This window comes from Chiloscyllium punctatum, chromosome 46 (genome assembly GCF_047496795.1).
Source record: "Chiloscyllium punctatum isolate Juve2018m chromosome 46, sChiPun1.3, whole genome shotgun sequence".
Lineage (NCBI taxonomy): Eukaryota > Metazoa > Chordata > Chondrichthyes > Orectolobiformes > Hemiscylliidae > Chiloscyllium > Chiloscyllium punctatum.
Window position 1 is genome coordinate 25,668,212 of NC_092784.1, and position 71,900 is coordinate 25,740,111.

Genomic DNA, 71,900 nt, shown 5'->3' on the forward strand with positions numbered 1-71,900 from the left:
TCTCCACTGTTGTGTTGATGCTCACTAAGACAGCACAGGCCAGGATTGATAACTGTGACACTCCCGTTGCTGTCTTAGTACAACATTTTATGTGTACTGTACTCCCCTTCCAGTGATGTCATGTCTTGTTAGCCGATGTTTGGAGCCTTCTCATTGCTCTCTGCTCTGTGCACTGTTAATGATCTTACCTCACTGCAGGATTTATTGATTTAATGATCTCCCTTCCCTTTGTCTCTCTGTCTGACCAAACGTCTTCAATGTGGTGATGGACGAGACCCAGCAGTTGGTATGTTTATTGAGTCAGGACCTACCCTAGTACTTACAGGTGACAGAGAAATGGACAGAAAGGGAAATTAGACTGATTCAGTGAGAGTTACACACGAAGTATGGCACTGAGTACCACAGAGATCTGGAAAATCCCAGTCTCCATCCCTGGCATGTTCTGCTGCATCTCTCCAAACTGGAGGACTCTGTTGGCTCAGGATGTGGAGCAGCTGCAAGAGACAGAGGCGCTGACAGAGGCAGCAATTAGACCCACACAGGGAGGGATACCACATGGAGAGAGACTGAGTGATATCACCAGCATACTGGAAGATTTCACGATCAAGCAGTAGGAAGAATGGGTTTAGGTTCATGATGTACTGGTATCAGTGTTCAGGGATAAACAGGTGAAGTGATGGTTGAGTGGTATTATTGCTAGAACATGTATCCAAAAACTCAGCTGGAAACGCCATTAGCCATGCGGATGACGCAGCTAACACCCCCACGCTGAGTGATGGTGTCACTTCCGCCCACATCATGGCCACTCCCACAGCCACTTCCGGCCCTCACATCAACGCTGATGCCACATGCTCAGTGACCTCCACCACCCCTACTGCCATGATCACCACCACTTCCACCCTTCCACCCCCACCAGCGCCACTCACCTGCATTCTGCTGACACGGCCCCCACAGACCCCCCTGTCACTATACCCACACCCCAGAACCCCGAGGGCAACATTACCCCAGCTCATGCCTCCACCCCCATCCCCCCACCATCACACCCACTCCAGGTACTGGCTCCGTCCCCACTCCCAGCTCCACACCCACACCAGATCCCAGCTCTCGGCCGTGCCGAGTTTTCACCATCCCTCCAGACCTCCCACTCACTGAGGACGAACGATCAGTCCTCAGCAAAGGACTCACTTTCATCCCCCTCCGTCCACGCATCAATGAATTTAATACACGACCTGACATCGAACAATTCTTCCGTCGCCTTCGCCTCCGAGCTTACTTTCACAATCAGGATTCCCGCCCACCTTCCGAGGACCCCTTCGCCCACCTCCAACAAACTGCATCCACCTGGACACCCCGCGCTGGCCTATTACCTGCCCTCGACCTCTTCATTTCCAATTGCCGCCGGGACATTAACCGCCTCAACCTGTCGTCCCCCCCTCCCCCACTCCAACCTCTCACCCTCACAACGCGCAGCCCTCCAATCCCTCTGCTCCAATCCCAACCTCACCATCAAGCCAGCAGATAAAGGGGGCGCAGTGGTAGTCTGGCGCACTGACCTCTACACCGCTGAAGCCAAACGCCAACTCGAGGACACCTCTTCCTACTGCTCCCTCGATCATGACCCCACCCCCCATCACCAAACCATCATCTCCCAGACCATACAGAACCTCATCACCTCAGGAGATCTCCCACCCACAGCTTCCAACCTCATAGTCCGGGAACCCCGCACTGCCCGGTTCTACCTCCTTCCCAAGATCCACAAGCCTGACCACCCTGGCCGACCCATTGTCTCAGCATGCTCCTGCCCCACTGAACTCATCTCTACCTACCTTGACACTGTCCTATCCTCCCAGTCCAGGAACTCCCCACATACGTTCGAGACACCACCAACGCCCTCCACCTCCTCCAAGACTTCCGTTTCCCTGGCCCCCAACGCCTTATCTTCACCATGGATATCCAATCCCTCTACACCTCCATTCGCCATGACCAGGGCCTCCAAGCCCTCCGTTTTTTCCTCTCCAGACGTCCCCAACAGTACCCTTCCACTGACACTCTCATTCGTTTGGCCGAACTGGTCCTCACCCTTAAGAATTTCTCCTTTGAATCCTTCCACTTCCACCAGACCAAAGGTGTAGCCAAGGGCACACGTATGGGCCCCAGCTATGCCTGTCTCTTTGTTGGCGATGTAGAACAGTTGATCTTCCGTAATTACACCGGCACCAACACATTCCACCCTGACCTTAAATTTACCTGGACTATCTCTGACACCTCGCTCCCCTTCCTGGACCTCTCCATCGCCATTAGTGACGACCGACTTGGCACTGACATTTTTTACAAACCCACTGACTCCCATAGCTACCTGGATTACACCTCTTCCCACCCTATCTCTTGCAAAAATGCCATCCCGTATTCCCAATTTCTCCGCCTCCGCCGTATCTGCTCCCAGGAGGACAAGTTCCACCATAGGACACACCAGATGGCCTCGTTCTTTAGAGACCGCAATTTCCCTTCCCACGTGGTTAAAGATGCCCTCCAACGCATCTCGTCCACATCCCGCACCTCCGCCCTCAGACCCCACCCCTCCAACCGTAACAAGGTCAGAACGTCCCTGGTGCTCACCTTCCACCCTACAAACCTTCGCATCAATCAAATCATCCGCCGACATTTCCGCCACCTCCAAAAAGACCCCACCACCAGGGATATATTTCCCTCCCCACCCCTTTCCGCCTTCCGCAAAGACCGTTCCCTCCGTGACTACCTGGTCAGGTCCACACCCCACTAAGACCCACCCTCCCATTCTGGCACTTTCCCCTGCCACCGCAGGAACTGTAATGCCTTTCTTACCCATTATTGTTAGCTTCGTCTGGATGACCAGCCTTTGTTGCCCAACCCTAGCTGCCCTTGAAGTGAGTAACTTGCTCAGCCATTTCAGAGGGTAATTGAGAGGCAAACACACCTCCTCCCTCACCTCTATCCAAGGCCCTAAAGGAGACTTCCACATCCATCAAAGTTTCACCTGCACATCCACCAATATCATTTATTGTATCCGTTGCTCCCGATGTGGTCTCCTCTGCATTGGGGAGACTGGGCGCCTCCTAGCAGAGCGCTTTAGGGAACATCTCCGAGACATCCGCACCAATCAACCAAACCGCCCCGTGGCCCAACATTTCAACTCACCCTCCCACTCTGCCGAGGACATGGACGTCCTGGGCCTCTTTCACCGCCGCTCCCTCACCACCCGACGCCTGGAGGAAGAACGCCTCATCTTCCGCCTCGGAACACTTCAACCCCAGGGCATCAATGTGGACTTCAACAGCTTCCTCGTTTCCCCTTCCCCCACCTCATCCTAGTTTCAAACTTACAGCTCATTTACTGTCTCCTTGACTTGTCCGACCTGCCTATCTTCTTTTCCACCTATTCACTCCACCCTCTCCTCCTTGACCTATCACCTTCATCTCCTCCCCCACTCACCCATTGTACTCTATGCTACTCTCTCCCCACCCCCACCCTCCTCTAGCTTATCTCTCCATGCTTCAGGCTCACTGCCTTTATTCCTGATGAAGGGCTTTTGCCCGAAACGTTGATTTCGCTGCTCGTTGGATGCTGCCTGAACTGCTGTGCTCTTCCAGCACCACTAATCCAGTATTTGATTTTCAGCATCTGCAGTCATTGTTTTTACCTTTTATAATGTTCACAGGAGGCAGGTTGGAATCGCACCATCAGAAATGTTAGAATTTGAAATCGATAATTTTAAATATTGCAAATAAAATCCATAAATAAGTATGAAACCATTGGTGATTAACAAAAAACCCAAACACTTGTCATTTCGCGAAGGACAACGGCCCATCCTCACGTGGTCTGCACGACATACCGACAACAAAGCGTTTGCCTCTCAATTACCCTCTGAAATGGCTGAGCAAGTTACTCACTTCAAGGGCAGCTCGGGTTGGGCAAGAAAGGCTGGTCATCCAGAGACACCTACATCCCATACATTTTGGAAGGTTTATGGACAGTGCTTTAAACTGACAGAGAGGATGCAGGGACAGGGTTCAGGTGAAAGGAGCTTTCCAAATCCAAAGAGAAAAGGTGAAGCATCGGAACAGCATGGGAATGTGATTGAAGACAAACAGAAAGGAACAGGATGGGACAGAGTTTAACTAAAACTGTACATCAGCAAATAGATATGGGGCAGGAAATTGTGGGAATGAGTACATTATATGTTTCTGGAGTGGACAAAGTCTCATCAATAAGGCAGATGGATTTGTGATACAGAGATAAAACAGATTTAGACACCAGAGAGAATTTGGTTACAGGGCGAACAAAAGGTGGACATAAATATTCAATGGTTCACAACCTTGTGCAAATTCAGGCAAAATGGACGACGCTAACAATAATGGGTAAGAAAGGCATTACAGAGAAAGCATTTGGTCTCAGTTCATGAAGTAGAGTCAGTCTGAATGTAAATTCTACTAATACTTGCCAAGGACACAAGCACTTTTAGCCACCGGGCAGCATTTCGTTGCTCAGCAATGCATTAAACAGGAATTCACTCCAATGTTTAATAAAGGCCATGCGATAATTTAGTGAAACTTCAATATTCATATAATCGGGACAATCACACTGACAAGAGTGATTTTGGAAGGAGAGTTCCGAGAATCTTTTTCAGTGTTTCTTTGAATAACACATTTTATAACTGGCTAGGGATGTCACTTACTCAGAGCCACTGTTGTGTGATGAAACTTAGTGAAAGAGTAATGTCACCTGGAGAGATCCTCTGGGAAATTGAGATAAAGTGCAGTTTAAAGAAATATAAATTACAGAAAGGACAAGCTACAGTGAGAAACAAAGAACAGTCAATGGCATGATGTTTAGAGGAGAACTGACCAAGGTAATCAGGCTAAACACACTGAAGCGTGTCAGTGAGTGAACAGTGGAAAGCATTTGAAGGAGCAATGTAAATCACTCAACAAAATGACATTCCGTTGAAACAGGCAAAACCTCAGCAAGAAATTTCCACCCTTCCTCACTCAGGACAAAATGTATCATATTAGATTATCAGGCTGAGAATATTACCAAAAAGTACTTAAATCCTGAAGTGAGAGAATGTTTTAGGAATAAATGTTAAAGGAATTGCAAAGGATCTGATAGTAAGAGATGGGCAGTGGGAAGGGTAATCGTTGAGAGGGTTTAATACCACGATAGGAACAGGGAGAGGTGAAGGTGTTGGAGTTGCTGATAGTGTTACAGAAAGTGACCAGGGCCTGAACAGTGTTACTTAGCCAGGATGGATTGCTGCAGCAGGAGGGGTTTGCAGAGGTAAGGAGGGACATATGAATTTTTATTTATTCATTCATGGGATGGACGAGATGAGATCTTCCTACTGATCAACAATGTTTTTATGGTGGCCCCAACAATATCTTGTACAGCCTCAACCTGACATCCCTGCTTCTACTCTCGATGCTCTGCCCAATGAAGGTAACCATCCCAAACGCCTGCTTCACCAGCCTGTTTTCCTGTGACACAACTTTCAAATAACTGTGTACATGCATCCCTGGGTCACTGACCGACAACACTACCCAAGGCCTGAATATTAACTGTACAATTTCCGCCCTGGTTTGTTTCAGCAAAATGGAGCACTTCACATTTATCTAACTAATCTCCATCTGCTATTCTTCAGCCCACTATCCCAGCAGTACTGTTCATCCTGTTGTATCATAGATAACTGTCTTCACTGTCCACTTTACCACGAATTTCAGTGCCAACTAAAAAACTTACTTACCAGGAAACCACTATTCTTATCCAAACCATTTATCCAAATGACAAGTAACAGTGGACCCACCACATCGCTAGTGACATGCCTCCAGTCAGAAAAATAACATGCCTCCCATCACCCACTGTCTCCTACCATCAAGCCAATTTTGTATCACTTTCCCTAGCTCCTCTTGAATGCCATATATTTTTATATTGACATTATTACCCAGTTTACAATACAGAATGTAGAACACGGAACAGTTCAGCACAAGACCCTTCGGCTGTGATTACATGTCAAACTTTTATCCGACTGTAAGATCAAACTAACCTACATACCGTTCAATTTACTTTCACCCATATGCCTATTAAATGTTCCAAATGTGTCTAATTTTACTACCACTGCTGGCAGCGCATTCTATCTACACACCACTCTCTGTGTAAAGTATTTACCTCTGAAATTGCCCCTTAACCATCTTCCAATCACATGAAAATTATGCCCCCTCGTAACAGCCATTTATGCCATGGGATAAAGAAGTCTCTCACTATTCACTCTATCTATGACTGTCATCATCTTGTTCACCTCTACCAAGTCGCCCCTCACCCTCTTCACTCCAGTGAGAAAAGCCTTACCTCCCTCAAGCTTTCTTCGTAAAACAAGCTCTCCAGTACAGGCAGAATCCTGGTAAATCTCCTCTTTACCCTCTCGAAAGCTTCCACATCATTCCTGTAATGAAGGGACCAGATTGGAACACAAAGGTGAGTCTGGGTTAGACCCCACTTGTGATATTGTGTTCAATTCTGGTCACCTCATTACAGGAAGGCAGTGGAGACTTAGGGAGGCTAAATTGTAGGTTTACCAGAATGCTGCCTGTGCTGGTGGGCATGTCTTATGAAGAAAGGTTAAGGGAGGTTCGGCTTTTCTCATTGGAGTGATGCAGGGTGAGGGGCGAGTTGGTAGAGGGTGAAGAAGATGATGACTTCGTAATATCATGGCATACATGGCTATTCTGAGCGGGTATAATTTTAAGATGATTGGTGGATGATTAAGGAGAGATTTCAGATGCAGGTTCTTCACACAAAGTGTGTGTGTGGGCGGGTGTGTGGAATGCACTGCCAGCAGTGCTGGGAGAGTCAGATCATTAGGGACATTTAATACACTCGTGGATAGACACATGGATGGCAGTAAATTGAAGGGTATGTACGTTAGTTTGATCTTACTGTCGGATAAAAGGTCGGCATGGTATCATGGCCGAATGTTCTTGTGCTGCACTGTTCTGTGCTCTTCGTTCCTTGAGGTAAAGCTCTCACCTCTGTGTCACAAATCCATCCACCTTATTGAAGAGACTTTGTCCATTCCAAAAAAAAACATAATTCCAACAATTTCCTGTCACGAAGCGATTCGCTGATGTAAAGGTTTAGTTAAACTCTGTCCCACCCTGTTCCTTTCTGCTTGTCTACGGCCACATTCCCATGGTGTTCTGATGCGTCACCGTTTCTTTTTGGATTCGGAAATCTCCTTTCACCTGAACCCTGTCCCTGTATCTTTTGTGTAAGTTTAAAGCCTTGTCCATAAACCTACTGACATGATTGGCCAGGACACTGGCCACAGCACAGTTCCAGTGGGACCATTGGAATAGATTTTTTTTTAAAAATCAAGTATGGGATATGGATATCTCTGGCTGACCAGCCTTTCTTGACCAGCCCAAGCTGCCATTCAGCTGAGTAACTTGCTCGGTCATTTCCGAGGGTAATTGAGGAGCAAACATTTGTTTTGGGGATGTCATGCAGACCACGTGAGGATGGGCAGATGTCCTTCTTGAAAGGATAAGTGTTTGGATATATTGTAATGGTCTTGATGGATTGTCAATTACTATTTTCAAAATAATTAATTTCAACTTCCACCATTTCAGATGGTGGGATTCAAACCTTCCTCCCCCGAACATTAGCTGAGGTAGTGAATACATGCTCTAGCCATAACACCACGAAGCCATCACTTCACCTGCTCACAGGCTATTTATCCCTGAACACTGATACCAGTGCATCATGGAGCTAAACCTGTTTTTCCTTCGTGATTGTTTGATCCTGATACTTTCCTTCACTCGGGTGATATCACTCAGTCTCTCGCCATGTGGTATTCCTCATAGTGTGGATCAAATTCCTGCCTCTGCCAGTGTCTCTCACGCTAAAAGCTAATTCAGATCCTGAGCCATCAGAATTCTCCAATCCAGAGGGACACAACAGCACAGGCCAGGAATGGAGACTGGGATTTTCCAGATCTCTGTGGGACCCATTGCCATGTTCCACTTGTAAACCTCACTACATCAGTCTCATTTCCCATCCTGTCTATTTCTCTGTCTCCTGTAGGTACTCAGGAAGCTACTGACTCAATAGACTTCCCAACTGCTGGGTGTCTCGTCCATCACTACATTGAAGATGATTGGTCAGCCAGAGAGACAAAGGGCAAGGAGATCTGGAGCCTTCAGTAAATCCTGCAGTGAGGTAAGATCATTCACAGTGCACAGAGCAGAGAGCAATGAGAGGGCGTCTAACATCGCTAACAAGACATTACTTAGATAAAGTGCTGGAGGAGGATCACAGTACAGATACACTCTAGGTCAATCACCACCCCGACTGTAAGTTTTGTTGAACTGAGACAGCATCGGGAGTGTCACAGATATCTATCCAAGCTTATGATGTCTGAGTGAACATCAGTATCACAGAGGGGAAAGCAGGCTTCCCATGAGTGTGTGGGAATGCAGCCTGGGATCTTTCTGTTCTGTGTTCTCTCTCCAACACTGTACATATACCATGTCTCGTGGACCAGTATCTTCAATAATTTTTAACTCCTATAACAGTTCCTGTCCCTGTAACCTCCTCCTTTCCTGATAGTCCCTCCACATATTTGAAATATACTGCATTCCAGACTACCATATCTATCGCTGTAACTTGCTTCAGTGCGTATAACATGCCTTATCTCAGTAGTCTCCTCCTCCAATAACTGGAGAAAGAGCCATGCAGAACCGAAACGGTTCCTTCGATCCAACTGAAAGAGCCATGCCGACCACAGTTTCTGAACGAGTCGCATTTGCCTGCGTTTGGTCCCTATCCCGTTAAACCTTCTCCTCTCCCTGTATGCGCCCAAATGTATTTTCCATATGGAATTGTACTTTTCTCTACCACTTCAGCGACAGCTAATTCAATATGTGCACCATTCTCTGTGTGGAAATGTTCTCCTCTGGTCGTTTTTTATTTATTTTATCTCCCACCTCATATTTTTGCCCTCTAGTTATGGATTCCCCTACCCTGCGGTAGAGACCTTCACTATTCCCCCTACATATACCCCTCATGTTTTTATAAACCTTTATACGGTCACCCCTCAGCCACCTACACCCAATGGAAATACGAAGGATAATGATACAAATATCTCTGCCACGGTCTCCACTGCGACTTTGCCATGATGTTCTGGGATACACTTGTTCAGGACCTAGGGCTTTCTACATCTTTGTGTTCTAAGACCGCAAGCACCACCCCTTCTGTAACAGGGACTCTTTTCAATACATCACTGTTTTTTCCTTTGGCTTCCGAGTCTTTGTCCACAGTACGCTCTGCAATGGCATATTGATGTCGTATCATGCCCATCTCCTTTGGTTTCAGGCATGGATGGCCTCATTGATCTTTGAGGGGCTCTATTGTCTCTCCAGTAGCTTTTTTGTACTTGTATGCTGTAGAATCTCTTTGGAATCTCCTTAACTTTATCTGCCAAATCTGTCTCATTCCACCCATGTTGCTTTCCAGCTTATCCGGCCTCCCTGCTTCTGTCAACCCTCCAGTATCAGTAACATCTTCGTCAATCTTTGCTCCATTTACTATTTCAGAATATGATTCCGAAAGCAGGAGGATCGGAATTCTACTGGAGTCCCAGCAATGTCTGATACAGCCGTATCATGATGTACCAACTCAGCTACTCAATGCTCTGACCCATGATGGCTAGTATGCCAAATCTATTTTCCCCATCCTGTCCACCTGTGATGCCGTTTCCAAGGAACAATGTAACTGAATCCCTTGGTCTCTCTCCATTCGACAACTGTCCAGAGCTCTATCATTAATTGTCTTCGTCGTCCCTGGTTTGTCTTAACAAGATCCAACACCTGCATTCAGCTCCATCTTTCATTTCTTGACCCACTGGTTCAGTTGGTTAAGATCACCTTTGATAACTGCATTCACTGCCCACTATAAAACTTATTTTACTATCCACAAACTTACTCACAATAATTCATATATTCTCATTTTTGTCAATAATACACATGTGTGGACCCTGCACTGATCCTCATGGCACACCACTGGTCAGAGGCCCCCAGTCTGCACAATATCCCTCTCCCACCACCCTCTGTCTCCTAATGTCAAGCCCATTTTGTGTTTGTTTGACTTGCTCTCCTTGATCCCATGTGATCTAACCTTACTAACCAGTGCACCATGCTAAACCATGCCCAAGGCCTTGCTAAAGTCAGCATAGACAACGTCTCCTGCTCTGCCTGCATCCATCTTCTTGGTCACCTCTTCAACAAACTCTATCAAGTTTGAGAGACACGACTTTGTATGCACAAAGCTGTGCTGACTATCCCTAATCAAGCGTTGCCTTTCCAAATGCATGTAACTCCTGTTCTCAGAATCACTTCCAACAACATTCTCACCACTGACATCAAGCGAATTGGTGTTTATGTCCCCAGCTTTCCCTCGCAGCCTTTCCTAAATACTGGCACATCATTAGGCAACCTCCAGGCTCCCAGCTCACCACCTGTGGCTGTCAGTGATAGAATTATCATTGAAGTTTCTTCCTTAACTTACCCCAGTGTCCTGGGATATACATGATTATTTCCCAGGGAGTTGTCTAATTCTAATGTGTTTGAAAACCTTCAGCACCTCCTGTTCTCCAGTGTGTACTCTTTTGAAAACATTACTGTTTATTTCCCTACTTCCCCAGTGTTTTTTCCACAGTAAGTTCTGATGTGAAGTTTTTGTTTCGGATCTCACCCATTTCCTGTGGGTTCACACATGGATGGCTTTATTAATCTTTCAGGGGTCACAGACTGTCCCGAGTTAATCTTCTGTTGTTAATATACTTGTAGAATCTCTCTGAATTTCCTGAACCTTCTCTGCCAAATCTCTGTCAGTTCCCCTTTAGGCCCTCATGGTTTCCCTGTTCAGAGTATTACTTCACCCACAATGCTCTTCAAGGTATTGACTTAATCTAGCTGGCTATAGAGGACATGTGTCCCCTTTTGTCTTGACCAGAACCTCTATATCCCAAGTGATCCAGTGTTTCCCACTTGTGTCAGCATTGTCCTTCACACGAACAGGAATATGCTGGCCCTGAAATCTTAATTTATCTCTCTTTTGAAAGAATCCCACTTCCCCGACGTCCCTTTACTTTCAAATAGCCTCCACGAATCAACTTTTGGACGGTCTTGCCTCATACCTTCTGGACTGGGGCAAGGCCAGTTTTGATCTTTAACTTGTGTACCAAGCCTGTCCTTTTCCATCACTTTTGGATTTGTGGTGACTTTGCCAAAGTGCTTTCCCACAAACACTTCAGCCCCTTTCATTCCCTCGTTTCCCGAAGGGAGTTCAGGTTTTATCCCTTTCTCCAGTCGGACCAGTTACAGACTGACTTAGACAGTTTTCTTGAACACACTGAACAAATCTCTTCTATCCAAGCTGTGAACACTCCGGCAATACCAGTCTAGTTTTAGAAAGTTAAAATCCCCGATCATTACAGCCCAATCATTCTTACAGATATCTGAGATCTCCTACATATTTGCTGCTCAAGTTCCCACTGACTGTAGTACTGTCATGTCAAACTCATCATCCAGTATAATTTCTCAGTTCCACTAATACAGCTTCACTGGGCGATCCCCAGGAATATCCTCTCTCAGTGCTGCAGTGATGTTTTCACTGATCAAAAATTCCAAATCCCCTCCTCTCTTGCCTCCACTTCTGTCCTTCCTGTAGCATCTGACCCCTGGAACATTGAGCTGCCTGCCCTGCCCATCCCTCAGCTGTGTTTCTGCAATTCGTGCGATATCCCTGTCCCATGCTCCCATCCATGCCATGCGTTCATCTGTGTAATCTGTTCGGCCTTTTACATTAAAGTGAATGTAGCTTTAATTGATTAGTTTTCCCTCATTGGCTGCTGTGCTCTTCCTTGGCTTGTCAATTGAAATGACTCTCTTGAAATTTCTGTGGGCGAGAGAGAGAGAATGCGAGAGAGATAATGAGAGAATGCATGTGTGCGTGAGAGAGGGAATGCATGTGTGTGAAAGAGAATTCGTATGAGAGAGAGCGAACGCATGTGTGCAAGAGAGAGCTAATGAGTGTATGTGTGCGAGAGAGAATGCATGTGTGGAAGAGAGAGAATACATGCGTGACAGACACAAACTGCGTATGTGCGTGAGAGAAAATGCGTGTGCGAGAGAGAGAAAGTGTGTGTGTGTATGTGAGACAGAATGAGTGTGTGTGAGAGAGAGAATGTATGTGTACGTGAGAAAGAATGCGTGTGTGTGAGAGAGAGAATGCGTGTGTGATAGAGAGAGAATGCATGTGCGTGATAGTGAGAGAATGCATGTGTGAGAGAGAGAATGCATGTGTGAGAGAGAGAATGCATGTGTGAGAGAGAGAATGCATGTGTGAGAGAGAGAATGCATGTGCACATTGGAGACAGAATGCGTGTGGTTGAGGGAGAGAGAATGTGTGTGAGAGAGAATGCATGTGCGTGATAGTGAGAGAATGCATGTGTGAGAGAGAATGCATATGTGCGTGAGAGAGAGAATGCATGTGTGGAAGAGAGAGAATATGTGTGTAAGAGACAGAGACTGCGTGTGTGTGAGAGGGAGAATGCGTGTGCAAGAGAGAATATGTGTGTGTGAGAGAAAAAGCGTGTGTGAGAGAGAGAATGCGTGTGAGACAGAGAGAAAATACATGTGCATGAGAGAGAGAGGGCATGTGTGTGCGAGAGAGGGAATGCGTGTGTTTGTATGAGAGAGAAAGTGTATGTGTGAGAGAGAATGTGTGTGAGACAGAATGAGTGTGTGAGAGAGAGAATGCATATGTGAATGAGAGAGAATGCGTGCGTGAGAGATAGACTGTGTGTGTGTGAGGGAGAACACGTGTGTGTGAGAGAGAATGCGTGTGTGAGAGAGAGAGAGAATGCCTGTGTGCGTTTGACAGAGTGCATGTGTGCGTCAGAGAGAAAGATTGTGTGTGATAGAGAGAGAATGCGTGTGTGTGAGAGAGAGAGAATGTGTGTGTGTGAGAGAGAGTGCCTGTGTGTGAAATAGAGAATAAGTGTGTGGAGAGAAAGAGAATGCATGTGAGTGAGAGAGAGAATGAGTGTGTGCGAGAGAGACAATACATGTGTGTATGTGAGAGAAAGCGTGTGCAAGAGAGAGAAAATGCGTGTGCGAGAGACGGAACTTGTGCGATTGTGAGAGATAGAATGCGTGTGTGCGAGAGAGAGAGACATTGCTTGTGTGAGGGAGAGAATGTGTGCATTCAAGTGAGAGAGAAGGTGTGTGCGTGTGTGAGAGAATGCGTGTCTGTGAGAGAATGTGTGTGTGAGAGAGAGAATGCATGTGTCAGAGAGAGAGAATGCGAGATAGGTAATGCGTGTGTGCTTGAGAGAGAGTAGAGAATGTGTGTGCATAAGAGACAGTATGCGTGTGTGTGCGAGAGAGAGAATGCGTGTGTGTGTGCGCAAGAGATAGAATGCGTGTGTGGAAGAGAAAGGATGTGTATGTGAGAAAGAGAATGCATGTGTGCAAGAGAGAATGAGTGTATGTGTGAGACAGAATTCGTGTGCGCATGTGAGAGAATGATTGTGTATGTGGGAGAGAGAATGCGTTTGTGCATGAGAGAATGCTTGTGTGTGAGAGAGAATGCATATGTGCAAGAGAGAGAGTGTGTGTGCGTGAGAGACAGGATGTGTGTGTGGGAGAGAGAGAATGTGTGTGTGCATGAGAGAGAGAATGCGTGTGTGCGTGTGAGAGAGAATGTGTATGTGTGAGAGAGAGAGAGATTGCGTGTGTGCATGACAGAGAATGAGTGTGTGTGAGAGAGAGTGAATGCGTGAGTGTGAGAGAGAATGCATGTGTGTGAGAGAGAGAAAGCGTATGTGTGTGAGAGAGAATGTGTGTGTGAGACAGAATGAGTATGTGTGAGAGAGAGAGACATTGCGTGTGTGAGGGAGAGAATGCATGTGTACAGGAGAGAGAGAATATGTGCGCGTCTGAGAGAGATGTATTTTTGTGAGAGAATTTGTGTGTGTGAGAGAGAGAGGGAATGCGTGTGTGAGAGAGAGAATGCGAGAGAGATAATGGGTGTGTGCTTGAGAGAGAGTGAGACAATGCTTGTGCATGAGAGAGAGAATGCGTGTGTACGAGAGAGAGAATGCGCGTCTGTGAGAGAGAGAGAATGTGTGTGTGAGAGAGAAAGTGTGTGTGCATGACGGAGAGAATGCAGGTGTGCGAGAGAAACAGAACGCATGCGTAAGAGACAGAATGCGTGTGTGTGCGAGAGAGAGAATGCATGTGTGCGAGTGAGAGAATGCCTGTGTGTGCGTAAGAGAGAGAATGCGTGTGTGGAAGAGAGAGGATGCATGTGTGCGTGAGAAAGAGAATGCGTGTGTGTGAGAGAGAATGTGAGTGTGTGTGAGAGATAGACTGTGTGTGTGAGAGAGAGAATACGTGTGTGAGAGAGGCAATGCATGTGCACATGAGAGAGAGAACATGTGTGTGAGAGAGGGAGTGAATGCGTGTGTGTGAGAGAGAGTGCCTGTGTGTGAAATAGAGAATAAGTGTGTGGAGAGAAACAGAATGCGTGTGAGTGAGAGAGAGAATGAGTGTGTGCGAGAGAGACAATGCATGTGTGTGTGAGAGAGAAAGCGTGTGCGAGAGAGAGAAAATGTGTGTGCGAGAGAGGGAATTTGTGCGATTGTGAGAGATAGAATGCTTGTGTGCGAGAGAGAGAGAGACATTGCTTGTGTGAGGGAGAGAATGCGTGTATTCAAGTGAGAGAGAAGGTGTGTGTGTGAGAGAGAATGCCTGTCTGTGAGAGAATGTGTGTGTGAGAGAAAGAATGCATGTGTGAGAGAGAATGCGAGAGAGATAATGCGTATGTGCTTGAGAGAGAGTGAGAGAATGTGTGTGTGCATAAGAGACAGTATGCGTGTGTGTGTGAGAGAGAGAATGCGTGAGTGTGAGTAAGAGAATGCGTGTGTGTGTGTGCAAGAGAGAGAATGCGTGTGTGCAAGAGAGAGAATGCGCAGGTGCATGAGAAAGAGAATGCGTGTGCATGAGAGAGAATGTGCATGTGTGAGAGAGAGAATGAGTGTGTGAGGGAGGGAATGCATGTGCGAGAGAGAGAGAAAGCTTGTCCACGAGAGAGAGAATCCGTGTGAGAGAGAGGAAAGGCATGTGCGAGAGAGAGAATGTGCGCGTGTGTGTGCCAGAGGGAGAATGCATGTGTGTGAGAAAGAGAATGCGTGTGTGCGAGGCAGAGAATGTGTGTGTGTGCGTGAGAGAGAATGCGTGTGTGTGAGAAAGAGAGAATGTGTGTGTGTGAAAGAGAGAATGAATGTGTGTGTGTGTGTGAGCGAGAATGAGTGTGTGGGAGAGAGAGAGAATGCATGTGTGTGAGAGAGAGAGAAGGCGTGTGCGAGAGAGGGAGAATGCATGTGTGTGAGAGAGAGAGAAGGCGTGTGCGAGAGAGGGAGAAAATCAGTGTTAGAGAGAGAATGAGCGTGTGTGAGAGAGAGAATGCGTGTGTGTAAGAGGGAATGCGTGTGCAAGTGAGAGAGTGCGTGTGTGAGAGAGAGAGAGAATGCGTGTTTGATAGCGAAACAGAATGCGTGTGTGAGAGGGAGAGAATGCGTGTGTGCAAGACAGAGAATGCGTGTGTGCGTGACAGAGAATGCCTGTGTGCGTTAGACATAGAATCCATTTGTGAGAGAGAATGTGCGTGTGCGAGGGTTAGAATGCGTGCGTGTGTGAGAGAGAATGCTGGTGTGTGAGAGAATGTGTATTCTTGGGAGAGAGATAATGCGTGTGTTTGAGAGAGAGAATGCGTGTGAGAGAATGTGAATGTGAGAGAGAGAGAATGTGTGTGCAAGGCACAGAATGCGTGTGTAAGAGAGAGAGGGAATGTGTGTGTGTGTGAGAGAGAATGCATGTGTTTGTGAGAGAGAGAGAATTTGTGTGTGTGAGAGAGAGAATGCATGCGTGAGAGAGAGAATGCGTGTGTGCATGAGAGAGAGAGAATGTGTGTGTGTTAAAGAAAATGAGTATGTGTGAGAGATAGACTCTGTGTGAGAGAGAAAATGCGTGCGTAGGAGAGAGAGAGAATGCATGTGCAAGAGAGAGAATGCGAGAGAGATAATGAGAGAATGCATGTGTGCGTGAGAGAGGGAATGCGTGTGTGAATGAGAGAGAATGCATGCGTGCGTGAGAGATAGACTGTGTGTGTGAGGGAGAACACGTGTGTGTGAGAGAGAATGCGTGTGTGTGAGAGAATGCCTGTGTGCATTTGACAGAGTGCATGTGTGCGTCAGAGAGAAAGAGTGTGTGTGATAGAGAGAGAATGCGTGTGTGTGAGAGAGAGAATGTGTGTGTGAGTGAGAGAGTGCCTGTGTGTGAAATAGAGAATAAGTGTGTGGAGAGAAAGAGAATGCATGTGAGTGAGAGAATGAGTGTGTGCGAGAGAGACAATACATGTGTGTGTGAGAGAGAAAGCGTATGCAAGAGAGAGAAAATGCATGTGCGAGAGACGGAATTTGTGCGATTGAGAGAGATAGAATGCGTGTGTGCGAGAGAGAGAGACATTGCTTGTGTGAGGGAGAGAATGTGTGTATTCAAGTGAGAGAGAAGGTGTGTGCGTGTGTGAGAGAATGCGTGTCTGTGAGAGAATGTGTGTGTGAGAGAGAGAATGCATGTGTCAGAGAGAGAGAATGCGAGATAGGTAATGCGTGTGTGCTTGAGAGAGAGTAGAGAATGTGTGTGCACAAGAGACAGTATGCGTGTGTGCGAGAGAGAGAGAATGCGTGTGTGTGTGCGAGAGAGAGAATGCGTGTGTTGAAGAGAAAGGATGTGTACGTGAGAAAGAGAATGCGTGTGTGTGAGAGAGAATGAGTGTGTGTGAGAGAGAGAATGCATGTGTGCAAGAGAGAATGAGTGTATGTGTGAGACAGAATTCGTGTGCGCATGTGAGAGAATGATTGTATATGTGGGAGAGAGAATGCGTTTGTGCATGAGAGAATGCTTGTGTGTGTGAGAGAGAATGCATATGTGCAAGAGAGAGTGTGCGTGTGTGAGAGACAGGATGTGTGTGTGGGAGAGAGAGAATGTGTGTGTGGGAGAGAGAGAATGTGTGTGTGCGAGAGAGAGAATGTGTGTGTGCGAGAGAGAGAATGTGTGTGTGCGAGAGAGAGAATGTGTAAGTGTGAGAGAGAGAGAATACATGTGTGTGAGAGAGAGAATGCATGTGTATGTGCGAGATAGAGAATGCATGTGTGGAAGAGAGAGGATGTGCATGTGCATGAGAAAGAGAATGCTTGTGTATGAGAGAGAGAGAATGTGTGCATGCGAGAGAGAGAACGCGTGTGCCTGAGAGAGAATGAGTGTGTGTGAGAGAGAGAATGCCTGTGTGCATGCAAGAAAGAATCAGTACATGTGAGAGAGAGAATGTGTACATGTGAGAGAATGAGAGTGTGCGAGGGAGAGAATGTGTGTGCGTGAGAGAGAGAAAGCTTGTCCGTGAGAGAGAGACAATGTGTGTGTGAGGGAGGGATGGCGTGTGCGAGAGAGAGAGAATGTGCACGTGTGTGTGCCAGAGGGAGAATGCATGTGTGTGAGAGAGAGAAGGCGTGTGTGCGAGTGGGAGAAAATCAGTGTGAGAGAGAGAATGAGCGTGTGTGAGAGAGGGAATGCGTGTGTGTGAGAGGGAATGCGTGTGCGTGAGAGAGTGTGTGTGAGAGAGAGAATGCATGTGTGTGCGAGAGAGAGAATGCCTGTACGCATTTGACAGAGTGCATGTGTGTGTCAGAGAGAATGAGTGTGTGTGTGAGAGAGAGAATGTGTGTGTGAGAGAGAGAGAATGTGTGTGTGTGAGAGAGAGAGTACATGTGTGTGTGAGAGAGTGAACATGCGCAATTGTTAGAGATAGAATGTGTGTGTGCGAGAGAGAGAGACATTGCTTGTGTGAGGGAGAGAATGCATGTATTCAAGAGACAGAAAAGGTGTTTGCGTGTGAGAGAGAATGCGTGTCTGTGAGAATATGTGTGAGAGAGAGAATGCATGTGGGAGAGAGAATGCGAGAGAGATAACGCATGTGTGCTTAAGAGAGAGTGAGAGAATGTGTGTGTGCGAGAGAGAGAGAATGCGTGTGTGCATGAGAGAATGTGTGAGTGTGAGAGAGAGAATGCATGTGTATGTGCGAGAGAGAGAATGCATGTGTGGAAGAGAGAGGATGCGCGTGTGCATGAAAAAGAGAATGCGTGTGCATAAGAGAGAGAATGTGTGCTCACATGAGAGAGAATGTGTGTGCCTGACAAAGAATGAGTGTGTGTGAGAGAGAGAATGCGTGTATGTGAGAGAATGTGTGTGTGTGAGGGAGGGAATGCGTGTGCGTGAGAGAGAAAGCTTGTCCGCGAGAGAGAGAGAATGCATGTGTGAAAGAGAGAATGCGTGTGTGTACCAGAGAGAGAATGCATGTGTGGAAGAGAGTGAATGCGTGTGTGTGATAAAGAGAATGCGTGTGTGCGAGGCAGAGAATGTGTGTGTGTGCGAGAGAGAGAATGCGTGTGTGTGTGAAAGAGAGAATGCGTGTGTGCGAGAGAGAATTAATGTGTGTGTGTGTGAGCGAGAATGAGTGTGTGTGAGAGAGAGAGAATGCATGTGTGTGAGAGAAAGAGAAGGAGTGTGTGCGAGAGGGAGAAAGTCAGTGTGTGAGAGAGAATCAGCGTGTGTGAGAGAGAATGTGTGTGCAAGAGAGAGAGTACGTGTGTGTGAGAGACAGAGAATGCGTGTTTGAGAGAGAGACAGAATGCGTGTGTGAGAGGGAGAGAATGCATGTGTTAGAGAGAGAATGCGTGTGTGCAAGTGAGATAATGCATGTGTGCGTGACAGAGAGAATTCCTGTGTGCGTGAGACATAAAACCCATTTGTGAGTTTGCGTGCGCGAGGGCGAGAGAGAGAGAGCGTGCGTGCGCGAGGGCGAGAGAGAGAGAGCGTGCGTGCGCGAGGGCGAGAGAGAGAGAGCGTGCGTGCGCGAGGGCGAGAGAGAGAGAGCGTGCGTGCGCGAGGGCGAGAGAGAGAGAGCGTGCGTGCGCGAGGGCGAGAGAGAGAGAGCGTGCGTGCGCGAGGGCGAGAGAGCGTGCGTGCGCGAGGGCGAGAGAGCGTGCGTGCGCGAGGGCGAGAGAGCGTGCGTGCGCGAGGGCGAGAGAGCGTGCGTGCGCGAGGGCGAGAGAGCGTGCGTGCGCGAGGGCGAGAGAGCGTGCGTGCGCGAGGGCGAGAGAGAACGCGGGCGAGAGAGAGAGAGAACGCGGGCGAGAGAGAGAGAGAACGCGGGCGAGAGAGAGAGAGAACGCGGGCGAGAGAGAGAGAGAACGCGGGCGAGAGAGAGAGAGAACGCGGGCGAGAGAGAGAGAGAACGCGGGCGAGAGAGAGAGAGAACGCGGGCGAGAGAGAGAGAGAACGCGGGCGAGAGAGAGAGAGAACGCGGGCGAGAGAGAGAGAGAACGCGGGCGAGAGAGAGAGAGAACGCGGGCGAGAGAGAGAGAGAACGCGGGCGAGAGAGAGAGAGAACGCGGGCGAGAGAGAGAGAGAACGCGGGTGAGAGAGAGAGAACGCGGGCGAGAGAGAGAGAGAACGCGGGCGAGAGAGAGAGAACGCAGGCGAGAGAGAGAGAACGCGGGCGAGAGAGAGAGAACGCGGGCGAGAGAGAGAGAACGCGGGCGAGAGAGAGAGAACGCGGGTGAGAGAGAGAACACAGGTGAGAGAGAGAGAACGCGGGTTGTGAGAGAGTGACTGCGTGTGTGTGAGAAAGAGAGAATGTGTGTGTGCGCGCGCGAGAGAGAGAATGCATGTGTGGAAGAGAGAGAATACGTGTGTAAGAGACAGACTGCGTGTGTGTATGAGGGAGAATGCGTGTGCAAGAGAGAGAATACGTGTGTGTGAGAGAGAGAAAGCGTGTGTGAGAGAGGGAATGCGTGTGCGAGAGAGGGAATGAGTGTGTGTGTGTGAGAGAGAGACAGAATGCATGGGTGAGGGAGACAATGCGTATGTGCATGAGACAGAGAAAATGCATGTGTGTGAGAGAGAGAGCATGCGTGTGCATGAGAGAGAATGCATGTGCGCATGACAGAGAGAATGCCTGTGTACGAGAGACATAGAATGCGTGTGTGAGAGAGAACACATATGCGTGAGTGTGCGAATGCGTGTGTCCATGACAGAGAGAATGCATGTGCGCGAAAGAGAGATAATGCACGTGTGAGTGTGAGAGAGAATGCGTGCGTGTGAGAGAGAGAAAACGAATGTGTGTGAGAGGGAGAATGCGTATGAGTGAGAATGTGTGTGTGAGAGAGAGAGAATGCGTGTGTAAGAGAGGGAGAGAATGCGTGTGTGTGAGAGAGAGAATGTGTGTGCGTGCGAGAGAGAGAATGTGTGTGCGTGCGAGAGAGAGAATGGGTGTGTGCGAGAGAGAGAATGGGTGCGTGCGAGAGAGAGAATGGGTGTGCGAGATTTAGAGAATGTATGTGTGAGGGATAGAATGCATGTGTGCATGAGAGAGGGAATACATGTGTGTGAGAGCGAGTGCATGTGTGTGATAGAGATGAATACGTGTGTGTGAGAGAATGAGTGTGTGCGTTAAACATAGAATGCATGGGCGCTAGAGTGAGAGAATGCGTGTGTGTGAGAGACAGAATGCCTGTGAGAGAGAGAATGTGTGTGAGAGAGAGAATGCGTATGTGAGAGAGAGAGAATGTGTGTGAACGATAGAGAATGCCTGTGTGAGACAGAGAGGGAATGTGTGTGTGTGTGAGAGAGAATGCATGTGTTCGTGGGAGAGAGATAATTTGTGTGTGCAAGAGAGAGAATGTATGTGCATGAGAGAGAATGTGAGTGTGCATGAGAGAGACAATGTGTGTGTGAGAGAGAATGCTTGTCTGCGAGAGAGAGAGAATGCATGCGTGAGAGAGTGAATGCATGTGTGAGAGAAAGAGAGAATGTGTGTGTGCGCGAGAGAGAGAGAATGCATGTATGGAAGAGAGAGAATACATGTGTGAGAGACAGAGACTGCGTGTGTGCATGAGGGAGAATGCGTGTGCGAGAGAGAGAATCCGTGTGTGTGTGAGCGAGAAAGTGTGTGTGTGAGAGAGAGAATGTGTCAGACAAAATGAGTGTGTGAGAGAGAATGCGTGTGTGTGAGAGATAGAGAATGCATGTGTGCAAGAGAGAGAATGCGTGTGCATGAGAGAGAATGCATGTGTGTGCGAGAGGGACAATGCCTGTGTGCATGTGACAGAGTGCATATGTGCGTCAGAGAGAATAAGTGTGCTTGATAGAGAGATAATGCTTGTGTGTGAGAGAATGAGTTCATGTATGAGGGAGAATGCCTGCGTGCAAGAACACGACAATAAGTGTGAGCGAGAGAGAGAAAATGCATGTGAGAGAGATGCAATGTGTGTGTGCATGAGAGAGAGAGAATGCATGTGTGTGAGATAGAATGCGTGTGTGTGTGAGAGATACGTGTTTGTGAGAGTGAGAATGCATGTGTGTGAGGGAAAGAATGCATGTGTGTGCGAGAGAGCGAATGCCTGTGTGCATGTGACAGCGTGCGTGTGTGCGTCAGAGAGAATGTGTGTGTGTGATAGAAAGGGAATTCATGTGTGTGTGAGAATGAGTGGGTGTGAGAGAGAATGCCTGTGTGTTAGAAAAAGAGAATGAGTGCGTGCGAGAGAGAGAGAGAATGCGTGTGAGTGAGAGAAAGAATGAGTATGTGCAAGAGAGAGAGAATGCATGCGTGAAGGGGGGTGAAAGCATGTGCGAGAGAGGAAGAATGTGTGTGTAAGAGAGGGAATGTCTGTGTTCGTAAGTGATAGAATTTGTGTGTGCGAGAGAGAGAGAGAATGCGTGTGCGCGCGAGAGAGAATGCGTGTGCGCGCGAGAGAGAATGCGTGTGCGCGCGAGAGAGAATGCGTGTGCGCGCGAGAGAGAATGCGTGTGCGCGCGAGAGAGAATGCGTGTGCGCGCGAGAGAGAATGCGTGTGCGCGCGAGAGAGAATGCGTGTGCGCGCGAGAGAGAATGCGTGTGCGCGAGAGAGAGAATGCGTGTGCGCGAGAGAGAGAATGCGTGTGCGCGAGAGAGAGAATGCGTGTGCGCGAGAGAGAGAATGCGTGTGCGCGAGAGAGAGAATGCGTGTGCGCGAGAGAGAGAATGCATGTGCGCGAGAGAGAGAATGCGTGTGCGCGAGAGAGAGAATGCGTGTGCGCGAGAGAGAGAATGCGTGTGCGCGAGAGAGAGAATGCGTGTGCGCGAGAGAGAGAATGCGTGTGCGCGAGAGAGAGAATGCATGTGTGTGTGAGAAAGCGTGTGCGAGAGAGAAAGAATGTGTGCGTGAGAGAGAGAATGCATGTGTGAGAGATGCAATGCGTGTGTGCATGAGAGAGAGAATGCATTTGTGCGAGAGTGAGAGAATGCGTGTGTGTGAGGGAGAGAATGCATGTGTGTGTGAGAGAGCAAATGCCTGTGTGCGTGTGACAGCGTGCAGGTGTGCGTCAGAGAGAATGAGTGTCTGTGATAGGAAGAGAATGCATGTGTGTGAGAGAATGAGTGTGTGTGAGAGACAATGCCTGTGTGCTAGAAAAAGAGAATGAGTGTGTGCGAGAGAGAGTGAATGCGTGTGAGTGAGAGAAAGAATGAGTGTGTGCAAGAGAGAGAGAATGCATGCGTGAAGGGGAGAGAAAGCATGTGCGAGAGAAAAGAAGGTGTGTGCAAGAGATGGAATGCGTGTGTTCGAGAGAGATAGAATGTGTGTGTGCGAGAGAGAGAGAGAATGCATGTGTGAGGCAGTCAATGCACGTGTGCATGAGAGAGAATGCGTGTGCGAGAGAGAGAATGCAAGAGAGAGAATGTGTGTGTGCTTGAGAGAGAGTGAGAGAATGAGTGTGTGCGTGAGCGAGAGAATGCATGTGTGCGAGAGTGATAGAATGCATGTGTGTGAGAGAGAATGCGTGTGTGCATGAGGGAGAGAATGCGTATGTGCAAGAGAGAGAATGTATGTGCGAGAGAGACAGAATGTGTGTGTGCGAGAGAGAGAGTGCGTGTATGCGAGTGACAGAATGTGTCTGTCTGTGCAAGAGAGAGAATGAGTGTGTGGAAGAGAAAGGATGCATGTGTGCATGAGAAAGAACATAGAACATAGAACATAGAACAATACAGCACAGAACAGGCCCTTCGGCCCACGATGTTGCACCGAACTTCTATCCTAGATTAAGCACCCATCCATGTACCTATCCAAATGCCGCTTAAAGGTTGCCAATGATTCTGACTCTACCACTCCCATGGGCAGCGCATTCCATGCCCCCACCACTCTCTGGGTAAAGAACCCACCCCTGACATCTCCCCTATACCTTCCACCCTTCACCTTAAATTTATGTCCCTTTGTAACACTGTTACCCTGGGAAAAAGTTTCTGACTGTCTACTCTATCTATTCCTCTGATCATCTTATAAACCTCTATCAAGTCACCCCTCATCCTTCGCCGTTCCAACGAGAAAAGGCCGAGAACTCTCAACCTATCCTCGTACGACCTACTCTCCATTCCAGACAACATCCTGGTAAATCTCCTCTGCACCCTCTCCAAAGCTTCCACATCTTTTTTAAAGTGAGGCGACCAGAACTGCACACAGTACTCCAACTGTGGCCGAACCAAAGTCCTGTACAGCTGCAACATCACTTCACGACTCTTGAATTCAATCCCTCTGCTAATGAACGCTAATACACCATAGGCCTTCTTACAAACTCTATCCACCTGAGTGGCAACTTTCAAAGATCTATGTACATAGATCCCAAGATCCCTCTGTTCCTCCACCTGACTAAGAACCTTATCGTTAACCCTGTATTCCACATTCTTATTTGTTCTTCCAAAATGGACAACCTCACACTTGGCAGGGTTGAACTCCATCTGCCACTCCTCAGCCCAGCTCTGCATCATATCTCAGTCCCTTTGTAAACGACAAATGCCCTCCTCACTGTCCACAACTCCACCAATCTTCGTTTCATCTGCAAATTTACTGACCCACCCTTCGACTCCCTCATCCAAGTCATTAATAAAAATTACAAACAGTAGAGGACTCAGAACTGATCCCTGCGGAACTCCACTTGTAACTGAGCTCCAGGCTGAATATTTACCATCTACCACCACTCTCTGACTTCGACCGTTAAGCCAGTTTTCTATCCAATTGGCCAAATTTCCCTCTATCCCATGCCTTCTGACTTTCCGCATAAGCCTACCATGGGGAACCTTATCAAATACCTTCCTAAAATCCATGTACACTACATCCACTGCTCTACCCTCATCCACATGTTTGTTCACCTCCTCAAAGAATTCAATAAGACTTGTAAGGCAAGAATTACCCTTCACAAATCCGTGCTGGCTGTCCCTAATCAAGCAGTGTCTTTCCAGATACTCATAAATCCTATCCCTCAGTACCCTTTCCATTACTTTGCCTACCACAGAAGTAAGACTAACAGGCCTGTAATTCCCGGGGTTAACCCTATTCCCTTTTTTGAACAGGGGCACAACATTCGCTACTCTCCAGTCCCCTGGTACCACCCCCGTTGACAGTGAAGACGAGAAAATCATTGCCAACGGTACTGCAATTTCCTCTCTTGCTTCCCACATAATCCTAGGATATATCCCGTCAGGCCCGGGAGACTTGTCTATCCTCAAGTTGTTCAAAATGTCCAACACATCTTCCTTCCTAACAAGTATCTGTTCTAGCTTACCAGTCCGTTTCACACTCTCCTCTTCAACAATACGGTCCCTCTCGTTCGTAAATACAGAAGAGAAGTACTTGTTCAAGACCTCTCCTATCTCTTCCGACTCAATACACAGTCTCCCACCACTGTCCTTGATCGGACCTACCCTCATTCTCGTCATTCTCAGGTTTCTCACATACGCATAAAATGCCTTGGGGTTATCCTAGATCCTATCTGCCAAGGATTTTTCATGCCCTCTCTTAGCTCGCCTAATCCCTTTCTTCAGGTCCCTTCTGGCGATCCTGTATCCCTCCACTGCTCTGTCTGAACCCAGTTTCATCAACCTTATGTAAGCCTCCTTCTTCCTCTTTACGAGACATTCAACCTCCCTCGTCAACCAAGGCTCCCTCACTCGACCACTTCTTTCCTGCCTGATATGTATGTACCTATCAAGGACACGTCGTATCTGCTCCTTGAAAAAGTTCCACATTTCCACCATATCCTTCCCTGACAGCCTATGCTCCCAACGTATGCTCCTCAAATCCTGTCTTACAGCATCGTAATTTCCCTTCCCCCAATTGTAAAATCTACCTTGTTGTGCGCACCTATCTCTCTCCATAACCAAGGTGAAAGTCACAGAATTGTGGTCACCATCATCAAAATGTTCACCCACTAACAAGCCCACCACTTGTCCCTGTTCATTACAGAGTACCAAATCCAATATGGCCTCCCCTCTGGTTGGACAATCTACATACTGAGTTAGAAAAACTTCCTGGACACACTGCACAAACACCACCCCATTCAATCTACTTGATCTGAAGAGCTTCCAATCAATATTTGGGAAGTTGAAGTTGCCCATGACTCCGACCCTGTGGCTTCTGCACCTTTCCAAAATCTGTTTCCCAATCTGTTTCTCCACATCTCTGCTGCTATTGGGGGGCCTATAATAAACACCCAACAAGGTGACTGCACCTTTCCTATTTCTGACTTCAGCCCATACTACCTCCAGAGGCAGATCCCCCTCAAACTTCCTTTCTGCAGCCGTTATACCATTTCTAATTAGCAATGCCACCCCCTCTCTTTTTTTACCACCCTCCCTAATCTTACTGATACATCTGTAACCAGGAACCTCCGACAGCCATTCCTGTCCCTCATCTATCCATGTTTCAGTGATGGCCACAACATCATAGTCCCAGGTACCGATCCACGCCTTAAGTTCACCCACCTTATTTCTGATACTCCTTGCATTGAAGTATATGCACTTGAGCCCATCTGTGTCCGCAAGTATTTCCTGTCAGTGCTACCTTCTCCACAGCCTCCCTACAGTCTTGGACATCCTGACACACAGCTAGCTTACTTGATGGACGACAAGTCCGTATCCCATCCCCCTGCCAAATTAGTTTAAACCCCCCCGAAGAGTGCTAGCAAACCTACCCCCCAGGATATTGGTGCCCTTCTGGTTCAGGTGCAACCCGTCCTGTTTGTACAGGTCCCATCTTCCCCAGATTTCAGTCCAATTGTCCAAATATCTGAAGCCCTCCCTCCTACACCATCCTTGCGGCCACGTGTTCAACTGCACTCTCTCCCTATTCTTTGCCTCACTGTCACGTGGCACCGGCAACAACCCAGAGATGATGACTCTGTCTGTCCTAGCTTTTAGCTTCCAGCCTAACTCCCTGAGCTCTTGAATTACCTCCCCACCCCTCTTCCTACCTATGTCGTTGGTGCCAATGTGTACCACGACTTCTTGCTGCACACCCTCCCCCTTACGGATTCTGAAGACACGGTCCGAGACGTCTCGAACCCTGGCACCCGGGAGGCAGCAAACCATCCGAGAGTCTCGCCCATGTCCACAGAACCGTCTGTCCGTCCCTCTAACTAGAGAGTCTCCTATAACTAGCGCTCTCCTCCACTCCCCCTTTCCCTTCTGAGTCTCAGAGCCACAGACCCCTTCACTGCAGCTTACACCTGCAAGGCTGTACCCCCCAACAGTTTCCAAAGCTGTATACTTATTTTTTAGGGGAACGACCATAGGGGAACCCTGCACTGCCTGCTTCTTCCCCTTCCCACCTCTCACTGTTACCCAGGTACCTCTGTTCTCCGGCGTAACTATGTCCCTGTAGCTTCTATCAATTACCCTCTCAGCCTCTCGAATAATCCTCAGTTCGTCCAACTCCAGTTCCAGTTCCCGAACTCGTTCGGTGAGGATCAGGATCTAACTCCATTTCCTGCAGATGAAGTCGGCAGGAGTATTGGTGGTCACCCCTACCTCAAACATCCTGCAGGAGGAACATTCCACCGCCTGCGCTGCCATGACTGTACACGGTCTCCAAAAACAAGAACACTGAGTCAATAACCTGTGGACTTTAAAGTTAGGTTCGAGGAGGAGGGTTTTAGGGAGGCCCTACGAAAGTAGGACCTGGGGTCCAGAACACACCCACTCAAATACTAATCACTTACCTTCCCGACCAGCTGTGCGCTCCAACCTCACTTCCACCCAGCTCATGCGGCTGCTCCCACTCAAATGACCGTTGGTGCTAAAGGGTGTGTATTTATACTCACTGTTCTCCTTCCCGGCTGCCCCTCTGCTTGCCGTCACTTCCTCTGCTGCTCCCGCTCTTTCTGTGAAGAGAGAGAAAAAAAAAACACCAATTGCCGCTACAGGTAAGAAATTTAAAACAAACTGTCTTACCTGGGCTGTAGTCTCCAGGGTTCACTTTTACTCGGCCGCTGCTCCCACTCAAAAGAGAATGTGCTTGTGTGTGAGAGAGAATGTGAGTGTGCGTGAGAGAGAATGCTTGTGCCTGAGAGAGAATGAGTGTGTGTGTGAGAGAGAATGAGTGTGTGCGTGAGAGCATGCGTGCGTGAGAGAGAGAGAGAGAGACTGTGCTTGTGAGAGAGAGAGAATGCGTATGTGAGAGAGAGAATGCGTGTGTGCAGGACAGAGAATGCGTGTGTGTGTGAGAGAGAGGGAATTGCGTCTGTGTGAGAGAGAATGCATGTGTTTGTGAGAGAGAGACAATGCATGTGTGAGAGAGACAATGCATGTGTGCATGAGAGAGAGAATGCATGTGTGTGTGAGAGAGAAAATGCGTGTGTGCGAGAGAGAGAGAATGCATGTGTGTGTGAGAGAGAAAATGCGTGTGTGCGTGAGAGAGAGAGAATGCATGTGTGAAAGAGGGAGAGAATGCATGTAAGTGAGAGAGAGAATGCGTGTGTGCGAGAGAGAGAGAATGCATGTGGGGAAGAGAGAATACGTGTGTGAGAGACAAAGACTGCGAGTGCACACGAGAGACAATGGGTGTGCAAGAGAGAGAATTTGTGTGAGAGGGAGAGAGAAAGCGTGTGTGTGTGAGAGAGAGAATGCGTGTGTGAGAGAGAGAGAATGCGTGTGTAAGAAAGAATGAGTGTGCGCATGAGAGAGAGCACGTGTGTGTGTGAGAGAGAATGCGTGTGTGTTACATAGAGAATGCATGTGTGTGAGAGAAAATGCGTGTTTGTGAGAGAGAGAATGCGTGTGTGCAAGACAGAGAATGCGTGTGTGAGAGAGAGGGAATACATGTGTTTGTGAGAGATAGAATGCGTGTGTGAGAGAGTGAGAGAGGATGTGTGAATGTGTGAGATAGAATCCATGTGAGTGAGAGAGAGGATGCGTGTGTGCATGAGAGAGGGAATGCATGAGGAAGAGAGAGAGAGAAAATGCGAGAGCGAGAGAATGCAGGAGCGTGAGCGATAATGAGAGAATGCGTGTGTGTGTGTGAGAGAGAGAGAATGTTTGCATGCAACAGAGAGAGAGAGAATGCATGTGTGGAAGAGAGACAATACGTGTGTGAGAGACAGAGACTGCGTGTGTGCGTGAGAGAGAATGGATGTACGAGAGAGAGAATACGTGTGTGTGAGCGAGAGAAAGTGTGTGCGTGTGTGTGTGAGAGAGAATGTGTGTGTAACAGAATGAGTATGTGTGAGAGAGAGACTGCGTGTGTGTGAGAGAGAGAATGCATGTATGCGTGAGGGAGAATGCGTGTGTGAGAGAGAGAAAGCATGTGCGAGAGAGAGCGAATGTGTGTCGAGAGAGGAAATGCGTGAGTTTGAGGGAGAGAGAATGCGTGTGTGTGAGAGAGAGAGAATGCGTCTGTGCAAGAGAGAGAGAGAATGGGTGTGTTTGAGAGAGAATGTCTGTGTAAGAATGAAAGAGAATGCATGCGTGCAAGAGAGAGAGAATGCCTGTGTGCGAGAGAGAAAATGAGTCTGAGAGTGAGCAAATGAGTCTGTAAGTGAGAGAATGAGTGTGAGAGAGAGAGAGAATGCGTGTGTTAGTGAGAGAATGCGTGTATGAAAGAGAGAATGCGTGTGTGAGAGAGATGGAATGCGTGTGTGTGAGAGAAAGAACACGTGTATGTGACAGAGACAATGCGTGTGTGCAATAGAGAGAGAATGCTGGTGTGCGAGAGAGAGAGATTGGTGTGTGTGCGACAGAGAGAAAATGAGTCTGTTTGAGAGAGAATGCGTGTGTTTGAGAGAGAGAGAGAATGCGTGTGTGCATGTGAGAGAATGTGTGTGAGAGAGAGAATGCATGTATGAGAGAGAGAGAATGCATGCGTGCGACAGAGAGAATGCGTGAGTGTGATAGACAGAGTGAATGCATGTGCGAAAGAGAGAATGCTTATGTGAGAGAGAGAATGCGTGTGTGTAAGAGATAGAGTGTATGTGTGTGTGTGAGAGAGAAAGCATGTGCGAGAGAGAGGGACTGCGTGTGTGTGAGAGAGAGAATGCATGCGTGTGCGTTAGAGAGAGAATGCATGTGTATGAGAGAGAATGCATGTGTGCAAGAGAGAGACAATGTGTGCGAGAGAGAGAATGTGCGTGTGCGAGAGAGAGAAAATGAGTCTGAGTGTGAGATGAGTGTGTGAGAGAGAGAATGTATGTGTGTGAGAGAATGCGTGTGTTTGAGAGAGAGAATGCGTGTGTGCATGTGAGAGAATGTGTGTGTGCGAGAGAGAGTATGCGTGCGTCAGTGAGAGAATGGGTGTATGAAAGAGAGAGAATGCGTGTGTGCGAGAGACAGAATGCATGTGTGTGTGAGATAGAATGCGTGTGCGAAAAAGAGGGAATGCATGTGAGGGAGGGAGTGTATGCGTGTGTGTGAGAGAGAATGCATGTGTGAAAGAGAGAATGCTTGTGTGAGAGAGAAAGAGAAAATGTGCGTGTGCTTGAGAGAGAATGCGTGTGAGAGAAAAAGAGAGAATGTGTGTGTGTGAGAGAGTCAGTGCATGTATGAGAAAGAGAAGGCGAGTGTGAGAGAGAGAATGCGTGTGTATGAGAGCGAGAATGCATGTGTGCATGAGAGAGAGATATGTGTGTTAGAGAGAGAATGCATGTGCGAGAGAGAATGAGTGTGTGCATGAGAGAGAGATAATGCGTTTGTGTGAGAGAGAGACAGCGCATGAGTGTGAGAGCGAATGAGTGTGTGAGAGAGAGAATGAGAGTATGTGAGAGAGAATGCATGTCGAGAGAGGGAGTGCGTGTGTGTGTGAGAGAGAGAATGCGTGTGTGCGAGAGAGAGAGCGAATGAGTGTGTGAGAGAGAATGCGTGTGTGATGGAGAGAGAATGCATGTGTGCAAAAGAGAGAGAATGTCTGTGTGCGAGTGAGAATGCGTGTGTGTGTGAGAGAGAAAATGAGCCTGAGAGTGAGAGAATGCCTGTGTGTGAGAGAGTGAGAGAATGCGTGTATGAGAGAGAGAGAGACAATGCGTGTGTGCGACTGAGAGAATGCCTGTTTTTGAGAAAGAGAATGCATGTGTGAGAACGAGAGAAACTGCGTGTGCATGAGACTGAGACAATGCATGTGTGTGGGAGAGAGAAAATGAGTGTGTGAGAGAGAGAATGCGCGCGTGAGAGGGAGCGAATGCGTATATGAGAGAGAGAATGCGTGTGTGTGTGACAGGGAGAATGCCTGTGTGCGTGAGAGAGAGAATGCGTGTGCATGAGAGTGAGGGAATGCGTCTGTGTGGTAGAGAGAAAATGAGTGTGAGAGAATGAGTGTGTGTGAGAGAAAATGCGTTTGTAAGAGAGAGAGAATGCATGTGTGCGTGAGAGAGAGAATGTGTGTGTGTGAGAGAGGATGTGTGTGTGTGAGGGAGAGAGCGCGTGTGTGTGAGAGAGAATGCAGGTGTGTGAGAGAGACAGAGATTGCAGGTGTGTGAGAGAGCGAGTGAAAGCATGTGTGAGAGACAGAATGCATGTGTGCGAGAGAGAGAATGCGTGTGTATGTGAGAGAGAGAATTCATGTGAGAGAGCGAATGCATGTGAGCGAGAGAGAAAGCGTGTGTGTGTGAGAGAGAGAATGCCTGTGTAAGAGAGTGAGTGTGTGTATGAGATAGAATGTGTGTGTGTGTGTGAGAGAATGCGTGTGCGTGAGCGAGATAATGCCTGTGTGCAAGAGAGAGCGTGCATGTGTGCATAATAGAGAATGCATGTGTGAGAGAAGTAATGCGCGTGTGTTAGAGAGTGAATGCGTGTGAGTGAGAGAGAATTCGTGTGTGTGAGAGAGAGAGAGATTGCACATCTGAGAGAGAGAGAGAATTTGTGTGTGCATGGCAGTGAGAATGCATGTTTGTGAGAGACAGAATACGTGTGTGAGAGAGAGAATGCGTGTGCATGAGGGAGGGAATATGTGTGCCAGAGAGAGAGAGATTGCGAGAGAGAGTGAAAAAATGCACGCGTGAGAGATAATGAGAGGGTGCATGTGTTCGAGAGAGAGAATGCGTGCGTGTGAGAGAAAGAGAATGAGTGTCTGAGAGAGAGAATGTGTATGTGCATTAGAGAGTGAATGTCAGTGTGCGAGACAGAGAATGCGCGTGTGCGTGAGAGAGAATGCGTGTGTGTGTGAGAGAGAGAATGTGTGTGTGTGACAGAGAATACATGTGTGGAAGAGAGAGAGAATGCATGTATGAGAGGGAGAGAATGCGTGTGTAAGAGAGGGAATGCGTATGGGTGAGAGTGAGAGAATGCATGTCTGTGAGAGAGAGAATGCCTGTGTGCATGACAGAGAGAATGCGTGGGTGAGAGAATGAATGCGTGTGTGCATGAGAGAGAGAATGACTGCGCGTGTGAGAGTGAGAATTCGTGTGTGTGTGAGAGAAAGAATGCATGTGTACAAGAGAGAGAGAATGCGAGTGTGAGAGAGAGAATGTCTGTGTGCATGATAGAGATAATGATTGTGTGTGAGAGAGTGAGAATACTTGTGTGAGATAGATTGCGTGTGCAAGAGGGAGAATGCATGTGCGAGAAAGAGAATGCGTGTGTATGAGAGAGCATGCATGTTTCAGAGAGAGAATGAGTGTGTGCAAGACAGAGAAAGAGGGTTTGCGAGAGAGAGAATGAGTATGTGCGAGACAGTGAGAATATGTGTGTGTGTGAGAGAGAATGCATTTGTGAGAGGGAGGGGGAATGCCTCCGTTTGACAGTGAATGTGTGTGTCATAGAGAGAACACGTGTGTGTGTGAGACAGAATACATGTGTGAGAGAGAGAGAGAGTGAATGCATCTATGCGAGAGAGACAATGCATGTGTGCATGAATGAGAGAATGCGTGTGTGTGAGAGAGAATGAGTGTGTGCGTAAGAGAGAATGCGTGAGAGAGAGAGAATGTGCGTGAGAGAGTGAATGCATGTTTGGAGAGAGAATGCGTGTGTGCATGAGGGAGGGAATGTGTGTGCCAGAGAGAGAGAGAAATTGCGAGAGAGAGAGAGAAAACATGCGTGCGTGAGAGATAATGAGAGGGTGCGTGTGTTTGAGAGAGAGAAAATGCATGTGCGAGGGAGAGAGAGAATGCGTGCGTGTGAGAGGAAGAGAATACGTGTCTCAGAGAGATAATGCGTATGTGTGTTAGAGAGTGAATGTCAGTGTGCGAGACAGAGAATGTGCATGTGCGTGAGAGAGAACGCATGTGTGTGTGAGAGAGATTGCGTGTGTGTGAGAGAGAGAGAATGCATTGTGGAATAGAGAGAGAATGCGTGTGTGAGTGGGAGAGAATGCGTGTGTAAGAGAGAGAATGCCTGTGTGTGAGAGCAAGAGAAAGAATGTGTGTGAGAGAGAGAATGCCTGTGTGGAAGAGAGAGAATGCATGTGTGAGAGAGAGAGAATGTGTGTGTAAGAGAGGGGATGCGTATGGGTGAGAGCGAGAGAATGCATTTGCGCGAGAGAGAGAATGCCTGTGTGCATGAGAGAGAGAATACATGTGTGAGAGAGAGAATGCGTGTGTGCATGAGCGAGAGAATGCAAGTGTGCGCAAGAGAGAGAAAGTGTGTGAGAGAAAAAAGGCATGTGTGTGTGAGAGAGAATGTATGCGTGAGAGAGAATATGTGTGTGAGAGAATTAGTGTGTGCGAGAGTGAGAATGTGGTGTGTGTGAGAGAGAATGAGTGTGTGCCAGAGTAAGAGAATGCGCTTGTACGAGAGAGAGAATGAGTATGACCGAGAGAGAGAATGAGTGTGCACGTGGGAGAGAGAATGCATGTATGCGCGGGAGAGAGAATGCAAGTTTGAGAGAGAGAATGTGTGTGCGAGAGAGATAATGCATGTGTGTGAGAGAGAATGCGTGTGTGCAAGAGAGAGAGAATGCATGTGTGTTTGAGAGAGAATGCATGTGTGTGAGAGAGAGAATGCCTGTGTGCATGAGAGAGAGAATGCGTGTGTGTGAGAGAGAATGTGTGTGTGTGTGTGAGAGAAAGAATGCGTGTGTACGAGAGAGAGAAAGCACGTATGAGAGAGAGAATGCCTGCGTGCGTGATAGAAATAATGATTGTTTGTGAAAGAGTGAGAATACGTGTGTGTGACAGAGAAAATGCGTGTGCGAGAGGGAAAATGCATGTGCGAGAGAGAGAATGTGTGTGTGAGAGAGAATGCGTGTTTGAGAGAGTAAATGAGTGTGTGTGAGATAGAGCGAATCCGTGTGTGTGAGAGAGAGAATGATTGTGTGCGAGAGAGAGAAGGCATATGTGCGAGACAGTGAGAATACATGTGTGTGTGAGAGAGAATACGTTTGTGAGAGAGAGAGGAAATGCCTGCATTTGACAGTGAATGTGTGTGTCAGAGAGAGAACACGTGTGTGAGAGAGACAGAATGCGTGTGTGTCGGAGAGAATGAGTTTGTGCGAGAGAGAGAATGCGTAAGAGAGAGAGAGAATGTGCGTGAGGGAGCGAATGCATGCATGGAGAGAGAATGCATGTGTGCGTGAGAGAGAGAATGTGTGTTTGAGAGAGAATTAGTGTGTGCGAGAGTGAGAGAATGCGGTGTGTGAGTGAGAGAATGAATGTGTGCCAGATTGAGAGAATGTGCTTGTGCGAGAGAGAGAATGAGTATGTCCGAGAGAGAGAAATCGCATGTGCGTGGGAGAGAGAATGCATATGTACGCGGGAGAGAGAATGCAAGTTTGAGAGAGAGAATGCATGTGTGTGAGAGAGAATGCATTAGTGAGAGTGAGTATGAGTGTGTGCGAGAGAGAATGCATGTATGTGAGACAGAATGCGTGTGTGTGAGGGAGAAATCGTGTGTGAGAGAGTGAATGTGTCTGTGCGTGAGAGACAGAATGCATGTGTGCGCGCGAGAGAGAATGCTTTTGTGTGAGAGAGAATGCATGTGTGTGAGAGAGAATGCTTGCGTCAGAGAGAGAATGCGTGTGCATTACAGAGAGAATGCCTGTGTGCGTGAGAGAGAGAATGCGTGTGTGAGAATGAGAGAAAATGCTTGTGTGTGAGAGTGAGATAATGCGTCTGTGTGGTAGAGAGAAAATGAGTGTGAGAGAATGAGTGTGTGTGAGAGAGAATGCGTTTGTAAGAGAGAGACAATGCACGTCTGCGTGAAAGAGAGAAAGTGTGTGTGAGAGAGAGGATGCGTGTGTGAGAGAGACAGAGCATGCATGTGTGTGAGAGAGCGAGTGAATGCGTGTGTGAGAGACAGAATGCATGTGTGCGAGAGAGAGAACGCGTGTGTATGTGTGAGAGACAATTCATGTGAGAGAGAGAGAATGCATGTGAGTGAGAGAGTGAATGCATGTGAGAGAGAGAGAAAGCGCGTGTGTGTGAGAGAGAGAATGCCTGTGTAAGAGATGAGTGTGTGTGTGAGATAGAATGTGTGTGTGTGAGAGAGAATGCGTTTGTGAGAGAGTGAATGTGTGTGTGCATGAGAGACAGAATGCATGTGTGCGCTCGAGAGAGAATGCTTTTGTGTGGGAGAGAATGCATGTGTGTGAGAGAGAATGCATGCGTCAGAGAGGGAATGAGTGTGTGCAAGAGACAGAGTATACGTGTGTGTGACAGCGAGAATGCCTGTGTGAGTGAGAGAGAGAGAATGTCTGTGTATGAATGACAGAAAATGCTTGTGCGTGAGAGTGAGATAATGCGTCTGTGTGGTAGAGAGAAAATGAGTGTGAGAATGAGTGTGTGTGAGAGAGAATGCGTTTGTAAGAGAGAGAGAGAATGCATGTGTGCGTGAAAGAGAGAAAATGTGTGTGTGTGAGAGAGGATGCGTGTGTGTGAGAGAGAATGCATGTGTGAGAGAGACAGAGCATGCATGTGTGTGGGAGAGCGAGTGAATGCGTGTGTGAGAGACAGAATGCATGTGCGAGAGAGAGAATGCGTGTGTATGTAAGAGAGAATTCATGTGAGAGAGAGAGAATGCATGTGAGTGAGAGAGTGAATGCATGTGAGAGAGAGAAAGTGTGTGTGTGAGAGAGAGAATGCCTGTCTAAGAGAGTGAGTGTGTGTGTGAGATAGAATGTGTGTGTGAGAGAGAATGCGGTTGTAAGTGAGAGAGAATGCATGTCTGCGTGAAAGAGAGAAAGTGTGTGTGTGAGAGAGAATGCGTGTGTGACAGAGAGAGAATGCGTGTGTATGTGAGAGAGAGAATTCATGTGAGAGAGAGAGAATGCATGTGAATGAGAGAGTGAATACGTGTGAGAGAGAGAAAGCGTGTGTATGAGAGAGAGAGAATGCCTGTGTAAGAGAGTGAGTGTGTGTGAGATAGAATGTGTGTGTGAGAGAGAATGCGTGTGCGTGAGCGAGATAATGCCTGTGTGCATGAGATAACGTGCGTGTGTGCATAAGAGAGAATGCATGTGTGAGAGAAGGAATGCGCGTGTGTTATAGAGTGAATGCGTGTGAGTGAGAGAGAATTCGTGTGTGCATTGGAAAGAGAATACCTTGTTCATGAGAGAGAGAAAATGCGTGTGTGCGAGAGAGAGAGATTGCGTGTCTGAGAGAGAGAGAATGTGTGTGTGCATAGCAATGAGAATGCATGTTTGTGAGAGACAGAATACGTGTGTGAGAGAGAGAATGTGTGTGTGTGAGAAAAAGAATGCGTGTGTACGAGAGAGAGGAAGTGCGTGTGAGAGAGAGCATGCCTGCGTGCGTGATAGAGATAATGATTGTGTGTGAGAGAGTGAGAATACGTGTGTGAGATAGAGAGAATGCATGTGCGAGAGGGAGAATGCGTGTGTGCGAGGGAGAATGCGTGTGTGCATGAGAGAGAGAATGCAAGTGTGCGCAAGAGAGAGAATGTGTGTGAGAGAAAAAAGGCATGTGTGTGTGAGAGAGAATGTATGCGTGAGAGAGAATTTGTGTGGGAGAGAATGCGTGTGTAAGATAGGGAATGCGTATGGGTGAGAGTAAGAGAATGCATGTGCGCGAGAGAGAGAATGCAAGTTTTAGAGAGAGAATGCATGTGTTTGAGAGAGAATGCATGTGTGAGAGTGAGAATAAGTGTGTGCGAGAGAGAGAGAATGTGTGAGTGAGAGAGATAATGCATGTGTGTGAGAGAGAATGCGTGTGTGCAAGAGAGAGAGAATGCGTGAGTGTTTGAGAGAGAATGCATGTGTGTGAGAGAGAGAATGCCTGTGTGCATGAGAGAGAGAATGCGTGTGTGAGAGAGAGAATGTGTGTGTGTGTGTGTGAGAAAGAATGCGTGTGTACGAGAGAGAGAGAAAGCACGTATGAGAGAGAGAATGCCTGCGTGCATGATAGAAATAATGATTGTTTGCGAAAGAGTGAGAATACGTGTGTGTGACAGAGAAAATGCGTGTGCGAGAGGGAAAATGCATGTGCGAGAGAGAGAATGTGTGTGTGAGAGAGAATGCGTGTTTGAGAGAGTAAATGAGTGTGTGTGAGAGAGAGCGACTGCGTGTGTGTGAGAATGATTGTGTGCGAGAGAGAGAATGAATATGTGCGAGACAGTGAGAATACATGTGTATGTGAGAGAATACGTTTGTGAGAGAGAGAGGAAATGCCTGCATTTGACAGTGAATGTGCGTGTCAGAGAGAGAACACGTGTGTGAGAGAGACAGAATGTGTGTGTGTCAGAGAGAATGAGTTTGTGTGAGAGAGAGAATGCGTAAGAGAGAGAGAGAATGCGCGTGAGAGAGCGAATGCATGCATGGAGAGAGAATGCGTGTGTGCGTGAGAGAGAGAATGCACGTGTGCGCGAGAGAGAGAATGTGTGTGAGAGAAAAAATGAATGTGTGTGAGAACGAATGCATGCGTGAGAGAGAATATGTGTGTGAGAGAGAATTAGTGTGTGTGAGAGTGAGAGAATGCGGTGTGTGAGCGAGAGAATGAGTGTGTGCCAGATTGAGAGAATGCGCTTGTCCAAGAGTCAGAATGAGTATGTCCAAGAGAGAGAATGCGTGTGTGCGTGAGAGAGAGAATGCAAGGTTGAGAGAGAGAATGCATTAGTGAGAGTGAGAATTAGTGTGTGCGAGATAGAATGCGTGTGTGTGTGAGAGAATGCGTGTGTGCAAGAGAGAGAGAATGAGTGTGTGTTTGAAAGAGAATGCGTGTGTATGAGAGGGAGAAATCGTGTGTGAGAGAGAGAATGCGTGTGTGCAACAGAGAGAATGAGTGTGTGTGTGAGAGAGAATGCACGTGTGTGAGAGTGAATGTGTGTGTGCGTGAGAGACAGAATGCATGTGTGCACGCGAGAGAGAATGCTTTTGTGTTGGAGAGAATGCATGTGTGTGAGAGAGAATGCATGTGTCAGAGAGAGAATGAGTGTGTGCAAGAGAGAGAGAATGCGTGTGTGTGATAGAGAGAATGCGTGTGTGAGAGAGAGAATGGGTATGTGAGAGAGAGAATGCATATGTGCTAGAGAGAGAGAATGCGTGTTTGTTTGAGAGAGACAATGCATGTGTGAGAGAAGAGAATGCGTGTATGAGAGAGAGAATGCATGTATGTGTGAGAGAGAGTGTATGCATATGTGCATGAGAGAAAGAATGCGTGTGTGCGTGAGAGAGAATGCAAGTGTGCATGAGAGAGAGAAAGTGTGTGTGAGAGAGAATGCATGTATGAGAGAGAGAATGCATGTGTGTGAGTGAGAATGAGTGTGTGCGAGGGAGAGAATGTGTGTGTGAGAGAGAGAGAATGAGTGTGTGAGAGAGAGAATGCGTGAGTGAGAGAGCGAGAATGCGCGTGTGAGGGAAAGAATGCATGTGTGAGAGAGAGAATGCATGTGATCGTGAGAGAGGGAATAAATGTGTGCACAAGAGAGAGCATGAGTGTGTGCGAGAGAGAGAATGAGTGTGTGAGAGAGAGAATGCATGTGTGTGAGACAGAAAACATGTGTAAGAGAGAGAATGCGTGTGTGTGAGAGAGAACCAGTATGTGCGAGAGAGTGAGAATACATGTGTGAGAGAGAGAGAATGCGTGTGCGAGAGAATGCATGTGCGAGAGAGAGAATGTGTGTGTGAGAGAGAATGAGTGTGTGCGAGAGAGAGAGACTGCGTGTGTGTGAGAGAGAATTAGTCTGTGTGAGAGAGAGTATGAGTGTGTGTGAGAGAGAAAAGATGCACTTGTGCGAGAGAGAGAATCCGTGTGTGTGGGAGAGAATGCGTGCGTTTGTGAGAGAGAATGAATGCGTGCGTGAGAGAGAGAATGTGTGTGCGTGAGAGAGAAAATGCATGTGTGAGAGAGAGAATGAGTTGTGCGAGAAAGAGAATGCATGTGTGAGAGAGAGAATGCATGTGTGCGTGAGAGAGAGAATGCATGTGTGAAAGACAGATGAGTGTGTTGGAGTGAAAGAGAATGAGTGCATGTGAAGGAGAATGAGTATGTGCAAGACAGTGAGAATACGTGTGTGTGAGAGAGAATGTGTGTGCCAGAGAGAGAATTCGTGTGTGACAAAGAGAGGAAATGCATGTGTGTGTCATTGAATGTTGTGTCAGAGAGAGAACATGTGTGGGTGAGACAGCGAGTGTGTGTGTGTGTGTGTGAGAGAGAGAGAATACGTGTATGTCAGAGAGAGGATGCATGTGTGTGAGAGAGAATTAGTCTTTGTAAGAGAGAGAATACATATGTGCGAGAGAGAAAGGATGCGCTTGTGTGAGAGAGAGAATGCGTGTGCGCATGAGAGAGAATGCATGTGTCCATGAGAGAGAGAATGCATGTGTGTGAGAGAGAATGCATGTGTGAGAGAGAGAATGAGTGTGTGCAAGAGAGAGAGAATGCATATGTTTGTGAGAGAGAGAGAGAGAAAGCACTTGTGTGTGAGAGAAAATGAGTATGTGCAAGAGAGAGAGAATACGTGTGTGAGAGAAAGAATGAGTGTGCGAGAGATAGAGAATGCATGTGTGAGCGAGAGAATGTGTGTATGAGAGAGGGAGAATGCGTGTGTGCGAGAGAGAGACTGTGTGTGTGAGAAGGAGAATGCGTGTATATGTGACAGAGAATTTGTGTGTATGCGTGAGAGAATGCCTGTGTGAGAAAGAGAACGCGTGTGTGAGGGAGAATGCTTGTGTGTGTGTGAGAGAGGAAGCATGTGTGCGAGAGAGAGAATGCATGTGTGTGAGAGAGAGAATGCGTGTGTGAGAGAGAGATAATGCATGTGTGCGTGAGAGAGAATTCGTCTGTGAGAGAGGGAATGCATTTGTGAGAGAGAGAATGAGTCTGTGCGAGAGACAGAATGAGTGTGTGCGAGGGAGAAAATGCATGTGTGAGAATGAGAGAATGCATGTGTGAGAGAGAGAATTAGTCTTTGAAAGCAAGAGAATACATATGTGCGAGAGAGAAAGGATGTGCATGTGCGAGAGAGAGAATGCATGTGTGGGAGCGAGAATGCATGTGTGAGAGAGAGAATGTGTGTGTGCGAGAGACAGAATGCGTGTGTGTGAGAGGGGGAATGCATGCGTATGACAGTGAATGTGTGTGTCAAAGAGAGAACGTGTGTGTGTGAGAGAGGGAGTGTGTATGGGAGAGAGACAATGTGTGTTTGTGTGAGAGAGAATGCGTGTATGTATGAGAGAGAGGAAGTGTGTGTGTGAGAGAGAATGAGTGTGTTCGAGAATGAGAGAATGCATGTGTGAGACAGAGAATTAGTCTGTGTGAGAGAGAGTATTTGCCAGAGAAAAAGAATGGACTTGTGTGAGAGAGAGACTGAATATGTGCGAGAGAGAGAATGTGTGTGTGCATGAGAGAGAATGCATGTGTGCACGAGAGAGAATGCATGTGTGAGAAAGAGAATGAGTGTGTGCATGAGAGAGAGAATGTGTGTGTGTGGGAGAGAGAATGAGTATGTGCGAGAGAGTGAGAATACGTGCGTGTGAGAGAGAAAATGCGTGTGCAAGAGAGAGAGAATGCGTGTGTGAGAGAGAGGGAATGCACGTGTGTGGCAGTGAATGTGTGTGTCAGAGAGAGAACACGTGTGTGTGACAGAGACAATGCGTGTGTGGGAGAGAGAGAATGTGTGTGTGAGAGAATGTGTGTGTGCGTGAGAGAGAGAATGCAGGTTTGTGCTAGAGAGAGAATGCATGTGTGAGGGAGAGAATGCATGCGTGTGAGAGAGAATGCATGATTGAGAGAGAATGAGTGTGTGTGAGAGAGCGAGAATGCGCTTGTGCGAGACAGAGAAAATGTGCGTGAGCGAGAGAGAGAATGTGTGCGTGAGAGAGAGATAGCATGCGTGAAAGAGAGAGAATGCGTCTGTGTGAGAGAGAGAATGCATGTGTTTCTGAGAGAATGAGGCAGTGCAAGTTAGAGAATGAGTGTGTGCGAGGGAGAAAATGCATGTGTGAGAATGAGAGAATGCATGTGTGAGAGAGAGAATTAGTCTGTGTAAGGGAGACAATACATATGTGCGAAAGAGAAAGAATGTGCTTTTGAGAGAGAGAGAATGCGTGTGCGCATTAGAGAGAATGCATGTATGCGCGATAGAGAGAATGCATGAGAGAGAGAGAGAATGCATGTGTGTGAGAGAGAATGCATGTGTGAGAGAGAATGGGAGTGTGCAAGAGAGAGAATGCGCGTGTGTGTGAGAGAATGAGTATGTGCGAGAGTGTGAGAAAACATGTATGTGAGATAGAATGCGTGTGTGAAAGAGAAAATGCGTGTGTGCGAGAGAGACAATGCGTGTGTGTGTGAGAGAATGCGTGTATGTGTGAGAGAGAGGAAGTGTGCGTGAGAGAGAGAATGAGTGTGTGCGAGGGAGAGAATGCCTGTGCAAGAATGAGAGAATGGATGTGCACGAGAGAGAATTAGTCTGTGTGAGAGAGAGAATGAGTGTGTGCGAGAGAAAAAATGCACTTGTGCAAGAGAGAGAATGAGTGTGCGCATGAGAGAGAATGCATTTGTGCACGAGAGAGAGAGAATGCATGTGTGTGTGAGAGAGAATGAGTATGTGCGAGAGAGTGAGAATACGTGTGTGTGAGAGAGAGAATGTGTGTGGGAGAGAGAGAGAGAAAGTGTGCGAGAGAGAGAATGCGTGTGTGAGAGAGAGAGAATGCATGTGTGTGAGAGAGAGAGAGAAAGTGTGCAAGAGAGAGAATGCGTGTGTGTGAGAGAGAGAATGCATGTGTGTGAGAGAGAATGCATGTGTGCGAGAGAAAAAATGAGTGTGCGAGAGAGAATGTATGTGTGTGAGAGAGTGAATGTGTGTGTAAGAAGGACAATGCGTGTTTGCATGAGAGAGAATTTGTGTGTGTGTGGGAGGGAATGCGTGTGTGAGATGAGAATGCGTGTGTGAGAGAGAAAATGCTTGTGCGTGTGAGAATGAATGCGTGTGTGTGAGAGAGAGGAAGCGTGCGTGTCTGTGAGAGAATGCATGTGTGCGAGAGAGAGAGAGAATGCATGCATGTATGGATGAGAGAGAATGCAAGTGAGAGAGAGAATGAGTGTGTGCAAGAGAGAGAGTGCATATGAGAGAGAGAGATTGCTTGTTGGAGAGAGAAAATGCCTGTGTGTATGAGAAAGAATATGTGTGTGTGAGAGAGAATGAGTGTGTGACAGAGAATGCATGTGTGAGAGAGAATGCGTGTGTGAGAGAGAGAGAGTTTGAGAGAAAATGCGTGTGCAAGAGAGAGAATGCGCGAGTGTGAGAGAGAGAATGCATGTGTGATAGGTAGAGAAAATGCGTGTATGCAAGAGAGTGAATGCGTGTGCGTGTGAGAGAAATAATGCATGTGTGTGCGACAGAGAATACGTGTGTGTGTGAGAGAGAATGCCTGTGTGAGAGACAGAATGCCTGTATGTGAGAGACAGAATGCATGTGTGAGAGAGAGGATGCCTGTGTGTGTGAGAGTGCGTGCATGAGAGAGCGAAAATGTGCACATGCGACTGAAAAAAAGAGTGAGCTAGTGCGAGATATGATATACACATGCATGAGAGTGTGTGTGAGTGCGAGTAAAGAGTGTGCGATGACAGAGAGGAAGTGTGTGTATGAAAGAGTGCGTACATGCAAGTGTGTGTGTGCATGTGAGAGTGTGTGTACAAGGGAACGAAACTGAGTGCGCACGTGAGAGAGAGCGCATGCTTAAGAGAAAGAGTGTCTGCATGTGGAAGAGTGTGCACACTTGCACGAAGAATGTGTGTGTGTGTGTATGCGAAAAAGAAAACGTGTGTACATGCGAGAAAGAGTGTGAGAGCATGAGAGTGTGTGTGTGTCCGAGAGAGAAAGAGAGCGCATGCATGTGAGACAGTGTGTATGCGTGTGTGAGAGTGTCTGCATGTGAGAGGAAGAATTTGTGTCGGCGCTTTCTGTGTATGTCCATGAGAGACGGGGGGAGCGAGAGATGGAGATTGTGTGAGCGATAGAGAGTGTGTCTGAGAGAGAGGGGGAAAGTCAGGATGAGCCTACATGAGACAAATACCGATTGCACGTGTGAGAAAAAGTGTGAGTGAGAGAATGCGTGTGTGCGAGAGAGACAATGCATTTGCGAGAGAAAGAATGCATGGGTGAGAGAGAGAATGAGCAAGTGTGAGAGAGAGAATGCATGTGTGAGAGAGAGAGAATGCGTGCGTGAGAGACAGAATGCACGTGTGAGAGAGAGAGAATGCATGTGTGAGAGGGAGAGAAAATGCACATGTGCAAGAGAGAGAGAATGTGTGTGCGTGTGAGAGAAATAATGCATGTGTGTGAGAGAGGGAGCATGCGTGTGTGTGAGAGAAAGAGAATGCGTGTGTGAAAGAGAGAATGCGTGTGTGTGAGAGAGAATATGTGTATGTGAGAGAGAGAATGACTGTGTGTGCGAGAGAGAGTGCGTGCATGAGAGAGAGAAAACGTGCGCATGCGAGTGAAAAAGAGAGTGAGCTTGTGTGAGATATGATATGCATATCCATGAGAGAGTGTGTGAGTTTGAGAAAGCATGGGAACCCAGACTGTACCTTTAGGGTGCAGGACCTGGAGTGTAGGGAGGATAGGAATATGGCATCAATCTTAAAGGAGGGTGCCTGTAAACAGAAGAGTGGGTTGAAGTGTGTATACTTTAATGCCAGAAGTATACGAAATAAGGTAGGTGAACTCGCAGCGTGGGTTGGTACCTGGGACTTCGATGTTGTGGCTATTACGGAGACGTGGCTAGATCAGGGACAGGATTGGCTGTTGCAGGTTCCAGGGTTTAAATGTTTTAGTAGGGTCAGAGGTGGGGGTAAAAGAGGGGGGGGTGTGGCTTTGCTTGTCAAAGATAGTATTACAGCGGTGGAAAGGAAGATGGACGAAGATTTGCCATCTGAGGTAGTTTGGGTTGAGGTTAGGAAAAGGAGAGGTGAGGTCACCCTGTTAGGAGTCTTTTACAGGCCTCCTAATAGTCCTAGAATCGTTGAAGAAAGGATTACGAAGATGATTCAGGAGAAGAGTGACAGTAATAGGGTGATTGTTATGGGAGACTTTAACTTTTCTGATATTGATTGGGAAAGCTATAGCTCAAGTTCGTTAGATGGGTCAGTGTTTGTGCAATGTGTGCAGGAGAGTTTCCTGACACAATATGTAGATAAGCCAACAAGAGGTGAGGCCATACTGGATTTGGTTCTGGGTAACGAACCAGGCCAGGTATTAGAACGAGAGGTAGGTGAGCACTTTGGGGACAGAGACCACAATTCGGTGATTTTTACTCTAGTGATGGAGAGGGATAAGTGTGTACTACAGGGCAAGAGTTACAGCTGGGGGCAGGGAAATTATGATGCGTTGTGGCATGAATTAGGATGTGTGGATTGGAACAGTAGATTCCAAGGCAAGAGCGTAATTGATATGTGGAACTCGTTCAAGGAGCAACTATTGAGTGTCCTTGATAAGTACGTACCTATCAGGCAGGGAGGAAAGGGTCGTTTGAGGGAGCCGTGTTTTAATAAGGAGTTGGAATCCCTTGTTAAATGGAAGAGGGCGGCCTTTGTAAGGATGAGGCGTGAAGGTTCAATAGGGGCGATTGAGAGTTATAAGGTAGCCCGGAAGGACCTCAAGAGAGAGCTAAGAGCAGCAAGGAGGGAACATGAAAGGTCCTTAGTTGGTAGGATTAGGGAAAACCCTAAGGCTTTCTATAGGTATGTTAGGAATAAAAGAATGACTAGGGAAGGAATAGGTCCAATCAAGGATAGTAATGGGAAGTTGCGTGTGGAGGCTGAAGAGATTGGGGAGGCGCTGAATGAATAATTTTCGTCAGTATTCACTCAGGAACAGGACATTGTTGTCGATATGAATACTGAGGCAAGAATAAGTAGAATGGATGGCTTTGAGATATGTAGAGAAGAGGTGTTGGAAATTCTGGCAAGGGTGAAAATAGATAAGTCCCCTGGGCCTGATGGCATTTATCCTAGGATTCTCTGGGAAGCAAGGGAGGAGATTGCAGAGCCATTGGCCTTGATTTTTGTGTCCTCTTTGTCGACAGGAGTAGTGCCAGAGGACTGGAGGCTAGCAAACGTGGTTCCCTTGTTCAAGAAGGGGAGTAGGGATAATCCTAGTAACTATAGGCCAGTGAGTCTCACTTCTGTTGTGGGCAAAGTCTTAGAGAGAATTGTAAGGGATAGGATTTATGCACATCTGGATAAGAATGATTTGATCAAGGATAGTCAGCATGGTTTTGTGAAGGGCAGGTCGTGCCTCACAAACCTTATTGAATTCTTTGAGAAGGTGACTAAGGAGGTAGATGAGGGGAAAGCGGTAGATGTGGTATATATGGATTTTAGTAAGGCGTTTGATAAGGTCCCCCATGGTAGGCTACTGCAGAAAATACAGAGATATGTCATTGAGGGTGAGTTGGAGGTTTGGATTAGGAATTGGCTCTCTGGAAGAAGACAGAGGGTAGTAGTTGATGGCAAAGGTTCATCTTGGAGTGCCGTCACTAGCGGTGTTCCGCAAGGATCTGTTTTGGGACCATTGCTGTTTGTCATTTTTATAAATGACCTGGAGGAAGGGTTAGAAGGTTGGGTGAGCAAGTTTGCGGATGATACGAAAGTCGGAGGAGTTGTAGACAGTGAGGAAGGATATGGCAGGTTACAGCGGGATATAGAGAAGCTGCAGAGCTGGGCAGAAAGGTGGCAAATGGAGTTCAATGTAGCTAAGTGTGAAGTGATTCACTTTGGTAAGAGTAATAAAAAGATGGATTACTGGGCTAATGGTAGACTACTTGGTAGTGTGGAAGAGCAGAGGGATCTTGGTGTCCATGTACACAGATCTCTGAAAGTTGCCACCCAGGTAAATAGTGCAGTGAAGAAGGCATATGGCGTACTGGCTTTTATTGGTAGAGGAATTGAGTTCCGGAGTCCTGAGGTCATGCTGCAGTTGTATAAGACTCTGGTGCGGCCGCATCTGGAATATTGTGTGCAGTTTTGGTCGCCATACTATAGGAAGGATGTGGAGGCACTGGAACGGGTGCAGAGGAAGTTTACCAGGATGTTGCCTGGTATGGTAGGAAGATCCTATGAGGAAAGGCTGAGGCACTTGGGGTTGTTTTCATTGGAGAAAAGGAGGTTTAGGGGTGATTTGATAGAGGTGTACAAGATGATTAGGGGGTTAGATAGGGTTGACAGTGAGAACCTTTTTCCACGTATGGAGTCAGCTATGACAAGGGGGCATAGCTTTAAATTAAGGGGGGTAGATATAGGACTGATGTAAGGGGTAGGTTCTTCAATCAGCGAGTCGTAAGTTCATGCAATGCCCTGCCAGTAGCAGTAGTGGACTCTCCCTCTTTATGGGTATTTAAGCGGGCATTGGATAGGTATATGAAGGATAGTGGGTTAGTGTAGGTTAGGTGGGCTTTGATCGGCGCAACATCGAGGGCCGAAGGGCCTGTACTGCGCTGTATTCTTCTATGTTCTATGTTCTATGAGTGTGAGACTGAGAGAGAGGAACTGTGTGTGTATGAAAGAGTGCATGCATGCGAGTGTGTGTACATGTGAGAGAGTGTGAGTACAAGGGAATGAAAGTGAGTGTGCACGTGAGAGAGAGTGCATGTGTGAGAGAAAGAGTGTCTGTATGTGGAAGAGTGGGCACATGTGCACGAGAGAATGTGTGCGTGTGTGTGTGCGTGTGCAAGAGAAATTGTGTGCACATGCAGAAAATGTGTGAGAGCATGAGTGTGTGTGTCCGAGAGAGAAAGAGAGTCCATGCATGTGAGACAGTGTGTGTGTGCGAGAGTGTGTCTGCATTTGAGAGGAAGACTTTGTGTCCACGCTTTCTGTGTGTGTTTCCCTGAGAGACGGGGGGAGAGAGAGAGAGATTGTATGTGCGATAGAGAGTGTGTCTGAGAGAGAGGGTGAAAGACAGAATGAGCCTGCGTGAGACAAATACCAATTGTGCGTGTAAGAAAAAGTGTGAGGGAGAGAATGCGTGTGCGAGAGAGAGAATGCATTTGCGTGAGAGAGAGAATGCGTGTGTGAGGGAGCTAAAAAGTGCGTGAGAGAGAGGATTCGTGTTTGAGAGAGAATGCGTGTGCGAGAGAGATAATGAGTGTGTGAGAGAGAGGATTCGTGTATGGGAGAGAATGCGTGTGCGAGAGAGAGAATGCATTTGCATGAGAGAGAGAATGCGTGTGTGAGAGAAATAATGAGTGTGTGAGAGAGAGGATTCGTGTATGAGATAGAATACGTGTGTGAGAGAGAGAATGAATTGGTGAGAGGGAGAGAAAATGTGTGTGTGCAAGGGAGAGAGAATGTATGTGCGTGTGAGAGAAATAATGCACGTGTGTGAGAGAGAGAATGCCTGTGTGAGAGAGACAATGCGTGTGTGCAAGAGAGGGAATGCGTGTGTGAGAGAGAGAATGTATATGTGTGTGTGAGAGAGAGAATGCGTGTGTGTGTGAGAGAGAATGCCTGTGTGCGAGAGAGAGTGCGTGCATGAGAGAGAGAAAATGTGCGCATGCAAGTGAAAAAGACGGTGAGCTTGTGTGAGATATGATGTCCACATGCATGAGAGTGTGTGTGATTGTGAGAAAGAGAGTGTGAGAGTGAGAGAGAGGAAGTGTGTGTGTGTATGAAAGAGTGTTTGCATGCGAGTGTGTGTGTGCATGTCAGAGAGTGTGTGTCCAAGGGAACAAGAGTGAGTGTGCACGTGAGACAGAGGGCATGTGTGAGAATAGGAGTGTCTGCGTGTGGAAGAGTGTGCACATGTGAACGAGAGAATGTGTGTGCGCGCAAGAGAAAGCGTGTGTACATGTGAGAAAAAGCATGAGAGCATGAGCGTGTGTGTGTGTCCGAGAGAAAAAGAGAGTGCATGCATGTGAGAGAGTGCGTGCATGCAGAGCGTGTCTGCATGTGAAAGGAAGAATTTGCATCCAGACTTTCTGTGTGTGTGTGCCTTAGAGATGGGGGGGAGCGGGAGAGAGAGCGAGAGAGATTGTGGGAGCAACAGAGATTATGTGCGTGAGAGAGGGGAGAAGACAGTATGAAACTGCGTAAGAGAAATACCAATTGCACATGTGAGAAAAAGTGTCAGAGAGAGAATGCGTGTGTGAGAGAGAGAGAATGCATGTGTGTGAGAGAGAATGAGTATATGAGAGAGAATATGTGTGCGAGAGAGAGAATGCGTGTCTGTGAGGGAGAGAGTGCGTGCATGAGGTAGTGTGCACATATGAGAGAGAGAAAATGTGTGCGTGCGGATGAGAAAGAGAGTGAGCTTGTGTGAAATATGATGTGCACATGCATGAGAGAGTGTGTGAGTGTGAGAAATAGAGTGTGAGAGTGAGAGAGACGAAATGTGTGTGTATGAAAGAGTTCCTGCATGCGAGTGTGTGTGGGCATGTGAGAGTGTGTGTGTCCAAGTGAACGAAAGTGAGTGCGCACGTGAGAGAGAGGACATGTATGAGAGAAAGAGTGTCTGCATGTAGAAGAGTGTGCACATGTGCACGACAGAATGTGTGTGCGTGCACAAGAGAAAAAGTGTGCACATTCAAGAAAGAGTGTGAGAGCATGAGAGTGTGTGTGACTGAGAGAGAAAGAGAGCGCATGCATGTGAGACAGTGTGTATGCGTGCGTGAGAGTGGGAAACACAGTACGAACCTGGGAGAGAGAAATGCCGATTGCACGTGTGAGAAAACGTGCGAGAAATAAAATGCATGTGTGATTAAGAGAGAATGCATTTGCGCGAGAGAGAATGCATGTGAGAGAGAGAATGCGTGTGTGTGGTAGAAAATGAGTGTGTATGAGAGAATGCGTGTGTGTGTGAGAGAGAATGTCTTTGTGACAGAGAGAATGAGTGTGTGCATGAGAGATAGAATGCGTGTTGAGAGAGAGAATGAGTATGTGCGGGTGAGAGAGAGACTGCGTGCGTGAGAGAGAGAGAATGCGTGTTTGAAAGAGAATGTGTGTGTGTGAGAGAGAGAATGCGTATGTGTGCGAGAGAGAATGCGTGTGTGTGTGAGAGAGAATGCCTGCGTACGAGAATGAATGTGCGTGCATGAGATAGTGTGCGCGCATGAGAGAGAGAAAATGTCTCTTGCAATTGAAAAAGTGAGTGAGCTTGTGTGAGATATGAATTGCACATGCATGAGAGTGTGTGTGATTGCGAGAAAGGGTGTGCGAGAGTGAGAGAGCGGAAGTATGTGTGTGCATATGAAAGAGTGCGTGCATGCGAGTGTATGTGTGCATGTGAGAGAGTGTTCGTACAAGTGAACGAGAGTGAGTGCGCACGTGAGAGAGATGACATGTGTGAGAGAAAGAGGGTCTGCGTGTGGAAGAGTGCACATTTGCAAGAGATAATATGTGTGTGCATGACAAAACGTATGCACATGTGAGAAAAGCGTGAGTGCATAAGAGTGTATGTGTATCCGAGAGAGAAAGAGAGTGCATGCATGTGAGAGAGGGTGTGTGCGCGTGTGAGAGTGTCTGCATGGAAGAGGAAGAATTTGCGTACACACTTTATGTGTGAATGTGTGCCTGAGAGACGGGGGTGGGAGGGGGGGGGGAGAGAGAGAGAGAGAGAGAGAAAGAGAGAAAGACAGAGATTGTGTGTCCGAGAGAGAGTGTGAGAGAGAGAGGGAGAAAGACAGTATGAGCCTGCGTGACAGAATACCGATTGTGCGTGTGAGGAAAAGTGTGTGTGTGTCTGTGTCAGGAGTGTGTGCTAGAGTGTGTGTGAGAGACTTTGCAAGTGTGTGTGTGAGAGACAGATTTTTGGAGAGAGAGAGTGAGTGTGTGAAAGTGAGAGTGTATGAGAGGTTAATGGGAGTCTGTGGCGGTGCGTGTGTCAGAAAGTGTGTATGAGAGTGTGCAAGACTATGTGGAAGCGAGTGTGTGAGAGAGAGTGTGTGGAGAGAGAGAATGAGTGAGTGAGTGTGTGTATGTCAGTGAGACAGAGAGAGAGTGTGTGCGCGTGTGTATGTTTGTGTGCGAGTGTGAGAGAGACATTGTGATAGTGCATGTGAAAATATTTGAGTGTGTATTTGTGAGTTACTGCGTGTGTAAGTGTGTACATGTCAGTGTCGATGTCTGCAAGTGTGTGAAATTGCATGTGTGTGAGGGATTGAATGTGGTGTGTGAGCGATTGTATGTGTGTACACGTGTGAGAGAGTGAGTAAATGAGGGTGAGGGACAGTGTATGGTTTATGGATCATTACTGGGACAGGGACATAAACGTGTGGTTTATACGCAGTTGCATTTTTGAGGGACAGCACTGACATGGAAACTGGGCACTCAGATGGAAACACACACACGGTCTCACTCTCGCACACACACCGAGAGGCATGGTCTCACTCTCTCTCTCGCTCTCCCTCTGTGTGTATGTCTGTCTGAGTGTGTCTGTGTGTATCTGTGTGTCTGGATGTGTGTGTCTGTGTGTCTGTATCACTGCATATGTGTGTCTGTGACTGTGTCTCTGTGTGTTGCCTGTGTGTCAGTGCCTGTGTGCTTGTGTATGTCTGTGTATGTGTGTCTGTTTGCGTGTGTGTCTCTGTGTCTGTGTGAATCTGTGTGTGTGTCCGTGTGTGTCTGTGTCTGTGTGTGTCTGTGCGTGTGTCTCTGTGTTTGCCTGTGTGTATGTCTGTGTGTGTCTGTGTGTCTGTCTGTGTCTGTATGTGTGTCTGTGTCTGTGTGTGTCTGTGTGTGAGAGTGTTTCTGTGTGTGTCTATGCGTGTGTGTGGGGGTTGAAGGCAGGGGAAGAATGTGAAATAAGGAAGGTGAAATGCAGGTGTTGAGAGGTAGACATGTTTCCATGTTTTAAAATCCCAAACTCTGCCAATATTTTTGAGAAAATGAAACGAAATAACAGAAGGAAAATCAAGTTAGAAATGGCTGGATGTAGAGCAGGGCAGGGAGAGACAAACAGAAACAGGGAGAGAGACAGAGAGAGAGAGACAGAGACAAAGACACAGAAGAGAGAGACACAGGGACAGAGAGCGCGGGAGAGACATAGAGTTGGACATACAGGGACAGAGACAGAGAGAGAGAGACAGAGACAGAGAGTGGGAACAGAGGGACAGATAGAAAGCGAGAGAGACACACACACACACAGGAACAGAGAGAAAGTGACAGAGAGAGAGAGTGGCAGAGACAGAGATTAATTCTGGGAATCACACATACAGCAGGAAAATTCCAAGAGATCCTTAGCAAATAAACCCCTCTCCATTCCCAGCCCTGTGTGTGTGTCTCAAGAAGCCTAGCTACAGCTAGTGTGTGAGTAATCTTTAATATTTTCAAACTGCACTGACACAACTAACAAGGCTTCAAAAAAAAGAGAGTTGTAGCAACTTTGGAAAAGATAACACTTTGTTGCCCCAGAATTTACATTTCAGTGGGCAGCAAGATCCCACAAGGCTCCAATTCTGGGAATTAACATGTCAATCAGACAGAACCCTCCCCAGGAGCATACTGACAGACGGTGCAACGTGTCAGAGAGGGCAGGGGTGGATTCCAATAATCCCTCACCCTGAATAAATGTGCGCATGGAATTGATCAGATTCATTCCCAAACTCTGTTCTCTCTCTCTATGGAGAGTGAGCAGACTTCCTTGTCTGGCTGAGATTGTGTGTGTGTGTGTGTGTGTGTGTGTGTGTGTGTGTGTGTGTGTGTGTGTGTGTGTGTGTGTGTGGTATTTTGATGTTGCAGTGAGGTTATGAAATGCATTGGGGATGGTGGAATGGAGTGGTGGGATTGTGTTTAAACTGGGATCTTGCTATGTGATTTTGCATCACACTGCTCTCGCTCCCGCCCCAACCAACTCATCTCTTCTCTTTTTATCCCGAGGAAGGTTTGTTGGGAAAGCAGGAAAGTGAAAATGCAAAATGCGTGGGGGCCAAGAAAGCCTTGGACAAGAACAAACTCCAGAGGGGAGGAGCACAGGCCTGTGGCCTGTTGGCCAGGCTGCAGCCCGTGGGGCCTAGGTGAGTGGGGGTCTGTTTCTTCCCCCGAGGGTTCATCTCCTCTGGGGTGGGGGGATGGGGTGGGTGTGGGAACCTGGTTTGTCTATGCCTCTGGTTAACTCGGTACCGTCAGAACACGGCCTTGTCGGTTTTAAAACGGGTTTGAAGCCGACGGTTAAAGTAATCGCGGCATTGGAATTGTGACACAAACAGGTTAAACCCCCAGAAGCTGGGAGATGGGACTCCCTCAGGATGGAATTGTAACCCAAAATATCTGACCCTCATGAAAGAATTGTCACACTATCAGAAGAAAGTGGGTCATAGAGAGGGCAGGATCATCGAATTGGACATGGAGAGAAAGAGAGTGAGAGGAAGAAATGGAAAATGTTTGAGAGCAAGAGAAACAGGAGAGAGAGAGGGGAGGGACAGTGTTGAATTGTGAAATAGCTGCAATATTTGATTCTGGGGTGACAGGAAATAATTAAACTCGAAATAAAAATGATCAGATTATTGAGCTTCTGCAGCACTGTCACTTGTGCGATCTTGCTGTGCGTCAATTGCCCTAATGCCATCATTGTAACCAGTTAGTGCAGTAGTTTTAATCAGCTGACCCATCAATTTAAAAACGTTTCAGCATGAAAACTCACCTCATCACCCAACGCGTTTGTGTTTGGATTTTGCTGAGAAACAGTCTGTTTCACTGAGAGGGGAAAACCTGGGAACTTGCTGTGCTATCTTCCTGTGAAAGATTTCCCTGCTTATCCTTTACACTAATGCTGCCCCTTTCCTCCCAAAGGGATCCTGGCCACTTGAGAATTTGAAAAGAATGTGTTTGGGAGCAGGAAACATTCAAACAAGAGCTTTCTCCAGTGGGGGACGCAGCCCTCAGGCCTGTTTGACAGGCTACAGTCTGTTGGGCCCAAGTGAGTTTTGTCTGTGTTTTACCCAGAGGTTTAATCTCCTCTCTCTGGGCAGGGGGCTGGCTTTTAACGGGACCTCTGGTTAATCGGGTCCTGTCAGATTGCGGCCTTGTCGTTTTTAAAACAGGTTTGAATCCTGGGGCTAAGGTAACTGGGGCCTTGGGATTTGACACAAATATGTCAACCCTTAACCAGCATCACCCACGATGTGTGTGTGGTTAGATTGCTGCTTGTGTGATCTCGCTGTGCGTGTTTATTAATGTTTCTAGCCTGTGGTCAACTGCTCTGCGGTGATGTCTGTGTATTTCCATGTCGCTGTGATCGTCAGCAATTCATTCGTTCTGCAATAATTAAACTGAACCAGGATCATTGGGTCACGTGGGAGATTGGAGAAGGCAGAGACCTGTGGGATCTTGCTGTGCTTTTGGTGCCACTGTTGTATTTTATTTCAAATTGATTTGTTTTTATTTCTCAGTGTGTTTCCCCAGCCCCTGCTCCCCCTAACCCTGGCGGTGTGGAGGAGATTGGATCCAGGAGCTGAAACTCGGGACGATGCAGAGACAGAGAGAATTAAATCACTTCTGCCGCGCGGAATCATCAGACACAGAGAGAGAATAATCAGAAACGCTCCTGCCTCCTTGTCATTAATTTGTATACACACACGCGCGGGGAAGAAAATGGTGGGGTTCAGGCTGTCACTGGGATTTTTATCACAAGGGGGTGTGTTCTTGTCTGGACTGGGGGAAATAAGATGGAGGGGGAGCTTTGGGATCACAGTCTGATCCCAAAGATGTCACTGCCCCTCTCTCACTCTAGCTCCAGTGAGAGAGAGAGGGGTAGAGGAGAATGGGGGTGTGGGGGTGGGGGGAAGAGAGAGAGAGACAGAGAGAGAGAAAGGAAGTAGTGAAAAAGAACGCTGACAGTCCGAGTTGAAGGTTCATTGGTTTAAAATAGATTTGATGCCTGGGGTTAAAGAAACCGTGGACTTGAGATTGTGACACAAACAATTTACACCCCCAGGAGCTGGGATGAAGGCCTCCCGGAGGAGGGAATTTATACCTTAACATGAGAAACTCTCTCCAAAGGCCCATTCTAATGTCAGAGTCTTGTGTATCGGCCAGGGGGATAGAATGTGAGAAATCCGGGCGAAAGAAAGAAAGATCTTCGAGCTGGAGACAGCGAGAGGGGGGAACACAGAGGAATGGCTTCAGAGATAGAGGGAGAGAGGGGAGGAACAGAGACATCACAGAGATGGAGATAGTAAGAGTGGGAACAGAGAGAGGGAGGGAAAAGAGATCAGAGATGGAGACAGCAAGAGAGGGGAACAGAGAGAGAGACAAAGAGAGAACACAGAGAGAGATCTCAGATGTCGAGAGCACAAGACGGGGATCAAAGAGTGCGGGACACAGAGAAGGAAGGAGGAAATGTATGGAATTTGTTAAACAAAAGGATTGCTCCCTCTTGTCCAGGAAACAGAATCAAACCCTTAACCGGCATCAGGGACACACACCATCTGCCTGTGGTTGCACTGGTGCTTGTGCGATCCTGCTGTGTGTGTTTCAACCAAGCATCTGGTTAAAAGCTGGATGGTGATCTTAATATTTCGATGATGGAGATGCCGGTATTGGACTGAGACAACACCAGGTTATCGTGTAACAGGATTCTCCGAAAGCTATTCTTTCCATGGAAACTCGTTGAGACTATAACCTGGGGTTGTGTGATGTTCATCGTTAAATATCGATATACATATAGACACAGAGGGAGGGAGGGGGAGGAGGGGCTTGTCTAATTTTTGGGTGCGGTTACGTGAGGGTCCTGTAGTATTTGGATGGAGAAACAACACTGCATTAAAAGAGCTCCTCTTTTTAATCTGTCTATCAATCAAATGCGTCGAACGGGGGGGAATGTCGAGGGGGGATGTCGAGGGGGGCGAAGTCGAGGAGGCAAGTCGAGGGGGAAAGTCGAGTGGGAAGTCGAGGGGAGAGTCGAGGGGGAAATCGAGGGGATTGGTGAAGTCGAGAGAGGTGAAGTCGAGAGGGGTGAAGTTAAGTGCGGAGACGTCGACTGGAGGGAAGTCGAGTCGGGGGAAGTCGAGGTGGGGACAGAGAGTGAGAGGACAGTGAGGGGACAGAGAAAGGGGGACAGAGAGACAGGCAGAGAGAGAGAGGACAGAGAGCGAGAGGACAGAGAGAGAGAGAGAGAACACAGAGAGAGAGGACAGAGGGGCGACAGACAGAGAGAGGGAGCACAGAGAAAGATCACATAGAGAGAGAACACTGAGAGAGAACACAGAGAGAGTGAACACCCTGAGAAAGAGGACAGAGAGGGCGACAGACAGAGAGAGAGAGGGCAGAGAGAGAGAGGACAGAGAGAGAACACAGAGAGAATACACAGAGAGAGAATACAAAGAGAGAACACACACACACACACACACACAGATAACACAGAGAGAGATAACACACACACACCCACAAAGACAGAGAACACAAAGAGAGAGAGAGAGAGAGAAGATACACACAACACACGGAGAGAGAGAGAACAGACAGAGAGAGAGAGAACACACAGACAACACACACAGAGAACACACACATATACAGAGAACACAGAGAGAACACATACACATACAGAGACACATACAGAACACACAGAGAGAAAATACAGAGATAGAGAACAGAGAGAGATAGATAGAACAGAAAGAGAGAGAAAAGAGAGAGAACGCAGAGAGAGAGAACACAGGGAGAGAGAAAAAAGAGAGAAAGAACAGAAAGAGAGAGAGAAAAGGGAGAGAGAGCGAGAAAAGGGACAGAGAGAGAGTGAGAGAAGGGTCAGACAGAGAGAGAGAACAGGGACAGAGAGAGACAGAGAAGTGACACAGAGAGAGCAAGAGATAGAGAAGAGAGAAAGAGAAGGGAAGAGAGAGAATTGAGAGAGAGAGAAGAGAGAGAGATTATTTCACAAATTAAGACAAGAGCTTTGTGCATATTGCTACAACATTTTTGCCCAAATTAACTCGTTTGTTCCACATGTTTACACAACGTGTTTGCACAGACTGATGCAAATGCACTGAACCACCGAGCTTTGCGAACTTGCTGAGTTTGAGTTGGAAAGGAATGAGAATACATCTTCTCCGGGTGAACACAGTCCCTTTCCTTTTCTGGGTTTAAGCATGGATCGTGTTGCATTTGGATGCTCCTGTAAAAAAAATGCTGCATTAAATTAATGTACAGTTGAAGATATCCTTTTTAATCTATAATTCTATTCAATAGCTGTTTGGTTTGGATTTCTATATAATGGCTCTTTTCTCCTTCTCATTACATTGTGGTTTACGAAGATGTAAAATGTTGGGAACTTCATACTGCTTCTTGTCTTTAATGAATATACTTAATGTAATTTTATTCTGATATCTGTCCAGAATCTAGGAGAAAGTGAGGACTGCAGATGCTGGAGATCCGAGCTGAAAATGTGTTGCTGGAAAAGTGCAGCTGGTCAGGCAGCATCAAAGGAGCAGGAGAAAATGAAGGGCTTATGCCCGAAACATTGATAAGAAGGTCTTATGCCCAAAACGTCGATTATCCTGCTCCTTTGATGCTGACTGACCTGCAGCGCTTTTCCAGCAACACATTTTTAAGCTCTGTCCAGAATCTGACTGACTCCTCCATGGGGAGTTTATAATATTCTGCCCTCTAGTGGGCTCAGCGCACATTGCTGTGAGGCTGTCTGACTGCTCGATGGGGAGTTTACAATAGTCTGCCCTCTAGTGGGCTCAGAGCGCATTGCTGTGAGTCTGCCTGACAGCTCCATGGGGAGTTTACAATAGTCTGCCCACTAGTGGGGCCAGAGCACATTGCTATGAGTCTGCCTGACTGCTTCATGTTCTCAGAACTCTCTGTGTCAAGAACCTGCCTCTGACTTCCCCTCTATACTTTCCTAAAACCAGCATAAAATTATGAACCCTCGTGTTAGCTATTTCTCCCCTGGGAAATGACCTCTGGCTATCAACTCTATCTATACCTCTCATTATCTTGTGTACCTCAATTAGGTGCCTTCTGCTGCTCCATTTCTCCAATGAAGAATGTCCAGAGTGATATTGATGCAGTAAGTGTGAGGGGGTCAGTGTGACAGTGATTCAGTAATTATGTGTTGGTCAGGGTAATAGTGACGCAGTGAGTTTGAGGGAGTCACGGTAATAGAGCGCAGTCAGTGTGAGGGGTTCAAGGTGATAATTACGCAGTATGTGTGAGGAGGTCAGGGTGACAGTGACGTAGTAATTGTGACGGGGTCAGGCTGATAGTCATGCAGTAATTGTGAGAGGGTCAGGGTGACAGTGACGCAGGCAGTGTGGCGGGTCCGAGGGTGATAGTGCCGCAGTAAATGTGTGGGGGTTAGGATGATAGTGACACAGTAAGTGTGAGAGGGTCTGGTTGATAATGATGCCGTAAGTGTGAGGGTGCTCAGGCTGAATGTGACGCAGAGAGTGTGAGGGGCTCAGGGTGATAATGACGCAGTAAGTGTTGGGGGTCGGGGTAATAGTGACGCAGTAAGTGCGTGGGGGTCAGGCTGATAGTGTCGCAGTGAGTGTGAGGGGTCAGGGGACAGTGACGCTGTAAGTGTGAGGTGTCGGGGTGACAGTGACACAGTAAGTATGAGGGTTCAGGGTGATAATGTCACAGTAAGCGTGAGGAATAGAGGCTGATAGTGATGCAGTCAGTGTGATTGTGCCAGGGTGATAGTGATGCAGTGAGTATTAGGGTGAGAGGCTGGCAGTGATGCAATAAGTGTGAGGAGCTCAGTCTGAAAGTGAGAGAGTAGGTCTGAGTGTGTCCAGCTCGTAGTGAAGCTGTAGGTGTGAGGAGTTCTGGGTGATAGTGATGCACTAAGTGTGAGGGGGTCAGGGTGACAGTGACGAAGTAAATGTGAGGGGGTCAGGGTGATAGTGAAGCAGAAATTGTGAGGGTGTAAGGCTGATAGTGATGCAGTCAGCGTGTGGGTGACAGGGTGATAATGACACAGTAATTGTGAGGAGGTCAGGGTGATAGTGACGCAGTACGTGTGAGGGGATCAGCGTGACAGTAACGCATTAAGTGTGAGTGATAGAGGCTGGTAGTGACGCAGTAAGTGTGATTGTGCCAGGGTGATAGTGATGCACTGGGTGTGAGGGGGTGAGGCTGGTCGTGATGCAACAAGTGTGAGGGGCTCAGTGTGATAGTGACGCAGTAGGTGTGAATGTGTCCAGCTCGTTTTGAAGCTGTAAGTGTGAGGATGTCTGGTGATAGTGACGCAGTAAGTGTGAGGGGTCAGGATTAGAGTGACGCAGTAAGTGTGAGGCGGTCCGTGTGATAGTGATGCAGTAATTGTCAGGTGGTCAGGCATGTAGTAACGCAGTCAGTGTGTGGGGGTCAGGGTGACAGTGACGCAGTAATTGCGAGGAGGTCAGGGTGATAGTGACGCATTAGGTGTGAGGGGGCCAGGGTGATATTGATGCAGTGAGTGTGAGGGGATCAGGTTGACGATGACACAGTACGTGTGAGGGGTTCAGGGTGATAGTGACGCAGCAAGTATGATGGATAGAGGCTGGTAGTGACGCAGTAAGTGTAATTGTGCCAGGGTGATAATGATGCAGTGAGTGTGGGGGTGAGAGGCTGGTAGTGATGCATTAAGTGTGAGGGTGTCTGTGTGATAGTGACGCAGCAAGTGAGAGGGGTCAGAGTGACAGTGACACAGTAAGTGTGAGGGGATCCGGGTGATTGTGACACAGTAATTGCAAGGGGGTCAGGTTGATAGTGACGCTATCACTTGTGGGTGAGTGGTGATAATGACGCAGTAAGTATGATTGTGCCAGGGTGATAGTGATACAGTCAGTGTGTGGGGTTAAGGATGATAGTGACGCAGTAATTGTGAGGATGTCAGGGTGATAGTGACGCATTAAGTGTGAGGAGGCCAGGGTGATAGTGACGCAGAGAGTGTGAGGGAATCCGTGTGAAAGTGACACAGTAAGTGTGAGGGGAGAGGCTGGTAATGATGCAATAAGTGTGAGGGGCTAAGTCTGATTGTGACGCAGTCGGTGTGAGTGTGTCCAGCTTGTAGTGAAGCTGTTAATGTGAGGGTGCCTGGGTGATAGTGATGCAGTAATTGTGATGTGTCAGGGTGTCAGTGACGATGTAAGTGTGAGGGGGTCAGGGTGATAGTGACGCAGTTATTGAGAGTAGGTAAGGGTGGTATTGATGCATTAAGTCTGGGGCGTCAGGTTGATATTGATGCAGTAAGTGTGAGGGCGTCTGGGTGACAGTGACACAAAAATTGTGAGGCGGTCAGGGTAACAGTGACTCAGTGAGTGTGAGTGTTTCCGGGTGATAGTTACGCAGTAATTGTGTGGGGGTCAGGATGATAGTGATGCAGTAAGTGTGAGGGGGCTCAGGTGATATTGACGCAGTAGAGTGTGAGGGGCTCAGGGTGATAGTGACGGAGTGAGTGTGAGGGGGTCAGGGTGACAGTGTCGCAGTAACTGTGAGGGGGTCAGAGTGATAGTGATGCAGTGAGTGTGAGGGTTTCAGGGCGATAATGACACAGTAAGTGTCAGGGTGTCACATTGATAATGACGCAATAGGTTTGTGGGGTCAGGGTAATAGTGACGCAGTAAGTGTGTGGGCGTCAGGGTGACAGTGATGCAGAAAATGTGTGTGGGTCAGGATGATAGTGACGCTGTAAGTGTGCGGCTGTCCAGTTGATAGTGATGCAGAAATTGTGAGGGGGCTCAGGTGATGGTGACGCAGTGAGTGTGAGGGGCTCAGGGTGATAGTGACCTAGTGAGTGTGAGGGGGTCAGGGTGACAGTGTCGCAGTAAGCGTGAGTGGGTCAGAGGGATACTGACACAGTGAGTGTGAGGGTTTCAAGGCGATAGTTACGCAGTAAGTGTGAAGGTGTCAGGATGATAATGATGCAGTAGGTTTGTCGGGTCAGGATAATAGTGACGCAGTAAGTGTGTGGGCGCAATGGTGACAGTGATGAAGAAAATGTGTGGGGGTCAGGTTGATAGTGACGCAATAAGTGTGTGGGTGTTAGGGTGATATTAATGTAGTAAGCGTGAGTCGGTCTGGGTCATAATGACGCAGTATGTGTGAGGGGGATTAGGGTAATAGTGACGCAGTGAGTGTGTGGGGCTCAGGATGATAGTGACGTAGTAGGTATGAGGGGGTCAGGCTGACAGTGATGTAGTATCTGTGAGGATTCCATGGTGTTGGTGTCGGGGGTCATGGTGCCAGTGACACAGTATGTGTGAGGGGGTCAGGGTGATAGTGATAAAATGAGTGTGAGGGGTTCATGGTGACAGTGACGCTGTGAGTGTGAGGGGGTCAGGGTGACAGTGATGCAGCAACTGTGAGGGGGTCAGCGTGATAGTGACACAGTATGTGTGAGGGATAGAGGCTGGTAGTGATGCAGTAAATGTGATTGTGCCAGTGGGATAGTGTTGCTGTAAGTGTGTGGTGAACAGGCTGGGATAGATGCAGCAAGTGTGAGGGGCTCATCTGGTAGTGATGCAGCAGGTGTAAGTGTGTCCAGCACGTAGTGACACTGAAAGTGTGAGGGGCTCTGGGTGATAGTAACGCAGTGATTGTGAGGGGGGCCAGTGTGACAGTGACGCAGTAAGTGTGAGGAATAGAGGCTGGTAGTGATGCAGTAAGTGTGATTGTGCCAGGGTTATAGTGATGCAGAAAGTGTGTGTGGAAGAGGCTGGTAATGATGCAGTAAGTGTGAGGGGGTCTGTCTGATAGTTACGCAGCAGGTGTGAATGTGTCCAGCTCGTAGTGAAGCTGTAAGTGTGAGGGGTTCTGGGTGATAGTGACGCAGTAAGTGTGAGGGGGTCAGGGTGATAGTGACGCAGTAATTCTAAGGGGGCAGGGTGATAGTGATACAGTAAACGTGAAGGGGTGAGGGTGACAGTCTCGCCGTCAGTGAGAGGGGGCACAGGGTGATCGTGACGCAGTAAGTTTGAGGGGGCTCAGGGTAATAGTCATGCAGTCAGTGTGACGGGGTCCGGTTGATAGTGATTCAAAAACTCTGATGGATCAGGCTGACAGTGACGCAATAAGTGTGATGGAGCCAGGGTGATAATGACACAGTTAGTGAGAGGGGTTCCTGTTGATTGTGAAGCAGCAACTCTGAGGTTTCACTCGGACTGAATCTCTCTCCCACCTATCCCTCCCTCCATACCTCTCTGACACACTCTGTCTCCCTGATCCTTCCCTCTCCCTTTGACCCATAGACTCGAAGGTGGGTTGGTAGTGAGGCTGCATGTTGGGGGGGGGGTGTTAGGGTGAGATGTGGGAGGAGGGAAATGGGGTAGATACTGAATTGTGGGAGGGAGACAGCGATGGCAGGAGAGTGAGAGTGAGCGGGAGCGTGAGAGAAAAGAGTGGTGTCAGGTGAATAAACTAGGGTTGGGTGTGTGTGTGAGAGAGAGGGGGAACAAGGGAGAGTAAAAGGAAGAGGAGGTGACAAAGAGTGAGTGTGCAGAGAGAGAGGGAGAAATGTGGAGAAAGAGTAGGGGAGAGGAAATGGGGAGTCCAGGTTGGAGTGGGGGGACAGATGGAATTAAAACCAGCTCCTGAGGTCAGGGCGCGGTGCCCTCCCCTTCCGTGAGGACCAGGACTTGGGGATGAGTTTCACTCTCTCTAGCTCAGCTTCTCCAGCACAAAGACACACAACAACATCGTTCACTCTGCTGCTCGGCACGCTTTAATGAACATTTTTATTGATTACAAATGCAAGTGATGGATACAGTCAGTGGGATGCGCTTTTTCTCACTGGCCCCTGAGTTATGAGAAATATTGAAATGTTTCCCTGTAAACCCCGCTGGAGGATAAGGGTGGACAAACCAGCATTACCGTCAGTCTATTACCATAGCGACAGGCTGCTCCGTCGCTGAAACACTGACCTGAAATGAGAAAATCCTGGATGGATTTATTAATGATGGAATTTGATTGATGGATGGGTTTGGGTGAAGGGATATTTCAGCACATTCTTCAGCTGCTGCCTGAACTTAGTCTGGGTCACGGCATAAATCGCGGTGTTTGTGCAGCAACTGAGGAGCTGCAGCATGAAGCCCAATTCCTGCACAAAGGGATGGAGATACACAGGGGTATCCACAATATCATCCAACCGGAACCATATAGAATACAGCATTAACATTGACCATAACAGGATGAAATTGGCCGAGATCACAAACAGTAAAATGATGGATTTTTTTCGGTTTCTCATTTCTGTGTCAGATTGAGTGTCCCCGTTGGTGTGAGCGCGGAGTCTCCTGCGGGCTCTGCTCGTCACTAAAATGTGTCTGATGGTGAAAACATTGAGCAGCAGAATCAGGAGAAATGGGACACACGGGGTTAGAATGTGGTGGAGGAACTCGATTGTGACCCAGACACTGGATAATAGAACAGTGTCTCTTGCATCACAAAACCAGGGGCGGTTCATCAGCCAATACCGAGCCTTGAGAATAAAATACCAGGAAATGTTCTTTAAACAGCTCAGCACAGTCACTGCTCCCAGAACCACAGCCGCTGTTTTCTCACTGCAATATTTACTTTTCAGCTTCTGGCAACAAATGGCCACAAACCGATCAAAGGTGAAAGTGACGGTGAACCAGACAGAGCAGTCAGTGGCTGCATAAAGCAGGACGGCGTGGATATTACACACGCGGACGGAGTCCCTCAGGAAATAAAACTGTTCCGGAAAAACAATGGGAATGTGTCTCAGGATCAGGTCAAGGATAATGACCAGGAGATCCGCCGCTGCCATGGCCCCCAGGTAACGTCTGACACATGGAGACAATCCACAATCTTTATAAAGCAGGATGTAGATGGTGAATATGTTAACTGTGAGGACGGAAAACAAACACATTATCCATCAGCCTGGAGGCAAAGGGACTCGTTTGATCGGGGACCCAGTGAGTTTTTAAATGTGTCTGTATTCAGGGATTTATTAAAATAATTGGAGCTGGAATAACAAATGGGAAGGTCTGAATTATTGACAAAAATGTGACATAAACCACAAGAAACCCTCCCTCCCCAAACACACAGAGACACATCCATAAAGACAGATGGTTTCTGGAACATTCCCATGAACTCGATGAATCGAGAGCAGACACAGGTCACTCCTTCCCAGTTTCTGATACGGAGGGTGGAAACGTTGCTGTCCTGAAGGATTCTCTCCCAGTTTCCTGAAGACAAACGGAGTTTGGGAATTTCTGCAGTTTGGTCTAAATTGTGGTTGATCCTTTGTCGTGAAGAAATGTAAACACAGGGAAAACGTATTCACCCCTTTAACTGCCTGAGGGGACTTCGGATCAGCGTCTCCTTCTCCCTGGAACTGGATATCTTCCCTTGGGATCTTATCAGTTGTTCAATTCACTGACGTCCGGCCGTTCCCAAACAATGTCAGGGACAGAACGTTCCGGCGAATATCAGTTATAGAATATCGAGCACAGGATGTTTTCGGGGAATGTCAGTTATAGAATGTTGGGGACAGAATGTTCCGGGGAACTCCTTGACCTGTCCATCACCTTTCCCCTCTATCCACCCCACCAACATGATGTACTGTGCCTGGGCACACTGTAACATTAATGGGGTGAGAGACGGTGGGTCCAAACACAGGAATGCGAACTAAAGGCATTGCCAGATAAGCTGAAATGGTACGATATACCACATTCTCAATCCATCGCACAGAATCAGCCCAGACACCATAAACCCAGATGAGATATCTGTTCACCGTGAAACATTGTGCAGACCAGGCCAGTGTCCTGTTCAGTACAACCCAGTAATCTGTCCAGATTCATCTATTGCACTCGTCAATACAATCCAGCAGTCTGTACAGAGTCGAACACTGCACAGATCAGATCATGGCATTGATCTCTAAACACGAACTGGATATCGATCCAGCACGGGGATCTGTGCAGATCACAGCAGGGCATTGATCTATAAACCCAGACTAGATATCTGTCCAGCACTGGGAGATGTGCAGAACACAGTAGGGCACTACCGTGTAAACCTGAAACAAATATACATCAGCATAAGGAGGTAAACAAACCACATAATTGCTTTATCTATAAACCTCAACCAGATAGTCTGACCAGAAACAGCGACCTGTGCATTGATCACCTGTGAATTAATCTGTAAACCAGGAGTAGTCACCCTCCCAGCATATGGGACTGTATACAATGCCCCAGTGCATTGATCTGTACACCAGGAGCAGGTTCCCTCCCAGCATGTAGGACTGTGTGCACTACCCCAGTGCATTGATCTGGAAACCAGGAGCAGTTACCCTCCCAGCATATGGGACTGTATACAATGCCCCGGTGCATTGATCTGTACACCAGGAGCTGGTTCCCTCCCAACATGTAGGACTGTGTACACCATCCCAGTGCATTGATCTGAAACCAGGAGCAGTTATTCTCCCAGCATTTAGGACTGTGTACACCACCCCAGTTCATTGATGTGTAAACCAGGAGCAGTTACCCTACCAGCATGTAGGACTGTGTACATCACCCCAGTGCATTGATGTTTAAACCAGGAGCAGTTACCCTACCAGCATGTAAAGCTCTGTACAACAACCCAGTGCATAGATCTGTAACCCAGGACCAGTTCCCCTCCCAACATGTAGAGCTGTGTGCAACACCCCAGTGCAAAGATCTGTAAACCAGGAGCAGTTACCCTCCCTCCCTTTTTGATTGTGTACCCCAAACCAATGCATTGCTCAGTAACACTGTGCCAGATCCCTGCGCAGTGTGGGGAAACTTGCTGCCACTGTGGAACTCCCATCCATTCACAGCTCCATATCTCCATTGTGCCATGACACGTGGGTGCTGTGGGTGTGAACATCACTTCCAAAGAGAGATGGCGGGGGAATCAGCTTAAATATCACCACATGGGAGGGATTTGGTAAGTAGACAGAGAGGGAGAGAGTGAGAGACAGTGCCATGGAAGGATGTGTTCCCAGGTTTCAGAATGCTGAAATGATGACACTTCGATAGCTGCCTGAAAACCGATTTTACTGCTCCTCGGATGCTGCCTGAACTGCTGTGCTCTTTCAGCACTACTAAACCAGAATTTTGTAACATGAGCCAGTCTTCCCAGGAAAGATGGGGAAAAGGGATATTGGTGTGAAGTCAAATAAGCATTTGTTCTCCATCTTTTTAACTGGAATGAGTTTAAACAGAATCTACGACTCATTGGGCAGATTCTAACAATAATTTGTCTCAGTGACATTTTCATTGAGTGTGACAGAGGGATTGTCTGCACGAGGCTGAGCAAGTTTCCTGGTGTTATCTTATCAAGCTCACCTCATGAACTACCCGCCCCACCCCATGGTGTCCCTCGCATTCAATACCAGCCCGATTCTCCCACCCATCATGACTGGAGGTACTCACCATCGCCCGGGTGACCCTGAACATTCTGTGATCCATGACACTGGTGCCATCTTTAATAAGCCAATGGGCACATGTTTGAGCTTTCTCAGTTTGGGGCTGCCCTGCACAGTTTACCCCGAGCATGGCAGATAAGGGGTAATTACACCACGGTTTGTTGACAGGGGCACGGAGATCCTGGTGGATGGCCTAGGACAGAGGGGTAGATTCTCTTCCCGCACCGGGGCACACCACCAGACCTAACGAGCATGGTCTGAGCTCACCACCCAGCTCAGTGGTGTATCTGCTGTATGAAGAAATGTCCAGTAATTAAGGACAAGCATCAAGAACCTTTCCCGCTCTGTCAGGATAAGAGTCACTGTATTCTCTCTGCTCCCTCACACTCACTGTATATCTGTTATAGCACCGACCCACGAACAATGCTCATGTTCCACCACGCTCACGACTGCATGCAGCACCTTTGCTCTCTCCCTCTCTCCCTCTCTATCTCTCTCACTGGCCCTCTCTCCCTCTCTCTCTCTCTCTCCCCCTCTACTTTACTCCCCTCCCACAATAATAACAGTGCATGGATATAACACTGTGGACTGACTCCCTCCGGACACCTCACCATGACCCTTTCGCCTAACTACACCAAAACTGACAGCAGGGCCACCTGCTCCCTCCCTCCCTCCCCTTTTCCCATTCCAGGAGAAACAGCCTGGAATTGGACAGAAAATGCCAATCCGGGTGGTTGAGTGCCCGATATCAGTTCCCTCCCCCCTCTCCCGCCATGTGGGGAGGACCCTGGTAGGAGCCAGAGAGGACCGCGATGCCTCGTGTGGAGATTCCGAAACATTCACGTCCCACTGAGTGAGTACGGAGCAATGTTCAGTGAAGGGTAATTCTCACTTAAATCCCACTGGCACCTGCTTTTCCCCCTGGCACAACTTAGAAGCCATGTCCCTGGTGTCATCTCCCTTTTGTGTCGAGCTGGTACATATGGACTCCCGACGGTCTCGGTGGGCAGGAGGGTGGGCTCACATCACATCGTCACCACCTCCTCGGAAGGGAGCACGAGACTCCCTCCCACACCTCCTCCTGTAAACAGCTCAAATACTGAAACTAATCCGTGATAGTTACTGTTCACCGCACTTGTCCTGACATCTTCAATAATCTGTGCTCAAATACACCCAGCGCCCTCTGCTCCTGCACCCTCTTATCCATGTAGTGATCTAAATGTCATTTAAACGGTGTAGCTGTCCCTGCTTTCGCCACTTCCATTGGAAGTTAATTCCAAACACAAGCCAGATTCTGGCTAAAATAATTATCCCCCTCTCATGACTATTCTAAATCATTTTCCTCGCACATTAAAATATCCATCAGATTTGAGTCCTCAACTCTCGGGAACAGACATTAGCCCTTCAGCTTATCTGTACCCCACATGATTTTATAAACTTCTGTAAAGTTATCCCTGAACCTCATATTCTCTAATGAACCAAATCCCAGCCTATCCAGTCTCTCCTTATAACTCACTCCCTCCATTCCCAGCAACAACCAGGTTAATCTCTTCTGAACCATCTCCAGCATGATAATGTCAAGGTCAATAATATCAAAGTGAATAGTCAAGGTATTTTCTACGGGTACAGGGAGATCAAAACTAGAGAAACTAGTATTAAGGAGAGAGGGGAAAACATTTAAAAGTGACCTAAGTGACAGCTTTTTCACCCAGAGGGTAGTGTGCCAATGGAATGAGCGGGCAGGATGACCAGACTTGACACAGTGTTCCAGAAGGGTCCTCATCAATGTCCTGTACAACCACAACATGACGTTCCAATTCCGATACTCAAAGATCTGACCAATGAAGCCAAGTGTGTTAAACACCTTCTTAGTCCTACAACATTGCCAAAGGCCCTGCTTTTAATTGCATAGATCTGCTCTTGTTTGACTCACCAAAACCAATACCTCACATTAATCCAAACGAAACTCCATCTGTCACCCGTCAGCCCAGTGTGTGATATTACTGCCACCTCATACTCCCCTTTTAATTTTAAAATGCCCGTCCCTCTCCAGGATGCCTGCACACTCCAGCCTTGATTTTCACAAATACCCTGAGCTTGGTTTGCCTTGTGTCGTGGTGGGGAAGAGGGACAGATTGCAGACACAGTCAGTGTGGAAGAGAGGCTGGACAGTAATCAGCGGCCTGGCATCAGTTTATGGTTTTAGGAAGAGGGCAGACACACGTGAGAGTTGGGTTAGAGTGATCGGTGTTCTGGGACCAGAAATTAAGCTCTTCCTTCGTCTCTGGTGTTCAGTAATAAATATCATTGGGCACAGTGCGTTTGCAGGAGTTCTTTCCTGGATATTGCAGACTACAGATAATAGCGATTAAAGACATTCATAGTTAATTTCGAAAGCACAGCACGTACACTCAACATCCTATAGTTCAGACAAATATCTTGCATTTGTTTAATAATACAAAGTGTTTTGTGTAATTCAGTAATGGTAACCTGATTATAATAAATCCACACCTAGCTGAAAACGGGCACTAAAATATGACCCAAAATCTGGGCATGGTAGTGTAGTGGGTACTGTCCCTGTCTCTGAGCCAGTGCTGTGGATTTGATTTCAATTCCTGAACTTGCGTGGTAGTGTTCCTAGCTCTGGACTAGAAGGGCTGGATTCAAGTCCTGCCTGTTGGAGATGTACGTCACAGCATGTCAGGACAGTCTTAAGAACAAACACTCAGGACAATACTGTTACAGGTTTATGTGTATTGCTGAGTGATGCTATCGTCCCTATCTCAGGGCAAAAAGGTCTAGGTGTAAAGCCCACAGAAGTGTCTCATGATATATCTGAACAAACTGATTAAAATGGATTTAGAATTGTGACTTGATGGAGAAGGAAGAGGTGTCAGTATTGCATTTCAGAATTTAGGCCCAGGATGACAGAAAGTACAGCTATTCGTGTTGATTGGGGTCACATTTCGCGGCAGTAATGGTTTATAAAATCAGAATTATCATGGACAGGGTGAGCAGTCAGTTTTTTCCCCAGGTTAGGAGCATCCAAAACTAGAGGGCATTGGTTGAAAGTGAGACGGGAAAGGTTTTGATGAGGCCTAAAGGACAGTATTTCAAACAGAGAGTGGTGAGCGTATGGAATGAGCTGCCAGAGGAAGTGATGGAGGCTGATACACCACAACATTTAAAAGGCATCTCGATGCTGATAGACCTGCCAAGCTTTTCCAGCAATTTCTGTATTTCTTTTAAAAATGCATTCATTTTAACACAGGTATTCGGAATGAATTAAGCATTTTATTTTTTTGAATGACGCAGGGACATGTAAACATATTTCAAATCGACCAAGACCATTTTCAGCTAAGGGTATGTCTCTGTGCATGACAGCAGTAATGATGCACCTACATGGAACAGGGAATGTGATGGAGACATAGTGTGGACAATGTACAAGGAGACCTCACATGGTCCAGTTTGGGAGAGGATGACGTTACTGTGTGATTCAACTCAGAGAGGGAGAATATGTAATCTGCCTGAGAAGGAATGGCCTATTGAACTCTCTCTCCTTCATTGTTCCTCATCACAGCTATGTGTGCGATTTAAAAAAAAACTATACAGTCATCGCTACCATTCTTATTTTAGTAGAATCCGTGCAGTGTTGAAACAGGCCCTTCAGCCCAACAAGCCCATACCAACCTTCCCAACCCAAGCCCCTATATTTACCCCTGACTAATGCACCTAACCTCGAAATCCCTGAACACTACAGAAAATGTTGCATGACCAATACAACTAACCGACACAGTTTGTGGCAGGAAACTGGATCACCCATTAGAAGCTCACACAGAAAAGTGAAGAATATGCAAACTCCATACAGACAGCCACCCAAGATTGGAATCGAACCCAAGTCCTTGGTGCTGTGAGGCAGTAGTCCTAACCACCGTGCTACCCTTTGGGTAATCAGCCATCTCACCAACCTGGTTGCATTTAACATTTGTTGTGAGCAGTGGAGGAGTGCGACGAGAAAAGGAAAGAGTGACCCAAAAAGCCGGGGAACTATAGACCGGTGAGCCTGATGTCTGTGGTGGATAAGTTATTGGAGGGGATTCTGAGGGATAGCATTTTCATACATTTGGGAAGTCAAGTGTTGATCGGGATGGGCTACGTAGCTTTCTGCATGGGAAATCATGTGTCATTAATTTGGTTGAGTGTTTTGAAGAGGTGACAAAGAAGATTGATGAAAACAGTTTGGTAGACATTGTCTGTATGGACTTCAGCAAGGTGTTCATTTCGAGAACAAAGAGCAAGTAAAATTTACACCCCAGGAACAGGCCCTTCGCACTTCAAGCCTTAGCCAATCCAAATGTACTGTCTAAATCTGTCGGTCAGTTCCTAAGCATCTGTATCCCTCTGCTCCCCAACTACTCATGCATCTGTCCAGACACATGTTAAATGATTCTGCCGTGCCCTCCTCTATCACCTCTGCTAGCAACGTGTTCCAAACACCCACCACCATCTGTGTGAAGTACCGACTGTGTATATCCCCCTTAAACATTCCACCTCTCATTTTGAAAACACGACCTCTCGTTATTGAATCCTTCACCCTGGGAAAAAGCTTGTCTCTGTCCACCCTGTCTATACCCTTCCTGATTTTGCAAACTTCAATCAGGTCCCCACTCAATCTCATTTTTTCTAGTGAAAATAAACCTAACCTACTCAGCCTCTCTTCATAGCTAGTATTTCATTCTGATTGGTAGACAGATTAGTAAGTTTCAATCACTTGGGACACAGAAGAAGCTAATCAAAATTGGCTTGGATGAAGAGGGGTATTTTTCAGACTGGAGGCTTGTGAGCAGCAGTGTGCTGTAAGAATCAGTCCTGAGTTCACTGCATTTCATCAAGTATGTAAAGAATTTAGATGTGAATATCGGGGCCATAGTTAGTAAGTTTACAGATTACATCAGAAAGATGGTGTAGTAGATCATCTCACAGTACAACGAGACCACACTTAGATGGGACAAAGGAGCAAGGAATAACAGATGAAGTTTAATTTAGAAAAATACGAGGTTTTGTATTTTGGGAACGTAAATCAGGGCAGAAATTATACACTTAATGGTCTGGTCTTGGGGCGTGTTGTGGAACAAAGGGACATAGGGCTGCAGGTACATTGTTCCTTGAAAGTGGAGTCGCAGGTAGATAGTGTGGTGCTGAACACATTTGGCACATTTGCCTTAATCAGTCAGAGCATTGAGTATAGGAGTTGTGGTGGCATGTTGCATCTATACAGGATGTTGTGAGGCCACTTTAAGAATACTGCATACAACACGATTGTCTGCAGAAAAGATTTACACAGATGCCCCAGGACTGAAGGTTTGAGCTTTAGGGAGAGGTTTATTAGGCTGAGGTGCTTTCTCCTGGAGTGTCAGAGGTTGAAGGGTGACATTACAGATGTTTATAAAACCATCAGGGGCGTTGATATTCTGAACAACCACGCTCTGCTCCCAAGGATGGCGGGGTCCAGTACAAGACGGCATAGGTTGAAGGCGAGAGGGCGAATGATTCAGACGGGACCTGAAGATAAATGTTTCACACACAGAGTAGTGTGTGCACAGAAAACGCTGTCAGAGGAACTGGTGAAGGTGGTTACAGTCGCACATTTAAAAGTATCTGAGGGGAGGGATATTGGCCAAATGCTGGCAAATGGGATATGGATCAGATTTGATATCTGATCGGAGTGAATAGATTGGACAGTCGGGTCTTTTTCCGTTCTGCATGACTCTCTGATTCTACAAGAGTGATGGCAAAAAAAATTCTGAAAGGACCTTTCAAGACGGAATTCTCTTCACTGGAATTTTATTGTGCCTCTATGCTCACATTGATTGAAAGCTGCATTAGTTAAATATTTGACAGAGAAATGAGTCACGCATAATGGAACGCAAACAGGAAAGTGGGGCTGAGTCCACAACCTGATCAGCCACAATCTTAGTGCCTAGTGGAGAAGGGTCAAATAATCTAATGACCCACTTCTGTCCCTCAGTCCCATGTTCCTGCGTTCCATTCATTCCCTCAAACCTGCTAGACTGGAGCAGTGGGAGGCTACTTACTCCGATAACCAGTTGCACAGAAACAGAGACCATTTGGCCCTTCAATACTGTCCCACACGCTTTGAGGTGATTTGGGAGATGTATTTGGAAAACTCAGGATGGGTATGAAAGAGGACCCTCATCTCTCTTCACAGAGCTTCCACTCTTTGCAACTTGTGCTCCATTTGTTGGTCATGTTATAGACCCAATTTCTCTGTGAATACAGCCCATATACCTCACCCGGAGATGGCTCAGAAAATCCTCTGGTATCCCTGGCTGCAACATTCAATAACAGAACATTCTTGAAAATAACATCCACTACCATTTCAATAACAGAATGGGAGAACATCAGAAACAGGGGCACGTCGTTCACTCCCCAAACCTGCCTTGCTCTTCACTAAGATCATGACTGATCTGCTCTTGATCTCAAATCGATTTTCATACCCAATTCTTCATAGCCCCCATCTCTCTGACAGGTCAATTTCCATCTATCTCCTCTTGAAATACTTTCAGTCACCTTGCTCCCCAACACTCTTGTGAAGAAAAATCCTGACAGTCAATACCACCTGTTTGAAGAAAGCACTTGTTGCTCCTATTTCATGGCCTATTGACACAAGAGTTCATGTAAAAATGACTGGCCATGATATCAAGGCAGTGGTTGACTTATGTTGAAATCAA